Here is a 72,089-nt window from a genome sequence, read left to right on the forward strand (position 1 = left end):
AAAAATTTTAAAAAAACACAAAAAAAACCAACAAAAAAGAATATAGATGAAACATTGGTATGTCTGGGTGGTTCAGTAGGTTGAGCGTCCGACTTCAGCTCAGGTCATGATCTCACGGACCGTGAGTTTGAGCCCCGGATCGGGCTCTGTGCTGACAGCTCTGAGTGTGGACCCTGCTTCAGATTCTGTGTGTTTCTCTCTCTGCCTCTCCCCCTCTCATGTGCGCTCACTCTCTCGTTCTCAAAAATAAATGAACATTAAAAAAAAAAGAATATAGATGAAAGGGTCAAATGCTTACTTGTAATTTCATTTAATAATTTTAATGCACATACATTTTTAAAAATTTTTTTAAAAATATTTATTTACTTTTGAGACAGAGAGAGAGACAGAGCATGAATGGGGGAGGGGCAGAGAGAGAGGAAGACACAGAATCGGAGGCAGGCTCCAGGCTCTGAGCCATCAGCCCAGAGCCTGACACGGGGCTCGAACTCACGAACCGTGAGATCGTGACCTGAGCTGAAGTCGGATGCTCAACCGACTGAGCCACGCAGGCGCCCCAATGCACATACATTTAAAATGTTATGGGGCACCTGGTTGGCTCAGTCAGTTAAGCGTCCCACTTCGGCTCAAGTCATGATCTCAGTTTTTAGGTTCGAGCCCCACGTTTGGCTCTGTGCTGACAGCTCTGAGCCTGGAGCCCGCTTCTGATTCTGTGTCTCCCTCTCTACCCCTACCTCGTTCACACTCTGTCTCTTTCAAAAATAAACATTAAAAAAAATGTTTAAAAAATGCTACATAAAATAAAATGTGAGCTTAGAATTGTTTCCATTTTAAAAATGCGTTCAAACTCTGCATGTGAATCTTCAACATCAGTATCATGACTTGAGCCATTTTGGGGGGCATTTAGCATGGCCTCTAGACTTCCCCGTGTCATTTGAGACATCTGCAACATCAGCCTTCCCCTAGAAAACTGATCCCAAACATGAATTTGGGTAACACTCGCTGTTAGATTTTTCAGCTGTCCTGTGGGTATATGTTTATGACTTACCTAAGGTAACTACTTATTTTATTGTTTTTTAAGCTGATCTTTAAAATTCTTCCCCCCCCCCCCCCACTCTTGTAACATTCAATGGTTGCAACTGGGAAGCATACTTCCAGGAATAATTACACAATTTGGGTTAAATTTCTTTGCCTCTTTTTTTTTTTTTTTTAACTAATATAAACAGACCTCAGTACGTATCCGCCTGAGGTTGTTACACTGTCTGAGCAGTACTTTATTAGTCACAAAAAAGTAACTGAGGCACTAAGTGTAGCACGAGACTTCGTAAGACCTCAGGATCTCAGTTGCTTCTTCAGAGGAGTTGACACCTAGGTCTCTGAATAGGGATTATTTCAGAATGGACCATGTATGGGGAAAAATGTGGATAATGACAGTCATCCCAGAGAAACAGAAATGAGGATCTCAGATTGGAAACTAATTTTAGTTATCCTGCACATGCTCAACCCCCTGTCACACTCCTCTGTATCTCTCCTCTTCCTGAATGGTTCGCTCACGTAGCAGGCAGTGCCTGATAGCATTTATGGACATCTTCGCGATGCTCTTCCCAGAATGCTTTGAAAGAACTTAGCGTTGCCCTTTGGTACTAATGACTTATGAGAACGACTTGTATCATTCCATTGCCCAAAAAGCATTGATAGATGTCAGGATTCTGAAATAGCTGCAGAAGCAGTTGCCAGCACGCATCTCGCAAGCAAAGCTTATAGAGTGGTGGATTAGAATGCCAGAACTTTGGGAAAGTGGGTTCATCACAAGGTGGAGTCAAGTGGCTCACACATTGGTGTTTTATCAGTTGTTGACTGTTGTTAATAAACGCAGAGGTATCCTACCAAGCAGATCGCCTCTGCCCAAAGACTGCCTGAATCATAGATGCAGTAGAATTCCAGCCAGGATGTATTAGTCAAGATGGGACCCCTTCACAGTCACATATCTCTTCTGATGTTTCAAACTGCTCCTCAATTTTCATGAGCATATATCTCATCTCTTAACTAGTTTATGGTTGGATCCCAGGACTGTCTGAGGCCCATTGGAAAGAGAAAAGCTTCCTGTGGAAACTCTTGCCCAACAGGTTGAAGATTCTTGGTAGTGATCAGAGATTGCTCACTAAAGGGGAATTGAGTGAAGCCTCCATTTTTCACAAACTTTGGGAAAAAAATCAAATGGAGGTGGTGCCCAGTGGGAGATGTTACAGTGTGAGGGGACAATGTTCAGTACCTTTTGGAATATAAAAGAAAGAAAGTTAAGGAAGAGTTTTCATATTTGGGCATTTTTTATTAGCATTAGTCATGCCTTACTCTGGCCTCTAATTGTATTAAACACACATTACACACCAGACACTTGGATAAGAACTGCTCTATTACTTAGCCTTCGCTTCTCTCCAACTCCTTGAATGTTTTCTTTAGTACAGTACTTAAGAGCATAGTCTTTTTGTGTCACATACAGTTTTTTGTGTATCATGCAATAAGACTGCTTATTGGCCCTATGAACTTGAACTGATTACTGAATCTTTCTGAGACTCTGTTTAGTCATCTGTAAAATGGAGATCAAGAAGCACCTGGCTGGCTCAGCTGGTGGAACATGTGACTCTTGATCTCAGGATTGTGAGTTTGAGCCCCATGTTGGATGTAGAGATTACTTTAAAAAAATAAAATTAAAAAAAATAGATAAATAAATAAAATGGAGATCAAAATACTCCCTACCTCATGGCGTTGTTGTGAGACTAAATGAGATAATGCCTATAAAATAGTTTAAGCCCAATGTGGGTAAATGGTAAGCATTGGTTTTCACTATGTAGTGCAAAGTTTTCATTTTTCTATTAGATTGAGCCATTTGAAATTGCCATTTTCATATGTCAAAAATGACAGGATATTGGTGACTTCATATGGTTCAACTTCATGTATGTTGTGTTTCCTAGAAAGACTTATGTGGGTTGTCATTCCAGTCAACTAGAGGTCTTTTGTAAGTTTGTTTCAAATTGTAAGTCTGTTTCATTCAGGATTATTCTTCTTTGTACAACTGAGTACTTAGCGTTCTTTACGTAGGGGATGAGTAATAAATATTAGGGCAATGAATTCATATATATGAAAAATCTGCACTTTAGGAAACAGGGAACTACTTTTTTTAAAATGACCCTATTTCCTTGGTTATAAAATTCTATTTCTGATACCTAAGATCAAATTGACACAATCATTTCAAAAACATGAATATAGGGAATATTTCTGATTTGAGTTGACCTGGCGAGTTTGGGCACTAGATCTGTCATGTACAAACCATTTCAGTCCAATACAGTGATTCCTGATAAAAGATAAGGCCGCACAACCCACAGCATGGAAATGAGTGTCAGGTTAAGGGTGAATGTTGCAGTCATATCCCTGCTCCTCTCCAAAAAAAAAAGAAGAAAGAAAGAAAGAGAAAAAGAAAGAAAAAGAAGAAAAAGAAAAAGAAAAGAAAAAAAAAAGAAAAAGAAAAAGAAAAGAAAAAGAAAAAGAAAAGAAAAAGAAAATGAAAAAGAAAAAGAAACCCCAGATCAGGAATAGAAGAAACCAGAAGTTTACAAAGCTCTGTCTCCAGCCAGGAATGAGAGTACCATGGGAGATCAAAGTGGGCTTAGTTTCTATACTCCTCAACCTACATGCCAAGAAGCATTACTGAAAGGTCTAAAACCACTCATAATAAGAAATGCAACTTTGGTCCCTGGTTTTGGCCCAGAGGAAACAGTTAAGTGATGGTTGCTTTGATACGTGATCATTAGATGCATTCAGGTGAGTTCCAATGAAAAGCAAATTTAATATATAAATGTGAATTTAGGATATAAATCAAGAGGGTGTTGGCAAATCTATAGAGACAAAAAATAGATTAATGGTTGCAAGGGGATGGGTGGAGGTAAGGACAGCCAAAGGATGTGAGGTTTCTTTTTTGTGGTTTTGGAAAGCTCTGAAGTTGCACAGCTCTGTGACTATCCTCAAAAGCCCTGGATTATACACTTAAAAAATTTTTTTTAATGTTTATTTATTTTTGAGAGAGAGATAGAGCATGAGTGGGGGAGGGGCAGACAGAGAGGGAGACAGAGAATCCGAAGCAGCTCCAGGGTCTGAGCTGTCAGCACAGAGCCTGATGTGGGGCTCGAACTCACGAACCATGAGATCATGACCTGAGCCGAAGTCGGATGCTCAACCAACTGAGCCACCCAGGTGCCCCTGGATTATACACTTTAAATGGATGAGTTATATGGTTTGTGAATTGTATCTCAATGAAACTTTTTTAACAAGCAAAGAAAAAAGTGAAAAAGAATTTTATTTTACAAACGCTTACCCCTACCATGAAGATATACAACCTTGGTAAGCATTTTGGTGTGTAAGCCTTTTGGAATTTTTTCTCATGCTATGAGCACTGCTTAGTAACCTGTCTTTTTAAACTTAACAATATAATTTGAATATTTTTATGCCAGTGTACATTTCCATTATCATTAAATGGCTGTATAAGACTCCACTTATTTATGTATACCTATATTTGCCTAGCCAATATCTTATGATTAAATATTTAGATTGTTTCCTCTTCTTTTCTTTACTATTAACTTAGTTCTTTGGACCTAAAAAAGATTAACAAGGAGAATCTCTGATAAACAGACTGACGAACCCATAACATTGTCAGTGGCACAAGCAGAAAAGTTGACGTTCTCTTCCTTTCAATGCAGCTCGCACATATGCACATGTCTCTATAATACTAAACATTTAACTGTGTTCCAGGCATGGTGCGGAGAATTCTACAAATCACAGTAATTGTCTGTCCTTAGTTCAAGCCTAAATTACCACTTCATAGACAATTTTTTTTTTAATGTTTATTTGCTTTTGAGAGAAAGAGAGAGAGAGACAGAGCTCAAGCAGGGGAGGGGCAGAGGGAGAGGGAGACATAGAATCTGAAGCAGGCTCCGGGCTCCAAGGTGTCAGCACAGAGCCCGATGGAGGGCTCGAACTCATGAACTGTGAGATCGTGACCTGAGCCAAAGCTGGACACTTAATCAACTGAGCCACCCAGGCTCCCCCACAGGCAATAATTCTAATTCATTTTAGGTAACAATTCAGGATAATAGTACATCATAAACCAGACGGTAGCTCATTTTCTAAGGCATATTTTGCTATCACGGTCTACACCATAGAATCCAAGAATGTTAGTGACCACAGATCATCTTTGAACCCATCATTATATTGTAGATGTGAGCCTTCAGGCGGAAAGCTTTTCCCACATGACTAAGTCTCTAACAGAGCTGAGATTTGAACCTAACTCTGTGAGTCCAGGGCGTCTCCACCACATCACATTGGCATCCCACAGCTAATTCCTGCTCTGGGTTACCTCTCCTGCCACTGCCTGCCTCTGGAACCCCTCTCACCGTCAACTGGTGGTGTGAGAGTAGAAGCTGGATCTGAAACAAAATTCTCTTTTTTCCACTGCTAATTATAGTTACGAATTGGGAGAGTGCTATCTGCTAATGCAGTTAACACTAAGATGTGAATGATAATAGGTTTAAACCTCCAGGAAACATGCGAATTTTAGGAGAAGTCACCAGTGATAATTAATACTTCTTGCATATTTGTAGCCATGGGCCACTTACAAAGCACTTTCCTATTAAACTGAATCATAGTAGGATATTTATTGTACAGATGGACTAATCTGAGGCTCAGGGGCAAGTCTTCCTTTTCCTGGACAGAAATAGCAGGTGGCAAAACTGGAGCAGACACCAGATCTTCCCTCACTTGACCCAAAGCTCTTTCCACTAACAAAATATCCTAATGGATGCGTGGGATGCCTATCAGGGCATTTTTGGGTGGTCTACACTTTCCCTTCCAACAAGAATAGGAATCAACCACCTGGCTCTTTACTTCAGAAAAGTGTTTCCCCCCACTGCTAACCTGAAAAATCTGGGACCTGTGGACTGCTGTCTTGCAGAATAAGATGACAGACCATTTCTCTATCTCAGCAGGACTCGTGTGGTCTTTATAAAGTTCGCCAATGAGCGTACCAGGCATTGCTAACCTTATGCTTATTTAAAACTCAGTTTTAGTGGAGGCCAGGTTGAAAGAGTCAAGGAAAATGGGTATGAAATGTTAAGAAGAGATAGATTTTGTATTTCTTTAAAAAAAAAATTATGCCCAGGGAAGCAAGAGTCCCTAAGCCTCTCTGCATTCTTCCCCACGACCCCGGCCGCCACTTACTGCCCGCACGAGGATCACGCCCTTTCCATCATGGGGAATCATCCGCCCTGACACGTCCTGGGCTCTGCTTCTCCTTCCAGCCTTTCAGCACCAAATATTGGACACACATTCCTTGAGAGGCTGCCGGCTGCTGCCCCGTGCGACAAACGGCCGCGCATTTTAGATGCACAGCACAGTCCACCACGAGTGGCGGAACGGGTTATCACAGATCAAATTCCTGCGGCAGTCACTTCCTCTCCTTATCGGGGAATCGGGGCTTTTTATGAGAGATGGGCTGGATGGAAGCCCTTGCAGTGCACCAGCAGTCCTAATAAGCGTGACTTCTCGGCAGTGCGGTCTGGGAGGGAGCCCTCAGCTGTGCTGACAGTGGATGCTTCCAGAGAGGGAGACCTGGCCAGCCTGGGGCCATCGGTTCTGCACTCACCCACAAAAGCCAACTGAATGCTTGTGTTTGCCAGAGCCCAATGGGCACAGTGGAGATGACATTGAGGCCTGGTTCTTGCCCTGCAGGAAGGTGGGTGAACAGTGTGATAAACGTAGAGTGCCCTGGGGATCCTAGACCCTCTGACTGTAAGGGGATCTGGAGATTATCAGGTTTTTCTCACAAGAAGATGGGCACTAAGCGGTTAAGACTCTGTCTCCTGGCCTACTTGAATGGGTTGCGCAGTCAAGATTAGAACCCAGAGCCCAATCCGGCTAAGCACACTTCCTACCTTCGCCTCAAACAGCGGTGGAGGCCAAGTCTGAAGGACAAATCACAGAGAGAGATTCTCACAGGGTCTTTATTCACAAATTGCTTTTTATCATTCCTGGTTCAGGTCATCACAGCTTGTGGAGGCTGTCTTTTGAACAAAGCTTATCTTCTTGGTAACACTTTTTGGTGTAAAATTGTCAGGGTGTCATTCGCAGATTTATTCCCTTCAACTCCAAGCCAATTCAAGCAGTCACCATTACAAACATTCAAGTAATACAGTGCTAAAGAAGAAGAACTCTCCTCTCCTTTATGTTGCAAAAAATAAATAAGTGTGTTCTTTCTAGTGTCTTTCCTTCCCTTCCTGAACAATTTCTTCCTAAATCCATTAGGTGGGGCCCAGCAAAGTAGGCCTCCATGCCAGGGAGCATGGAGAGAGGAGGGAAGCTTGGTAGCCCAGAGCAGGGATCCTGGGTCTGAGTGGGGTGAGGGGGTCATCCCACTGGGGAAGGAGTGGTGGCTATGGGGAAACAATCAAATAAGCAAATATATTAAAAATAACCAGAGCCAGGTCCCTCACGGTCAGAGAAGGGAGTTACAAATATGGAAAGTAAGAAACTAAAATGAAATCTGTGGTGTTAAATTTAAACTGGAGGTATTGTTATGAACTACAGTTTTCCACAGATGTTGATACAGATATGAATAATATACGGTTGATATGGATGATATATAAATTATCAGCATCTATAGAAATAAAATGGACAGATTTACATCTCTATGTCTCCATCTAATTCTAACTATGTATGAATATTTCTACCTATGTGTATACATACATATACTCCCCAGCTCTCACCACTGAGAAGACCTGAGAGCAGAGGCACTGAAATAACAATGGGCACATCTAGACCTCAGATCGGGGCTTCTGAATACCTCCTCCAATAAAAGGAACCAGTATCCCTTGAAGAAATGGCTCCAGGACTAGACCAGAGAAATGACAAGATGAGCCATCTCAAAAGACAAAAATCGGTGCTCAAGGAATGATGGGACACCTAAGAGGAAATAGAAGCCAGTGTGAGGCACTCCCTCTGGCCAAACTGGGGAGAGTTTGAGCATCAAATAAGTAACAATTGTGATGGATTTCAACCCATTGAATAAAATAGGAAAACAGAGTCCATACAGTAGAAAGAAAGAAAGAAAGAAAGAAAGAAAGAAAGAAAGAAAAAGAGGTAGGGAGGGAAGAAGGAAGGAAGGAAGGAAGGGAGGAAGGAAGGAAGAAGGAAGGAAGGGAGGGAGGAAGGAAAGGAGAGAGGGAGGGAAGGAGAGAGGAAGAGAATATTCGATGAGAAATGGAATATTTACATAGTTCCCAAGAATCTCTTGAAGGAATCCTCATTAAGTATAAAGAGGAAAAAGAGTAACCATGGTGGAAAAGCTTGGCAGAGGCCACCTTAATCGGAGATCACAGTGAGCATGGTCACTGATGGGTGCAGCAGGAAGAAAACAGCATCACTTCAGTGATGCTCCTACCAGTGAGGTATACTATGAAAGTAACCATAAGGAGACATCAAATAATCGCAAATGGAGGGATGCTCTACAAAATAATTGGCCTATAACCTTCAAGCATGTCAAGGTCATTAAAGTGAAGGAAATACGAATTGTTCCAAACTACAGAAAACTTAAAGAGACATGACAACTAAACGCAATTTGTAATTCTAAACTGGGTCCTTTTTCTATAAAGAACCTAAATTTGACAGTTGGCAAAAAGCGTTTGAGGGCTTAGGGTTAGGATAATAATGTGCCAATGTTCATTTCCCGATTTTGATGGTTATATTGCATTTATGTGTAGGAAATACAAATAAGGTTTTGCGGGTAATGGGCATCAGAGTGGTAATTTACACTCAAATTGGTCAGGAAAATAAAGTGCTATTTTCTCTGCTTGCAACTTTAGTATAGCTCTTCTATTATGTGAAAATAGAAATAAGTTATAAATAAATAACATGGAACTGGTACTCACCTGTGGGCAAATGTAGGCAATGCTCTGCCTATTGTCCTGTATTTACATTTGCATTTGAACACCATTGTTCCCAACGAGTGAGACCATCAAAATGGGATGTTAATTCATTTGATCAATCTTGTGGTATTACTTTGGACAATGAAAACCCCTAAGTGTTAAGGGTTATAGCATTTACCTTTTTAACAAACGTATGAGAGGGAAGAACATTTGAGCAGCCCAGTATTCACTTTTTAAAATTAGACCTCTCAACCAAAGATAACTAGCTGTGGTTCTCATTTTTGTCTCAACACAGGTGAATAAATCTGAGTAGACCTCTTGGTCGGGATATAATGATCAACATGGGAACAGAGTGGAGCTCTGTTGGCTCCCTGAGAATGTTTTTCTCTATGGCAGATGACATTGAAAATCTGTACTCCATGTGTGTGTGTGTGTGTGCACTTAGGGTCATTGTAGAGGAAAATAGGGGTGGTGGGGAGGCCCTGTAGTGGCAGGCACTCAATGTCTTCCAGCTCTGACATTCTAAAATTCTCAAATCTCTTTTTGGTTGTACAGGATCTGAATTCGCATGTACATGGTACAGGGTAGCTCTCAGACTTGATTTCTGAGTTTTATAACATGGTATTATAATTTAAAAATTTTCCAAGTGTTTATTTATGAAAGAGAGACAGAGTGTGAGCGGGGACGGGCAGAGAGAGAGGTAGACACAGTATCCGAAGCAGGCTCCAGGCTCCCAGCTGTCAGCACAGAGCCTGACGCGGGGCTCAAATTCACGAACCGCAAGATCATGACCTGAGCCAGAGTCAGACATCTAACCGACTGAGCCACCCAGGCGCCCCGGTATTGTAATTTTGTGATACTAAATTTTATAATACAACTGTATAGAGTGGGTGATAGAATCAGTTATGGAATCAGATTTCAAGCAAGCTATAAAAATTTTCAGAGTCTCAGTTTCCCCATCTTCAAATTAACAATAATAAGACTCACTTCACATAGCTGGTGTAAGAATTAAACGAGATAATTGGGGCGCCTGGGTGGCGCAGTCGGTTAAGCGTCCGACTTCAGCCAGGTCACGATCTCGCGGTCCGGGAGTTCGAGCCCCGCGTCAGGCTCTGGGCTGATGGGCTCAGAGCCTGGAGCCTGCTTCCGATTCTGTGTCTCCCTCTCTCTCTGCCCCTCCCCCGTTCGTGCTCTGTCTCTCTCTGTCCCAAAAATAAATAAACGTTGAAAAAAAATTAAAAAAAAAAAAAAGAATTAAACGAGGTAATATATGGCAAGAGGTTAACGTGGGATTGCATCCATAAGGAAACATTCAATAAATTGTCACAGTTATTATTATTTGGCTTGAAAGGAAGCATAGAAATAATAGCCATGTGGCCTTCAATAAGTCACATGACCTCTCTAGCTCTCGTTTTCAACATGAACATGTATTTAATGTTATTGAAAGCTATTGTCCTATCCCAATGGAACAGCCTAAACCGATAGCTTTAGTAGCTTGGGGTGGAGGGTGCCACGCAGTGGTCTGTTTCCACCACCACTCAGTCTTCCTGGGTTAGTTCCTCAGAGGGAGGGAAACGTGATTGCTAAGTGAGGCAGATGACACATATTGATCTTCTAACTGAATGGACCTGGGCCAAGAGGTGTGAACCAGAGGTGCAGTCCAGGACCTCTTCAACCATATATTTGAGTCCTTATTTTGGGTCATTGAAGCAGTTTGCTGAGGGATGTCATGGCAAGTCAGAAACACGATGCCTTCTGAGTTTTTATCCATCACAAACAACAGCCCTATGATCCCCTACATGGGCAGGTTCTTTTCTCCTGCGGTCAGGACAGTAACAGCTGTCCAGCGTGTGCCCTCTAGTGTTTATGGATGGCCCACAGATCCCCTAGGAACAGCTTTAGGGATGTCACTGAAGCTATATGAGAAGATGGGGGAATAGAGTTGGATCACATAAATGTTGTATATTGGAGTCTTAGGGGGCAAATATATAACACCACTGTTTCCTAGTTCAGATATGAGAGTTAGACACAGGACCAGATATATAGAGATTAAAATATCATCTTTTCATATTAAAAGCTGGGTTGGTTTAGATGTCTTCCCACAAGACTTCTTAGTATCTTACCAACCAACTTGCTGTCACCACCGGTCACCACAGGCCAGCTCCACAGGGCCTATTCCTGGGACTTACCCACACAGCTGAGTACAGGAGATGCCAGTTCCCTGTAGACAAACAGATCCTGACAGGAGCCTGGAAAGAGTGAGCTGCCTATGCCAGCCCATCTCCCTCGTAACAATCAGATAAGATACATCTCTAGGGAAGAGGCTGGAGGATGGGGGGGAAAAGCTGGGAGTGTCTCTACTATATTGCTTCCCTGCTGAAGAATGGAAGAAATGGCTGCCCCTCTGTGCAAACCTGAGGAGTTGAGTCTGTGCATCCTCCTGCCACCATGCTGCAGGAATAAACAACCCCAAAAAGCTGAAAACAAAAGTGTGTTTCTTGTTCATAATGTATGTCCGTCATATGTCACCTGCCTATCTACTTGTCATCTTCACTCTGGGATTCAGAGAGACAGAGAAGCCTCTGTTTGAAATTCACTATTGCTTGTGGCGGAAGGAAGGGGAATGTGGTGGAACGAATCTGGCTCTTGAAACTTCCACGTGGGATTCCCACTTGCATGCAGGGGCCAAAACGAGTCATTTGGGCAAGTCTGACGTCAATGGGGCAGGGAGAGAAAATGCTTCCCTCCATTCCCCGGAAGGGCAGTCAAAATTTGGAACAATAATAATACTCCTATACTATCCTTACACTGAGATAAGGGGAGATCTGGCTGGGTGAGCACAAGATGACATCGATAAATTCTTCTGTGATGAAGAGGCTGGAACAGTCCTATGGGGGCAGATGGTCTACCCTGGAAGTGTATCTGTTAGCCTGTGGATCGCTTCCCTTGACAATTAGTCTGAAGGTCACAGGCAATGGACTGATAATTGTGAAGGACCGTGAGCAGCACTTTCTAAACCAGGACGCAAACTAGGGACAAAGGTTGGATATTGAGTAATGTGGAAATCCTGGGGATAAAAGAAAGGGGTGGAAGAATATCACACTAACAAGGAGTTGCAATGTGTGGCTAGGCAAGGAGATAAGATGGACTTTCTTTATAGGAACAGTTATGGGAGAGTATTGAATGTTGTGTGGATACCTTGGATCTAAGATATGAAGGACAGATATCTCTGGACCATGGATATGGGCAAGGCATGCAGCCATTGTCTGGGATGCCTGAGGTGGTCCTTGACCTTGAGCAGGGACACAGGTGGAGCTGCACTGGCCACAGCTGCCAAAAGTCTCCATAGGCCACACCCAGTGGTTTGAATGGACAACACTGTCTATGCAGGGAAGTGACCTGACCCAGGAGAAACACTTGGGTTTGGGTTTCCAGCCCTAACAGTTCCAAACCTCTTTGTCCTTCTCCAGGAGCCAGACGATTCCCCGATTAACTCAACAAATCATCTAGGACCTGCCACTGCCAGGCCACAGAGAAAACTGGATCCCAAAAGAGAGGGGGAAAAGGCTTTTTCAATCTCTTTGTTTTATTCCACTTACCTACGGTACTTGCTAAATGATGCCAAGATTTTGAATACAGGGCTGATGGTCCTGCACCCATTCTCCTGCTGTTGCTTTGGATTTGAGTTTCCATTTATTTTGTATTCCTTTCAGACACTGTGGAGAAGGGAAATCTGAAATTTGCAGTTGGATGCAGTGGAAAGAGCGATAGGCTTGATGTGGGTGGATGTGGGTTCTGCATAATACCGTACTGGCTGCATAGCCTAGAGAAGCCGTTTTGTTCACTTCTCTCGGCTTCATTTTTTGTCTCTAAAATGGGGAAATGTCATAGCTGTTGCCTATTCCAAGGGAAATAACAGAAGTGAAATGTTTGTAAGGTAAACAGAGTATAAGGTATCCTGTGCAGATAATTCTAACCTCATTCCATCCAGGGCACTCATTTTCCTCTCAGAGTCTCTTACCAGGCATCTGAAGATGGGACTGAGCTACACCTTCTTTGTTCCTACACCCACCTTGTGGCTGCTTTGTAAATGGCATTCTCCATTTAAGGGATGAGAAGGAGGGAGAAAGAAGAAAATGACAAAATTTATAACAGGAAAGTATATCATTCTCTCCAAATTAGTTAATCAATCAATGCATTGCTAATCCAAAGGTCTTGATAACTTGATTCCAGATTCATGTAGAAGACTGAATAGGAAAGAACGGCCAAGACAAATCTGAAAAATAGCTATAAAGCGAAGGGGAAAAATAAATTAGAAAGACATAGTTCTAAAACCTGCGGTATGGTCACAAGAGCAAGCAAATAGATCAATGTAGCACAGTGAAGAGTCTGGAAGCATATCTGCATATATCGGAATTTGGCATGCAGGAGGGATACAATTTCAAATCGGTGGGGAGAGAATTTAATATATGGAATTGGAACAACGGACTGTCCATTAAAACCTAAGTCACACATTCATAAAACTAAATCCTAAATGAATTATAGATCAAAACTCACAAAAGTGCTAGTATTAACAAAAAATATTTTAGGGGAAGGAAAGGCTTTTAAAGAAAACAAATTTTTCAAACGCAAAACTAAGCCTTATACTAAACAATTGATAAAGTTGATTACATCAGAATAAAAGAATTCTGTGCAACAAAAGATCATAAACAAAGTTAAAAAGATAAGTGAAATTCAATAGAAGAATTTTGCAACAAAGGAATAGTATATCAAGAAACTCTTACAAATTAATTTTTAAAAGGCCCAATTGAAGAGAGCTAAGGATATTTTTTTTAAAGTGTAAGCAATTTACAGAAGAAAAGTAAATGGCCCATATAATTTTTAAAAGACCCAACTGAAGAGAGCTAAGTATATATTTTTAAAGTGTAAGCGATTCACAGAAGGAAAGTAAATGGCCCATAAACTTATGAAAAGATGTAAATATTCACTGATAATCAGAGAAATGCGAAGTAAAATAATTGTGTCATTTTTACCAACGTGATTGGCAAAAACTGAAAATATTGTCTGTAACTGTCAGAGGGAAGCTGGAAACTGGCATTCTCATTCTCTGTGGTGACTCAGGGAATTATTCAGTAAATTATGTTCTATCTATATGATGCTCAGATGCAAAGGATAAAATAGATCTCAGTGTGTGACATAATACAATGTCTAGACATACTGAGTGAAAAACCCATTGAGGGGTGCCTGGGTGGCTCATTCGGTTAAGCGTCCAACTTCGGCTCAGGTCACGATCTCGTGGTCCGTGAGTTCGAGCCCCGCATCAGGCTCTGGGCTGATGGCTCAGAGCCTGGAGCCTGCTTCCGATTCTGTGTCTCCCTCTCTCTCTGCCCCTCCCCCGTTCATGCTCTGTCTCTGTCTCAAAAATAAATAAACGTTAAAAAAAAAAATTTAAAAAAACCACATTGAAATGAGATACATATAGCACGATACTATTTATGCGAAACGTAGAAACACACTACAGATTTTCCATGCACATACAAACAACGTCCACCAAGCAAACTACGGCGGTCACCTTTGGAAAGGAGATTGGAACTGAGGTGCTGGTCAAAAGAGACTTTAGGCTTAACTTACATGTTTTAACAGACTGCGTTGTTTGTGCAATTAGAGACTTAGCTAAAGATAAAAATGATTACTGTGACAGATGGTATGTTTCCAAAGATGGCTAAAACCATAACTCCATTTCCCCTCTCTCTTGGCAGTGTGACCTTGCCTCCACCATCAGCTTCCAAATGTAGAGCCAACATCCAACACCAGGCTCAATGACATCCAAGGTAAGCTTGGAAACATCACCTAACCCTGCTTGATTAGTCAACCCTCACAAAACCCTACAAGCTAATGCTGCCGGTATCCCCATTTTACAGAGGAGCAAGCTGAAGCTCATTTCAGGAATCAGAGAGAGCAAGCAACCAGGAAAAAAAGAAACAGGAAAAAATCATATGGAAAAATATTCAATCCTCTCATCAATCATCAAGGAAATAAAAGCAAAACAAAGTTTTTGTTGTCACACTTATTAACCCATAAAACTAAAAAAAAAATGATAATATTTATTACTATGAGATTTGTATGCACAAACATAGGTGGAAATGCAAATCAACACAATACTTTGGGAAACAATTTGGCAATGTGCATCAAGAATCATAATGTGTTTTGGGGTGCCTGGGTGGCTCAGTCAGTTGGGCATCCGACTCTTGATTTACATTCAGGTCATGATCTCATGGTGCATGGAGCTTGCTTAAGATTCCCTCTCTCCCTCTTCCTCTGACCCTTCCCCACTCACACTGTTGCTAAAAAAAAAAAAAAAAAATTTAAATCATAATGTGTTTCAAATAATAGATTTCGATCTACTTCTAGGAGTTTATCTTATGGAAATTATACAAAGAAATAAAAACGTTTTCACACAAAGATGTTCTTTGTATTATCATGCATGTAATTAGGGGAAAAAAGTCCTCTTTGTCCTGGATTTGTGTATTTCCCCCTTCTTTGTTAACTGCTTTTAATGATTAATTGAAATATATAACTATAAAAATTCAGGACACACATTTTTTTTTACGAAAGTTGGGTTTTTTTTTTTTTAATAGAAATGATGTTAATAGTTGAATGCCCATAAGAAAATACCAGGCGAGATTACACGAGAATAATCAAACTTTATGAGAGTGTTAGGGTCCATTTTCTTTTCTTTTATTTAAAAAAGTATTGTTAATGTTTATTTATTTATTTATTTATTTTTTAAATTTTTTTTTTCAACGTTTATTTATTTTTTTGGGGACAGAGAGAGACAGAGCATGAACGGGGGAGGGGCAGAGAGAGAGGGAGACACAGAATCGGAAACAGGCTCCAGGCTCCGAGCCATCAGCCCAGAGCCCGACGCGGGGCTCGAACTCACGGACCGCGAGATCGTGACCTGGCTGAAGTCGGACGCCCAACCGACTGCGCCACCCAGGCGCCCCAATGTTTATTTATTTTTGAGAGAGAGAGAGACAGAGCACGAGCAGGGGAGGGGCAGAGAGAGAGGGAGACACAGAATCTGAAACAGGTTCCAGGCTCTGAGCTGTCAGCAAAGAGCCTGAGGCAGGGCTCGAGCTCAGAAGGGTGAGATCATGACCTAGGCCAAAGTCAGACGCTTAACTGATTAAGCCAAACAGGCTCCCCGTGTCCATTTTATTTTCAAGAAGCTTAGTAATGTTGTCATCCTGCTTAAAAATTTATTTTTAAAAGGACAAAATTGTGTGGATGTTGCTTTTCTGTCTACCAGTCTTTCTTCCTAGATCACAGCTTATGCCTGAGAGAGTCCACACCAGGATATCTGTCCCTACAGTCCAAAGCATAATGGGTTTCTCCCTGCCCCCTACGGTAAAATGATGGCAGCAGGACAGTAGGTGCCCAGGCCCATCTGGGAGTTCAGGGCCCTGCCCCTGGGCCCATGATGGGGAGCCGGGCCTGGAACGTCCACGGTCTTGCTGCATGAGTCTGGCATTCTTCATCATCCAGGCCTGTCTGCTGGCGGCTGAGGTCCTTGACAGTTGGTTAATCTGCAGTGCGGTTTAAAGCCAAAGTCTGCAATTGAATTATTCTGTTATCTAGATTGAGGATTAACACCTCTACTGATTTGATGTAGAAAATGGCTCAGAAATCCCCCTTGACAGTCTCTCTCTTTATCAAGAAACCACTCCGATCTCACCCACTTAGCAATTCACAGTGTCTATATTAACCGAAATTAGGTAGGTCCCAATCTGCCCACTCTGTCCAACCCAAGGACAAGGTAGTAATAACATACACCTGCCACCTCCCCACCCCCCACCAGGGCCTGGAATGACTCTGACTTGAAGTTCATAAAACCCAGACCCTTTCATAACCCTTGCTACCAGGAGATAACAAGCCTCCACATGGCACTCTTACCAGCCTTCCAGCTCATTCTCCCAGGAGAGCTGAAAAGGATTTTTTAAAGATCCTCTGGTGGCTTCCCATTGCACAGATAACAGAAACCACCCCTGGCCCAGCCTCCAATGGTTGACCGGCCTGGCCCCTGGGGCCTCCCCGGCAGGCATTTCCACTTGTCCCTGCCTCTGCTGGGACAATCTTCCCTCTCTTCCAGAGTGACCAGGAAGCCCTGGTTTGCCTGGCACTTTCCTTTTACCACTGAGGAAACCTCTCAGTCTCTTGCAAACCAAAATGGTTAATCAGGCTTCTTCTCCCCTCTCCCCACACTAACCCACACTCCTAACCAGCCATGCTCATGCTTCAGCAGGTCTTAGACCTAATGCCACTTCTCCGAGAGGCCAGATCCCTCCCTATCACACTCCCTACATCTAAATTGGGTCCTCATTGTGATTCTCTCTCCAGACACTCTTTTCTTTTGCTTGAGGGCACTTATGCTAATCATTCACAGTCATTTATTGAAGGTCTCCTATGTGCTATGCACTGTGTTATGGGCTGGGGATAAAGTAGTAAATATGCAGAAACTCCCTCACTTCATGGACCTTACTTACATCCGAGAAGAAGAACCGGGTCTAATTACATAGGTAAGATGACATGGTATGTTAGGGTGTGATCAGTATGACAGAGAAAAGTAAAGCAGAGAAAGGGACAGAGGGTGTGAGGAGTGGAGTCTGCAGTTTTAAACAGGGTGCCCAGGGGAGGCTGACTGAGGTTACATCTTGATCCTAAAAGATGAGGGGGGCAAATGGGGGAAATATTCCAAGCAGATGGAACAGAACATGCAAAGCCCTGAGCAATGAACAACAAAGAAGCCAGAGTGACTGGAGCAGAGTGGTGAGAGGAGAAGCAGGAGGTACAGTCAGAGAGATAATGGAGGTCTGACCCTGTAGGGCCTGGTAGGTCCCTATAACTCGTGTGGTTTTTACACTGAGGGAGACAGGAAGCTATAGCTAGGTTTCGGTGAGGGGAAGAACATGATCTGCCTTAGGATTTAATAGGGGCACTCTGGCAGACACCTGATAGGAGGCTTTTAAACTATTCTGGTGGCAGATGGGGGTGAATTAAACAAGAGTAGTAATAAGAGAGTTGAATTTGTCTAACCCTGTATTGTGAAGGTAGAGGTGAAAAGGTTTTCTGATAGATTGGATATGGGTGGGAAAGAAAGAAGAGTCCAGAAGACTCCAGTGGCATTGACTTTGGTGAGCAGATGGTGCTTCCATTTACTGAGATGAGTGGGAAGGGCTGTGGGCTGTAGACTGGTTGAGAACAACTGGAGCATGTTGATCTTTAGACAATTCGATATCGGGGAGAGAATTAGATAAATGAGGCTACAGGTCAAGAGAAAGATGGAGTTGTCAAAATATAGATTATATTTAAGGCCATAACACAGTAGATGGAGTCATTAAATGAGCTAAATGTAGACAGAAAAAAGAAATGCCCAAAGACTAAGGTCCAGGATGCATCCACATTTTGAGGTTAGAGAAATGAAAGGGAGAAGGAATGGCCACTGTGGTGGGAAAAATGTTGTCCTGGAGACCCCCTGAGGGAAGGGAGGGGGCTCCATGGAGTCAAATGCTGCTGCTTTGTCCAATAAGAGAAGAGCTAAGAATTAACCCACAGTCATTAGACTTGTTCAAGGCAGTTTCAGTGGAGTGTTTGGGGTTAAGCCTGATGGGAGTGGGCTCAAGGGGAGTAGGGAAGAGATAGTATGGATCTTTTTTTCAAGGAATTTTGCTCTAAATGGAAAGAGAGAAAAGGAGCAGTATTTGGAGGAGGAAATGCTGTCAGGAGAGGAATTTCTTTTCTGTTTTATTTCTGTCATTTATTTCTTTTGAATGTGGGAGACACAGCAGGGTGTGTTTCTGCTTATGGGAAGAATACAGAACAGAAGCAAATATGGATGACGCCGGAAGAGAAATTGATGAGATAGAGACATTCGTAAATGGGAGGGAAGAAAGGAGACCTAAATCAGAAGCGGAGGTGGGCCTTACGTGGGAATGTGCAGAGTCAGTCCTTAGGACTAGGAAAGAAGCTCGAGTGTCCCGGCCACACACACACACACAAGGTGGTGGATGAGCGGACCCGGCGGTGGGAGCATATGGAAATTCTTTCCAGATCGCTTCCATATTCTTAATGAATAAGGAGCAAGGTTTGTTAGCCAGTGTCCAATATGGAAAACAGGAAACATTCTCAAGCAGAGAGAAGTTTAATGCAAAAAACTGGAAATGCTGAAGAAGTGGTCCCTGTAAGGGGACTGTTGGTTTGCTGGTGAAGTCACTGCCAACGCTGAGCAGAAGTCACCCTCTCCATTGGCTCCAGCAATGCTGATTGCCTGGGGCCTGCACCTGTGAGCAGCTGCTATTGCAGGAGCCCAAACTGGGATGACCTCTCCCCTCCTCCTGCCTTGCAACCTAGGGTCAATGCCTCCTCTTGGCAGAGGCTAACAGCAAAGCAGCTAGAGAAGGTCTGGGAGACGTAGTTTTGAAACTTCCTGCCTGCTGCAATCCAGGAAAGATCTTGGAAGACCACGAATGGAGTTAAGTACTACCAACCACACAAGATCATCATCCGAGAGTGAGGATGAGGGAGAGATATTGGATGTTTAAGGAGAGAGACAAGGGCACGCGGTAGTTATCTAGCAGAGAGAAGGCATGGCTGGGCCTAAGAAATACAATACAATTGCTTGCCAGTTTTAAGGGCACACTAGAGGTCAGTGAGCAAGCTTTTAAAACTAGAACACTTAGTGTATTCTCCTCCAGCTCTGTGTCCTACTCAGTGGAGTAGGCAAAGATGTGGTTTAATCAAGAGGTTCACTGCAACAAGAGTAGGGCAAGGGAATTGAGGGTGTATTTAAGGTAGTGATTAGAATACCTGGCTGGAGAATTTAAGCTGAGTAAGGGAGGACGTGAAGACACAGGGAGGGTCAGACAGTGGACATGTTTATGTACTAAGTTCCTATCTCTTCCATAACCGAGTTTCTTGTCATTAAAGACCATCCTATTTAGCTCACCGCTGTATTCCTAACACCTAGAATGTTGCCTACCACCCAGTAAGAATAAATATCCTTTGGATAAATAGCCAAGGGGGTAAATGGATGAATGTGTCCAATCCTATGGCCCCTTCTAGAGTGTCAACTCTGTGAAATCACAGACCATGTCTGGCTTGTTCATTTCTGTGTCCTCAATATGGTCATAGCGCCTAGCACATTGTAGGTATTCAAATGTATTTGTTAAAATGAAATGAACCATTTTGAAAGGCAAGAAAATGAAACTCGGCAAGCAGAAGCAGATTATGTCATAAAATATATGGGCAAGCTGTATAGGACCCATAGACTCCAGCCGGGGAGGAGGGGACAAATGGAGGCCTGGTAGTAATCAGCATAAGCAAGTCAAGTGCCAAATTCAAGTTCAGGGTAAGCACACCTTACAATTCCCAATCCGTTTAAACTAAAGGAATGAACAGAAATATGGCAGCACCAGAATAGGCAGGGGTCACTTTTGTGCAAAACTGTGTTAGTGGCAAGGATGAAATGGATGAAGTGTGATCTAAAGCCCAGGCTCAGGGTTTCGGAATTTGGAGTTGGTGCAAAAAAGCCAATTCTTTCTCCCACTGACTGCCCCAACTCTAGACCAACTCTAGCCAAGCAGGAGTATTGTCAACCGATCTGTCTTCCAGCACAGAGAGAGCCAAGTCCAGCCCAGGTGAGTTGAACGTGCCAAGAGGTGGGGGAGATCTGAGGTGGGGTGCCACAAGCACGTGCCCATTCATTCAGCCTGGGAAGGTCTAGCCCTGGACAAATTTGTGAATTTGGCAATGTTGCCTCATGAACTTCTAGAATCTTGGCTCCAGGCTTCCACCCAAGTTTTTTATCTGGTCTCCTTAATGTGAGGTTAAGTCCGCCAACACTTCCTCACATATCCTTCAAAACTGCTTGTAGTCAGAATAGATTCGAAATTCATGTGAAGTTAAACACCTCATTTCCCCGGTTGACAGCAAGCTTTTTGGGGGCAAAGACTTCACCTTATTCACCTTTATTCACCCTGCCCCAACTCGCATTCTATTTCTCTCTCTCTCTCTCTCTCAAAAAAAAAAAAAAAAAAAAAAAATTAAAAAGAATTTTCAATAAAAAATAAAATTAAAATAAAAATTAACTTTGTAGAACATGCTATCAGCTGCCTATCAAGATAGGGTGCACTGGTGATCCTGGCTGCCAATTTGCCTGAAGTGAATTTCAGGAAGAAGTGGGAGCAATCAAGCAATTGCAAGTTGGGTGGATGTGGGGAGAGGTAAGTAGCTCAGGGTAGATATAAGATGTAGCAAGATAATGTTTGCTAGAAGGTTGTATCTGCTCAAGAAATAGAGGCTCAAAGGTGCCTGCTTTGGAGAAAATATTTGAGTCTGGGGTCCAGGGAGAACAAAAGAAAGGGCAGAGGCAACATCCAGGGAAACTGAGGCAGACAGGGAAGAAATAACAGGAGCAGAGGGGGGCCTTGGCAGTCAGTGTCCTGGAAAGGCAGATCCTGGATTCCAGGATGTATGAAGGGATGCTCTCCTCCTCATAACAGGCCCGTGGGAGAGGGTCCCAAATTCTTGCTTTACAGATGGGAAACTGAGGCTCATGGAGGCAGCTGAGGACATTGAAGGCTGCTCCATGGCAGACAGGTGATGACCACCGATGCCCCTGCCCCTGACCACCATCTTCCAGGCTGAGCAGTCCTGCAGCACTGGACAGGACCACGGGCCCCAGGGGCAGCAGGGCTCTGTGTGCATTACCAGTCCTGAGGCTCTCCCTTCACTGGGGAGCACAGGACCACACTCTGTCCGGTGCCCTATGTCACAGTCTAAAGAACAGCGATGTGCCAGCACTAATGGTGAGTGGGAGTCCACCAATATTGTGACTGAGTGAATGACATGGATCTGCTATGTTGCTTTAAGGACCTCTGGGCGGCTAAGCTGTTTAGCAAGATGGCCTGTGTCCTGGCCGAGATGGACCAAGCTTCCTTCCCAACTTTGGCTGACAAGGCTCTGGACCACCAGGTAAGGGAGACCAGCTCACTGTGGCCCCCTCCTTGTTTGGTACTTTCAACTCTGCCTCCAGACCTGCTAGGATGATGCTGGACACATAAGGAGATCTCAGTTTATAAATACATACACACATATTATCTTTGGTTGAAAATAAGCCCAGGACTGCTGCAGCTCTCTTCCTCCCAGTCTCTTACATGACAAGGGTAGTCAAACAAATTAAACATCAACAGAAAGTCCTTGGCAAGTCATTGAAATCTGCCATCATTTGCTTAAGTAACCTGGCCAGCATATTTGGACAACACTAATGTCCATGGCAGGAAGGTCACTGATTCTTGAGAAAAAAAATGCACTTCAGGGCACATAAAAAAAAAAAAAAATATATATATATATATATATATATATACCCAAATATATGGTAGAATTGTTTTGTCATTTCTAAAAAGGTGGTTTTGAAGTATTTAAGTTTACCTAAAAAAATAATTATCGAATTTTTAAAGAGAGAAACTATTCCACTCACCTGATTTATAGCAAGTAAAAACATAATATAGATGCAAAAACAATTTAAAAGCATTCTATGTTGTCATTAGAGATGAGAAAAGCATTGGAGGCTGGAAAAGTTGAGAAATTAAAGGTAAAAGGAATATACAGGAGTCACGAGGATATGCAGGCTCACGCGCAGATTTTTTTTCCTAGAGTAAGGTCGCCACCTTGTGGCCATATAGGATATGGCTGCTACAGACAGAACAAGGGCAAGTTTGAGTTCCTGCCAACTTTTACAGATTCAATCCTCTGGATGCACTGGAATGTGTTCTCTCTTCCTCCTTGCTGTACCACTTCTACATACGGTCTTACCGTTTTGAAATGCTACCTATTCCAGGCTTTAAAGCATTAGCCATGCACCTGTGGCCTGACCTACACTATATTCACTGCTCAGCCAAGTCAAGAACTTAGCCCAGTATGGAATGCCTTTCAAGGACATGGGCCAAGTGGTCCCCACCTACTTTATCCAACAGCAGGAAGAAGGTGTGTTAATAATTTGATTAGAAACCCAAGACCATTGGAGAGACCAAAAAATGCAAATTTTAGGTCACTGGCAAATTCTAATGAGCATTTTCTGGTCTATTTCATTTCTTTGCTACTTGGTATAAAAATAATGTGGCTTGGAATAAATTTCTCTCTGGTGGCAGAGATAACTTCCTGATACCAGAGCTCATTGAGAACAAGCGACAGGGTTATCTTAGCTTTCCCAGAAGGTCAAGGACAGCCCTCTCATTTGTGGGATTTGACAGTTGGTGGATACCCTCCCCTGACCCAAAGCTTCATCACCATCCCACCATTAGAAGCCCATTGCCTTGGGGTTTGGGGTCCTCCTCTTTCTCATGCTGCCCAGAGGTTGGAAGGCAGGACCCTAATAGTAGATTTCACTGGGAAAGGAACATCTCAGTGGCCAGCATCCCTGCTGGGAAGACGGTGGGAGATCAGTGGTGACTGGCTTGGAAAGCTATGGGATAGGACTTCAAAATCTGCCTGCCATTCCAGATACAGTCAGTATTCCATTAGGCTGCTGCCAGTCACTTACATCTTAGTATAAATTAACCTAATGAACAAAGCTTCTTCGTAACGGAAGGGTCCAGCAGAACAGGGAGAACTGGCGGGGCTGAGGTGGGGGAAGGGGTCAAGGAGGGTGATTACATGTCAGTAAAAGAAATAGAAATACAAATACAAATACAAAGAATGGTGTGAGGCCATTTACTGCAACACAAGGGCAGTTGTTCCAGGTTAAGCCCACAGTCTCTTGATAGTAGAGCTGTTCTGATCACCTCATCGGATTTAGGTGCAACTCAAAACATATCCATTCTACTTTGGGGTCTTAAAGCAATTAAATGATCTTTTTTATAACATGCTTCTCTTTCTCTTTAAAGGTACTGCACTGGAAACTGACCCTGGTTCCTGTTTTGTAATCCCACTTCTGTCCTTTATGGGACTCTCCATCTGTGGTGAGGTACTTGGGCTCTGAACCTCCAGGAGGGCTGCGGAGAGGATGACCTCCCTGGACGGGGCGACCGGCTTGGAACCAGCGCTCAGGGCCCCAGTCCCACCTCTGCTGATGGGAAACTGCTCTCTTCAGTCCTCTACCTTTTCCTTTCGACCCCGGATCCAGCTTTGTAATCGGGAAAATTGGGTATGCTTTCTCCCTCCAGGTTAGAACAATAAAGTTTCTTGCCTCATTGGGCCATCCAGTGTATGAGCGCCCCCGACCTGCACTCCTCTCTCTGGACTTACCAGCCTTCTCAAATGCATGCAGTCCATGGCAGTGCATGCCAACGCAGTGTGAAGAAGGAGGTGCTGCTCTGAGAACGCCTCCTTTCTAAGGGCCTCTCTCCAGGATGTCCCTTGAGGAGTCCCTCAAGAATTCAGAAAGGCAGAGCGCAACACAGACTTAAGCCATTAGGTCTGGGACCACATCTCCGTCTCCGGTGCCAAGATTCTGCATAAGCCTATTCACTGTGGTGGCCCAGCTGCAACCATGAAAGCCCCTGAGAGAGATCCAAGTGAAATGAGGCCTCCCAGACCTCCTCTTTGGAACTGGCCTAACCCCCTTAGTGGCAGCCCCCTGGTATTTCTCTCTGTTACCAATGAAAAAGGGACCTGATCTCTTAGCACTGGTTCTTTAACTGCCCATTCCTACAGCTGGAGGGACAGAGACAGCCCCACCCACCACACAGAACACCCCCGGCTCCTTTCACCCCAGAAGCAAGAATAAGTGAGGAAGGAGTACTGGGGATACAGACAGATGTCCATGGAAGATCGTGTTGGAGTTTGGAGGACTTTACGTAGGGTGGGGCTGGGAGGGGTGGGGTGGGGATATGTGTGCATGGAGAGAAGAGTCTAGGTGGTCCCAGCATCGATTTGCAGGTGACAGAGCTGAGCACCAGGTCTCAGAGTCATGATGTGGTGTGGCCACCTACAGTCATGAACTGGCAAGGCCAGAGATACACCTCTAATTGGGCTTACCCAGGGTCTGGAGGAGCAGGCTAGAGGCTCTGAACCTGTGGATTCGGTCACACACAGCTTGTCAAGGGTAAGGAAGGTGGGGATATGTGCATAAACACAGGGCAAAACCATCACATGTGACAGGCCAAGGCTTGGTCAACGACAGCCCTAACTGGATCTCAAAGCAGGGCCTGGGCTCTCACAGCTCTGTCCTGAGAAACAGCAAGCACAGTCCTCCAGACCTGACAAGGCTTGTCAAGGTGGCTTTTGGTCCTTTGGGTTACAAGCTCAATTTTTGTCTTATGAAGAATCTTCCATGCATGCACCAAGATTAAGTCCTTTAGGATTTGGCACTGGGGTGGAGAGGTGCAAAATTCAAAAATTCCATGCATTGGGGCTTACAAATGACAAACATTTATTCCTCACAATTCTGAAGGTGGGGAATTCCAACATCAAGGCACCAGCAGATTGGGTGTCAGGAGAACTCTCTTTCTACAGACAAACATTCAGTCTACAGCCCCCATCATGCTGATGACCACTGTCAGTGTTGGTCCTTGAGGCCATCCAATCTAGCACTCAATGAAATTTACCATATCGGAATCTCAAGCCAGCGTCCCTGCCCGAACATATTGCATGTTTATGAAGGCCACCAGCCTTCTGTCTTCAATATGATCACACTGCCATTAGTAACAGACGGTGTCCTCCACTTGTGACGGAAGGACCCTATCTTCTTGCCAAGTCCATTGTACTAATCTCAGAGCCTCCCCGGCAGTGCCTAAGAAGTGACTAAGACTTGTCCCATTGATCTTCCAAGTGGGAAAATCTATTTTCTTTCCTTTCCCTCCCGCCCCCCTTAGGGCGCTTGTTGTCACTGATCTCTGAGAACGGGGAGAAGGGGACTGGGAACCCGCAGCCCCCAGTGCCCTCAGCTGAGTTGCCTCCCTGTCTGCTGTGTGGACCACCATGCCTTCCCCTGATTGGGGAGCCGCTAGGGGTCAGAGGAGCAGAAATCGGGAGAGGGCTTTGACACCATTGGTGTGCATGGTTCACGCTGCTGCACCACGTGCCTAGTTTCTTGGAGAAACTGTAGTGAAAAAGGCTTTCTATTCTGTGACTTCTGTGGTTTCTACTTCAAGCCCCACTCACCACCCTGAGGCCCCTAGCATGATCCCACGGGGGACCACCGGGGACAAATCTGAGCATGAGACCTCATGATGTGACTGGCCTCCTGCAAACAGGCACGGGGAGGGATCACCAGAAGTCTTCTGTCAGGACTAAATCCCAGCTGGGGCCACACAAAATGCTCCCTCCAAGAAGTCGCTGAGATTCTTGCAAAACTTCCACCCTTGCCCACAAAGTGCTTCTCAGCGGAGATCCAAGACAGAGGTCAAGTGCCCTGGCCTCCTTGTTTGGAGAGTGACACTCCACTTGCAGACTTCCCTTCAGGGGAACGGTCTTATCCCTCTGTTGCCCTTGCACCCTGGACAGTGGTGCTTCTAACTCTTGCCACCATCCTTCCTCTCTGCAGCTGAGGGAAGAACCAGCTGGCCTGGAGGGAGCCTTGGGCCTGAGGGTATGGGGGCCGCCTCGCCAGCCAGGGGTAGTAGCTGTTGCATGTTGATTCTCTGCTTCCCTGCCTGCTCCATGCCTCGGGTTCCCAAGGGGTTGGTATGGAGCCCCTTATCCTGCCTGGAACGTGCCTCATCTCCTCGTCCCACGGCGGCCTGCTCGGGGCAGAGAGACTAGCTCCACCGTTTTCCCCCGGCTCTCCCGGCAGCTATTCCTATGGAGCCTTTTCATCGGCCTGCGCCACGTTTGATGGTGCTTTCCGTGCAGGCTGCCCCCAGCCATCCTCCTTGGGCAGAGCTGCTGCTGCCCATGGGCCCACAGTCCCCTCACTGCACTCAGCCCTCTGGCCTGACTCCAGGCATGAGCATGAGCCTTGAAGCGCTGCTGTGGCCCATCTACAGCAGTGGCCACCTTGTGGTGTCTCCTGAGACTGCAGCAGACTGGGTAGGCCTTCTCTGTATTCAACTGCACTTTAATTTGAACAAATCAGGAGACTATAGATGCTGGAGAGGATGTGGAGAAACGGGAGCCCTCTTGCACTGTTGGTGGGAATGCAAATTGGTGCAGCCGCTCTGGAAAGCAGTGTGGAGGTTCCTCAGAAAATTAAAAATAGACCTACCCTATGACCCAGCAATAGCACTGCTAGGAATTGACCCAAGGGATACAGGAGTACTGATGCATAGGGGCACTTGTACCCCAATGTTCATAGCAGCACTCTCAACAATAGCCAAGTTATGGAAAGAGCCTAAATGTCCATCAACTGATGAATGGATAAAGAAATTGTGGTTTATATACACAATGGAATACTACGTGGCAATGAGAAAAAATGAAATATGACCTTTTGTAGCAACGTGGATGGAACTGGAGAGTGTGATGCTAAGTGAAATAAGCCATACAGAGAAAGACAGATACCATATGGTTTCACTCTTATGTGGATCCTGAGAAACTTAACAGGAACCCATGGGGGAGGGGAAGGAAAAAAAAAAAAAAAAAGAGGTTAGAGTGGGAGAGAGCCAAAGCATAAGAGACTGTTAAAAACTGAGAACAAACTGAGGGTTGATGGGGGGTGGGAGGGAGGGGAGGGTGGGTGATGGGTATTGAGGAGGGCACCTTTTGGGATGAGCACTGGGTGTTGTATGGAAACCAATTTGTCAATAAATTTCATATATATAAAAAATAAAAAAAAAATAAAACCAAACAAAAAAAGATGTATGTATACATATATATGGGGGGGGGGGCTTGGGTGGCTCAGTCAGTTGAACATCCAACTCTTGGTTTCAGCTCAGGCCATAATCTCATGGTTCGTGGGTTTAGGCCCCATGTTTGGCTCTGTGCTGACAAAGCTGAGCCTGCTTGAGATTCTCCCTCTCTCTCTGCCCCTCCCCTGCTCACGCTCTCTCTGTGTTCCTCTAAAATATATACACACATGCATATATATATGTATACATATATATTTGGTGAGGTGAGATATAAAGTGCATAGATGTTAAGCACGCAGCTCAGTGAATTTGTACACGAAGAGACCCTTGTATAGCTGTCACCTAGGTGAAGATGTGGAATGTTCCCACCACCCTAGAAAGTTCCTTCCTGCTGCTCCCGGGCAATGCCCACCCACACCCTGGTCTCAAGGGAGTGGAGAAGGCCAGTAATAGAATATTCTGAAGATCTCCTGGCAAAATTCAAACACACCCTGGCAGGATCCTTGGCGTGGGGGCCAACTTCAGACTGTTCCAGGCCGGCAACTACCCCAGGATCTCCCCCTTATAACAATTGAATCGGGTCAAATGGGAGGAAAGTGAGGCTGCCGAAGTTCGTTAATAAGAGAACAGGATGGTTGGCCATTGTCCTGTGTACCTAAGACCATGCCCTTATGCATGTGGCAAAGGGAACTTTTCAGAGGAAGGCCAAGAGGTGGTCTGCATCATTAAAAGCATGAGGGGGTGACTTCTCAGGGGATTGCTTCATAGGTCACGTGTGACAGCATGAGCAGGAGAGATCCCTGCTCCAGCCAGAGGGTCCTCCCTTGCAGTTAAAAGCACACTGAGCAAGTGGGCTACCACCTTACAGTGAGGGTAGACCCCAGAACTCCAAGAAGCATTTGATTCAGTTCCTGTATGTGTCCTGAGTCCTTTGCAAGAGGCTTGCTGCAGCCTCACACACTTGACTTGGAGCTGAGGGAGTAGCCGGGGACGCTGTGTGGACCAACAGAGGGAACAGCAAACAGGCAGAGCCCCCGAGTACAATCCGTTTCTCGGTTGTTCCACGAGAGGTGCATAGCATCTGGTTTCTGCAGTGTGAGGGCAAGCATGTGGTAAACCTGGAACTTCCAAAGGAGTCGTGGGGTGAATAGAATGGGGGCACTGGTGCTGGGTTGGGCCCAGATCCTGAGATATGTGTGCCGAGTGGACTAACTCCACCTCTTTCGTGTGTTTCTGTAAGAAAGGCTTTTAGCTGCAGTCACAGTGACTCAAGCATCGAGACTTTGTTCTGTCATGTGAATCCAGGGAAAAGATAGTCCCAGCTGGAGCTGCTCTAGAATGATGTAATAAGGCACCCTGGCTCTCTCTTCCCGGAACCTTTCCTCTCCAGGATTGTTGCCTGGTGGTCCCGAAATAGCAGATGCATCTCGTGGAATCAGCGTCCTGTCCACGGTAAAGGAAGGATGATGGGAGAGAAGAAAGGGCAGATCTGCATGTCGGCTGAGTCCACCTGTTTTTATCAGGAAAGAAAGACCCTCCCTGGAAGTCTCCTTTTGCAAACTTCCACTTAGATCTCCTTGACCAGAATAGGGTCACCCACAGACCAGCAACAGACTGAGGACACCTATCCTACCTTATCTTCTTAAGGGAAACAAGATAGATGTAGCCCAGGCCCATTTGAACAAATGGAGGTTCTGTTAGCAGGAAAGGGGGGCAGGAATAGAGACTAAAAGGGGGAATGAGTACTCAGTGGATTTTTGTGCTGTGTAATACTGGAAAACTCTGATCAACAATAGATGATGGGGTGCCTGGGTGGCTCAGTTGGTTAAGCATCTGACTCTTGGTTTGGGCTCAGGTCATGATCTCATGGTTCATGAGTTTGAGCCCTGCGTCAGGCTCTGTGCTGACAATGTGAAGTCTGCTTGGGATTTCCTCTCTCTCCCTCTCTTTCTGCCCTTCCCCTGCTCACGTGCTCTTTCTCTCTCAAAATAAATAAATAAACTTTAAAACCACAACAACAACAGATGGTGAACGTTTCTTTCAAAGGTCTTATCCTCTTTAGTTTCTGCTGCTTTGGGTCACTCTCCAGTGCCCCCAAACACCTATATTTTTAATGTCTTGTCCAGGTTTGTAATTGTTATGTCAGTAGGGTTAGCCTATTATGAGTTAATTCATCATTATCAGAAGCTAGAAGCCTCCATATTTTTGTGAGTTCATCAGTTTATATTTATTACGTTCGGGTTAACTAATGCTTAAACTCATTCAATCAGTTGTCTAAACAATGACTTTGCATAATAAAGTATTTGATTGGGCTCACATATTCTACTCCTGGGAGCTCTGAATGAACAAATTACATTTAGTGCTACCTCAAGGAGACCAAATGAGTATACGGGACGTATCATTTACTGTGAGGAGAAAAATGTCATAGGAAATAAGATCTCCACCTGCAAGCCTTACCAGGATTCCTAAAATCCTCCGTTGGCACTCGTGCCATGACCATGCCTGCTCTCTCAGGCCAGCTCTGGTAGCCATATCAACTCTTCCAGTAGCCTTGATGTGTGTTGTGTTGGGTCCAGACTCGCTTCTCCTCCCCAATGGCCTGGAGAAGGTCTGTGCGCAGACCTTGGGTGTATAGTGACTTAGCAGAGTAACTTAACAGTAACTTAACAGAGCTGATAGCCCAATAAAAAAAATACAGGGTAGATAAGTGGACACACACCAAAAAATCCAACTATATGCTATCTACATGACACTCACTTTAAATTTAAGCACACACATAAGCTAAAGGTGAAGGGATGGAAAAAGATATTCCATGAAGATGGTACCTAAAATAGAGTAGGGGTGGCTATACTTATATCAGACAAAATAGACTTTTAGTCAAAAACTGTCACAAGAGAAAAGAAGGCCATTACATAATGATAAAAGGGTCAACTCACCAAGAAGATATAATAATTATAAATATAAGTGCACTCAACATTGGAGTACCTAAATATAAAATGTAAACCTGGGTAGATCCGAAGAGAGAAATGGATAGAGATACAATGATAGCAGGACACTTTGATATATCACTTTCAATAACGGATAGATCATCCAGACAGAAAATCAATAAGATGACAGCAGACTTGAATAGACCAAAGGGACCTAAGAGACATATACAGATCATTCCATCAACAACAACAGAATAAGATTATTCTCAAGCTCACATAGAATATTCTCCAGAAGAGATCATATATTAGGCTACCAAACAAGTCTTAACCAATTAAAGAATCATTTCAAGTATCTTTTTCAACCACAATGGAGTGAAACTAGAAATCACTAACAAAAGGAAAACAGGAAAGTACATAGAAATTAAACAGCACACTCTTGAATAACAACCAGATCAGAAAGAAGTCAAAGGGAAATTAGAAAATATCTCAAGACACACAGGAATGAAAATAGTTGATATCTTCCCTCCCCAGCCCTTAAGAAGGAACTTCTTTTAAAAAAATTTGTTTTCAAGTGTATTTATTTTTTGAGTGAGAGAGAAAGAGTTCACATAGGAGGGGAGGGGCAGATAGAGAGGAAGAGAGAGAATCTCAAGAAGGCTCCACACTGTCAGCACAGAGCCTGATGCGGGGCTGGAACTCATGAACCATGAGATCGTGATCTGAGCTGAAGTCAAGAGTTGGACGCTTAACTGACTGGGCCACCCAGGTGCCCCTAGAAGGCACTCCTTTTGAAGAAGGTTTAATGAAGCCCCACCTTCCTTGTAACTTCTGTTTGGACGCATTCCTTTTAGGCATGTGCTGGCTCACTCCACCTGCTGCCCCTAACAGGTATGCAGCATGATACCAGCACTGAGCAGGGTTGACTGACCTAATGAAAGCAGAGTCAGGAGAAAGCAGAACTTAAAAGTTCTGCTTTAACAATGGGACTAACTTTGTTAAAATTTGACTGATGTTGTAAAAATGAATGAGGATAACATACTTCTAAGCAGTAAATTCCAGAGTAGGTTGCCAATCATAACACTCCCTCTGCCCACCATCCTCCACCTCCCACCAGTCCTGGCCACAGGAGTAAGAATGTGCCCCAGGTGGTTCAGTCAGGCTCCTTTCCAAAGATTTTTAAAATTAAAACTAATTGGAATGAAGAAAAACCCCTTCCTTTCTGATGATGACACTAGGAAAGTAGGGATGTTGGGGCTCCCGGTGGTGGTGTTTCTATCATCCTGGAGAAAGTTAATATAAGATACCAAGGTTGACATGCAGAGGGGAGGAGAGTCCAGAGTGGGAGAAGAGTCTGGCCACCTTCGGGCACCTAGGTCTAGCCACCCAAGACCAGAATATCCCTGTCTGTCTACAGCAAGATAAGACAATAAATTCCACCCTCCTTGCCTTAGTTAATTTGACTTGGGTTCCATCACTTGCTAACACCAAGCTCCCAGCTAGTACACTGTGCCACTCATTTGGCATGTTATTATACACTCTTTACTGTTGCTAGCAAATGCTTTCATGTAAATGTCTCACTTCCCCAACAAGAAAATAATTGCCTTGACAATGGTAGTTCGGCCCTCATACCTATCCCAGTGCTGAGCACCACACGGGTAAGTGCTTGACATATATTTATTAAAGGTTACTATGAAGCAGATGCACAGCGTTAGGAATAGGAGCAGTCGACAACAGGAATTCTCGTTCAAGTAATTCCTCTGTGTTCTGAACCTGCGCCCAGGTGGCCAGTCCACAGGAGAACAAGCCATGTGATCTGGGAAGGTGCCCACATGACACAATTTATTTGGAAGATTGGGAATTGCTTTCCTTCCATATCGTGACTTGGCATTCCCAGTTTCTCACTCCTGTCAAGATTTTCAGTAAGGTTCATCTTTCACTGGGTGATGGGTGTTCCCCACGACCTCTCCCCTCACTCTAAGACCAAATATATTATAATAGTATTTATTAAGGTTGAGTCTAGCGTTTTGATGAGCTAAAAGGCATTTTCTGAAAGGCATGTGAATGGCCCTCCAAGTTGGGTGCCTTGTCATAGGGGATGGTTTCCTTCACCTGAGTGGTCAAGACGTTTGTTAACAGTACGGCAAACCCACCCCCCTCCCAGGGTGGAGGCCGCTGCCTCCTGCGGCCTGTGCAAGTGGTTGTTTTTTGTTATTTTTAATGAATATTTTGTTTTCTTATTTTTTTATTCAAGTACAATTAACATACAGTGTTATACCAGCTTCACGTGTACAATGTATTGATTCAACAATTCTATACATTCCTCAGTACTCATCAGTATAAGTGTACTCTTAACTCCCTTCATTTTGGTGGACAGATGGGTGGCTGGTCTGGTGGGCAGAGACAAGACGTACACTTGCACCCAGCAGACCAGCCTGCAATGACTCAGCGTTATTATCTGGGAGCTTTCGCACCTTTTGTGCTTCACTTGAAGTTCTGGCAAATTCTTTCCTTCTGTAGGTTGACATCAACATTGTTTGGCTTCCCGTTGCTGTTTACAAAAAAAAGCAAACACCCATATATCTGGAAATATAGGATTTATGTTTTACTACTGAGTCTCAACATTAGTTGGGGTGTTGGGAAAGAGCTTAATTTGGCTGCTGAGTGGAAACCAAGGGGCTGTGTCTTTGAAAAGATGACACCAGTGGGCTCGGTGCCTAAGCGTCAGTGCCCGCGCAGATGGAGATTCCAAGGATACCCAGGAATCCGGTCTTTGTGCACGCTTCCGCATGGATGTCATCTGAAAAAGGGAGAGATTTTTAAAGAAAGAGCACTAAGAAATATATTATTAGAGTGCAGCAAACCAATGCCTTTTTGTTAATGTTTTGACCGGGGGTGGGGCTGTACATGTATTTTCATGATCCCCAAGTTTTTAGCTATCCTTGTATTGCAAAGGATAGTAATACCTTAACTTAAAGAAGACTGACAATTCCTAGAAGTGCTGTCTGGCTCTCTTTGATTGATGCTATGACATTCTGCATTGGTGACCTGCCTGTGTGCTTTTACTTATGAGTACTAATGACCCTACCAAAAGAAAAATGTCTTAAATTTTTTTTTCCTGGAGAGTAAAAATGTAATAAATGCTAATTATTGTCTTTTTTTCTCTACCTTCTACTGTTCTGGGGAGTTTACCTTTTTGCGTTCTCCATCTGTGGCCTGGCCTCTCTTTCCCTCTGGCCACTCTCCTGTGTTTGGAAACTTTGTATAAAATGCTAGTAATGACTGGTTACCTGGATGAATCAGGGCTTTCTACCTGTTGGTCAGTGCACTCTGCTTGCTCTTCCTAAGACTAGTTTCTAAGACTATCCTAGATTCCTAAATGTTTTTTTTAAACTTTTTTGAAGAATAATTGACAAATGTATTTGCATGCATTTAAAGTGTACAAGGTGATGATTTGATATACATGCATATTGTAGAATGATCACCAAGATCAAGATAACACATCCATCACCTCACAGAGTTAACATAAGTAACTTGTTTGTATGTGTGTGTGGTAAGAATGCTTAAGATCTACTCTCAGCAACTTCCAAGTATACAGTACTGTTTTACTGACTCTGGTCACCATGCCTCATATTAGAGAATACAATAGTTTTTCCTTGGCACCCAGGACATTTTTAAATTTCATCCTCTATGTTAACCCATCAACTTCTCCACCAGACTATGTGTTCCTTAGGGGCAGAGTTGTATTCGTTTCTGCATCTCCCTAACATTTAGCACAATTTCCACACATGGCAGGGGTATGAAATTCCCAAAGTAAACCGAATTGGGTCATGTTCCACGTTGATTTGCATTTCACACAACACCTAGCAGAGCGCCCCGCACATTGGAGCTTTCAGAAAACACGTGATGAAGGATTATTGGTACTCACGTGTCTTCTCCACCACTTCTCCCTTATACAGGGGGACATGACTGCAGAGCTGCTTGATGGGGGAGCCAAACAGGAACCAGTCTACGTGAGTGATCAGAGACTGCAGTGGGCTGTACTTGACCCAGATGTATTTGTCTGAGTACATGTTTTTCAGAGCCTATAGTAATATGGTAGGAGAGGATAGGATAAAGTAAGCTGACATCATCATGTGTGCCTTATGCTAAACTGACTTTTTCTTTTTCGTTTAATTAAGCAGAAGGCGGTCGGGAATCTCAAGACACCATCACTTTCTGAGCACTTAGTCTGCAGAGGGACCTCATTATTACCAATGTTATTTTACTGCCGGTGACAATAAAACCCAGAGAGGGTAAATCCCACGGCAAAGGTAGCACAGATGGGAAATTAGAGAGGGAGAATTAAACACCAGGTTCCTAGCCTTGTGTAGGGTTTGCTTATTCTCACTACCCTGTATTGTTTCTTTGCACCTTCATGTTGTTGGATATTATAACTTCACTCATTTTTCTGCCAATCACTATTTCTGAGAGTCCTGCTGTTCAGTCCTTTCTACAAAAACACTGGAATTTATTATAGGCTCTTGTATCGGGGGCTGTATGGTAGAAGTCAAGCTAAGAGGGGTGCCTGGGGGGCTCAGTGGATTAAACTTCCAACTCTTGATTTCAGCTCAGGTCATGATCTCATGGTTTGTGAGCTCCAGTCCAGCATCGGGCTCAGTGCTGACAGCATGGAGCCTGCTTGTGATTCTCTCTCTCCCCCTTATTCTCTGCCCTTCCCTTGCTCTCTCTCTCTCAGAATAAATAACCTTAAAAAAAAAAAAAAGAAATCAAGCTAAGAGATGCACTCCTGCTCCCAAAAACAATAAATGTGAAAACACTTTAACAGGTGGAAAGTACATAACCATGGTAAGATATATATCATGACCTTCCCCCTTACTCTCTTTGTTCCCGTACAGGTACCAGTTTTCCCCTGCTCAAGAACAGGAAATATGCAAGGGTACCGCAGAGTTACCTTCCTCTCATAGATGTATCGTTTTAGTTGGTCCAGAGCAGGGATGGCTTTATGTTTCATGTCCAGGATGTAGCAGGCTCTTCGGGAGAGCACCCTGGATGCGATGTAGCGCTGAGACAGAAAGAGCACAGTTACTGGCCTTCCTGGTTCCCTGGGTTCTGAACTGGTGGGGATGGCATTTGAGCCTTGAGCTTGAACAATGAGTGTCAGTGACTGCTTTTCAATCTTCAATCCATTCCAGCCATGACTTCTTTTACACGGTAGTTTTGTTTTTTCCCTTGCCCTTTCTATCTCTAAAATTGTGCACCCCACTTGTCATGCTTTGCAACGAGGGCCTGTAGTTTGGGTTTAACAATTAAGAAGCATCAGCTCTCCGGAAACCTGGGTGGCTCAGTCCGTTGTGCATCTGACTTCAGCTCAGGTCATGATCTCACAGTTTGTGAGTTCGAGCCCCACAATGGGCTCCCTGTGGTCAGCGCAGAGCCCCCTTCAGATCCTCTGACCCCCTCCTACCCCCGTCCCTTCCCTGCTTGTTCTCTCTCTCTCTCAAAAATAAATAAATATTTTTTTAAAAAAGAAGAAGCAACTCTCTGTCTCTTTCTGTTGATGTTGTTCTGCCTTTTCCTCAATTTGGAGTAAATTCAGTATTCTTTAGAACTGTGCTTTCCAATATGTTAATTACTAGCCACATGTGCTATTTAAATTTAAATTCAAGTTAAAGAAAATTTAAAACGTATTTCCTCTGTCACATATCTCAAGTGCTCAGTAACCACAAGCAGCCAGTAGCTTCTCTACTGGAAAATGTAGATACAGGACATTTCCACCACTGTAGAAATTTCTACTGGACAGCGCGGCAGTCCTTGACATAACTCACTCACCGCTAACACACACACACATGCTTCATCTATTCTCCCCTCCTTCACTGTCTTCTCTCCATCCTTTCTCCACCTCAGACCCAAGCCGGCCAGACAGGTATGAGCTGGAGGAAGGTAGGATGAAAACAGCAATGGTGGGTGGGGCCCGTGGAGCCAGAAGGAACCGGAAGCCATCTAAGCTTCATCCTGAATGGAATTCTCTCTATGGAGTTCCAAATAATTATACAGTCTGTGAGGCTGTAAATAATTAACAAAACAAATTCTTCTAGTTCCTATTTTTCAATTCTCACAAACTGACAGTTCCTAAAATTCAAAAATAGACTGAGGCAAAGCCTGATGACAGTTGAAGAGGCTTAAACCAAGTCTTTACCACTCTTTTTTTTTTTTAAAGACCTTTTGGGGATTTCCTTGAAATCTGCTTTTAAAAACAACTTCAGTACAGCTTCCTTTAAAACTGTATCTTCCAAAGATTCTATACTTTCAAATGTGTCCTAGAACTCCCAATGCCGATGAGGGGGAGGAATGTACGGAAGTTTCTACAAGAAAAGGAAAAAGAAAGCGTGTTCAAATGGTCAGTCAGAGGGACTACAACCACAGCACATAGCTCTCTCCTGTAGGTCCCTAGTCAGGTGGTACAAATGGAAAACAAACAAACAAATAAATAGATAAAGGACCTAATAACCTTTCTGAGCACGTTTGAGACTTGTTGTTAATACCAGCAACTGAAACTTGAAAATAGTTTGGAGTTGTTGGTTAACATGCTTTCCTTCTTCCCGAAGAAGTATGATTTATTGCATATTCTACTTACATAGTTAAATGTGTACAGTTGTTCTGGATTTCTGCTATTCTGTGATGGTTTATTCTATAATCATTCTTTTTCTGCATAAGTGTCTGTATTAGAAGCCCTAAGTCATTCATTTATTCATTCAATGAATATTTTTGAGTGTGCCAGGGCTTGCTTTGGGCTTGGTCACCCTTCTAGGCACTTTCTGAGCCTGTAGTGAGACAATATCATTATGCTTCCAATTTCCACCTGAAAAGATCAAACAAGTGTGTATTTTCCTGTCACACTTTTTTTTTAGAAATGGTTTTGTTTGTTTTTCCATCAATCTCTTGGTTATCTAAAGGGAAAAGGAGAAGTCAGAAAATTCTGAAAGCATTGCCAGTATAGTTCTTGGAATTCAGATGCATAGGAAATGGCTACCCCATCATCCTTGAGAAACCCAGTCTTGGGGAATGCAAAAATTCCCTTGCTGCTTACATGTTTATAGTCAAAAACCGTGGTAGAGGAGCATGATCCTGCATGGATGTTAATGATGGCGAAATGGTTTTCATTGTCAACTGTCACTGTCTCCTGAAGATTGCCGCCATTATTGTTTGGGCTGATGATGTTATAAACCTAGATCAACAACAAAGACATAATGGTTTCTCCGTAAATCATATGCATTGGAAAGGCAACCCACCAGGTAAAATAAAGTCATCCACTTGCTGTGAATGGGAGATCGAAGCCTGAAACCTCTTCCCTGGCATCCTATACCAAAAGCCCATGCTTAAATAAGAATGTGAGGCTCTTCTTCATAGTTCACTATGTTATATATGGGAGAAGTAATGACATCACAAGAGAAATGAAATTGACCACATTTTACAGCAATGGGTTGCATTTTTGAAGGCATTCCAGTTAGAAATAACCAACCTTATTGATTGCACTATTGGGTATTTCTGGGATTCCATCCCAAACAGGGCTCTCTCCTGTCCTTCAGATTATCTTGTATCTTCCTTTTCCTCTCCCAATATCTCCAAGATATAAAGTCCATAATGAACCAACTTACGTCGTATCCATGAGATTGTGTCCCAAAGATGGCCAGCACCAGGCATACCACCTGAAAAACAGACCAGTTGCATCCATTCCACTGAGGGCAAAGACATAAGGAGACACTGGACAGGACAAATACAAGTATCTCACATAGTATCTCACACCTAGAGACACAAGTGGGTGGTCATGAATGGTCAACAGTACATTTCCAAAATGTGAAAACGCATTCACTCATTTGACAGACATTTATAGAGTTCATGCTATTTGTCAAACATAAGATTCTACCTTTAATACCCAATTCCCAACCCTTCCCAACATTATAATCTTCTAGGTAGCATATGTTCTTACACCAAGAACAACTTGGAGCAGGTGAATAGTGAGGAAGGATTTATTTTACTATGGGAATACCCTGGTGTGATCCACACTAGATTTGGATTATAGGAGTCAAGTTGTGTTTTCTGGTTAAAAAAAAGAATTATTTAATTCCTTGGGGTTGAGAGGGTAAAATAGATTTAAAATGGATTCATGGGTGACAGAAATACAATGGATTCCCAAGGAAAACATGACAATAGGGTGCTTGGAGGCATGGTTAATTTTTGAGGCTGACATTAAGGAAAGTTCTATATTCTTCTTAGTGATGCCATCAGACAAATAAATGTTAGGTTAACCGGCTGATACTGACACTGAGGCAGTTCTGAAATTTTGCTGTAGTTATGTTAAGAGTTATCCAACATGTTGATCCCAGTTTTGTGCTCTTTTCTGAACATCACAGTGTATGGCACTTTCATTGCAAACCGCTTATGAAGGGAATCTGCAGGGAAGCAGATATTTTTAAGAACCATCAGTAGGACTTTTCTACTCCCCTAACAATCACCAATAACATTTCTCTTCTGATGACTGGGGGTGAAGTGTCTGACGAAAACCTGTGTGGAGATATCCAACCTGCCTACCTGCATAGCCACATACCTTCTCTGACTCCAGGCCAGCTCTAGAAACCTTTGATGCTCCTCTGGATACTATATAATGGGTCTACAGAGGTTTGAACAGATGGGTGGAGGACTGACCACCATAGTGATATAATTAGAGAAAGCTCAAAAAGTGTCCCCTGCCCCCAAATAACCACCCAATCAACATCATGATTAATACACCACGGTTACAGCTTTGTTTCGGTGATAGATCTCCTCTTGGAAAATCAAGAGACGCCTGGGGAGAGGGAACTTTTTAAGTCAACCATCTTGAACACTTGATGGGGAGGAACTTATCATTTTGCTTTTTCCCTCAACAACTAAATGAGAATAGGGGACACATGACTGGGGAAAGAGTTCCATTCTGGATCAAAACACAGTCCTCTGTTCATGGAGCACGGCAGTGTGGGACCGTGGGAGACTGAGACCAGGGCTGAGATTGGCAGGAGGAGAGGTGGTCATAGCAGGAATGTTCCTGCCAGTGGGGTCTGAGAGGGGTACATTTCAAGTCTAAACCTCACATTTACTGGCATGGGAAAATCACATTCCTCTGTGCCTCGGTCTCCTCATCTGTGGAATGGGGTAATACTACTCAACTCACAGAGTTGTGGAGTGAATAGATCAAAGTATTTATGTGAAGTGTGTAGCATAGGACCTAGTATGCACTTAGAAAAATGACAGCTGCTATTATCTTTTTTTTAATTACCACTTCTTTTTTAAATAGTAAATGCTGCTGTCCTAAAATGCCTACAATCTTCCCAAGCTCATAATTATTTAAAATTCTCCAAATTAAAATTCTCTAGGTATTTCCAAATTCTTTCCTTGCATTTTTAAATAAACATCTCAGAAAATAGATGATGGACAAGTAAATATCTGACTTAATATTCAACACTATCGCTGCCAAAGACACTAATTCAATCATAGAAGCTTAGAAGCATGCACAGTGTTCATCTAAGTCTTCTGAAATCGAAGGCACATTGAATTTGAACATTCTCTGCAAGAGCCACCACAAGAGTATAAAGAAGCATAAGCAAATACTCACGAGGATTTTCATTTTGCCTGATGGGAAGAAGGTGCCCAAGCAAGTGAGGCTACCGGTGCAACTTCCACCCTTTATATTAGCTTTAAGGTGTGGAAATCTCTTTCCAGAACAATTAATTTGGAAAAGGCCATGTCCATATATCTGACACACCCCAGCAAACACCTTTATCAGGATTGAGACCCAGTCACATAACCTGATATCAATAAAGTTCATTAGTCAGTAGTAAAAATTTACCACTTGGTCACTCAGTAAATATTCCTTGCTTATCTGCATTATGTTGCAGTTAAGATTTCAATTTCCACCCTTTAAAAATATTACAGGATGCTTGTTCTAAACCAACATCTTATAGACATACAAGGACACAGTCCTACTATCTGCCCTAATGTTAAAGTCCTCCCTTAAGAATCTTCAATGTCTTTTCAGGTCTGCCCTGCATTTTGAATTCTTCTGCCCAAAGACTGGACATAAGACAAGAGTTGAACACTGGCTGGGAGGGGGGGGGGGTCCCTATGACCTTATTTCTTCTCCCTTTGGAAGTTGGTCCCAATTTCCAGAGATTCATGAGAAACAAGATTCAGATAGCACTCTGCCCAATTACCAGGATTAGCCAAATTTTTACATGTAGCATTGCCCAAAACTCCATAAAAACTGTGTTATATATCTCTAGTTATCCTGAAATGCACTGGAAATTTCTCAAATTCAAAAAAAATAGAATAAAGTTGGATTTGTGTAATTTTTATAATGCCACGATAAAAAAATATTTGGCTAGTGTTACGGTAGAATCATTAATTCAGAAGGCGGGGAAATACAAAAACAAACAGTACCTGTAAATGACAAAACTGTTAAATATTGAGAATCACTATGGTCAGCAGAGAAATAACGTAAATGATGTTCCTGTTCTACAGCTGGAATCACTTCCTAACTAGCTGCTTAAAATAAGAGGTTTTTCAAAAGCAGACATTGGGCATTTTGGGGGTTGCCGACTTTACTGGAGTTCCCCTACCCTGGCTGGTTAGCTGGCGTGCATGTAAAACGTGCTGCTTTATTAAATCTTTTTGAGATACTGGCAGCAAGAAGGATTACAGTGTTGTAGTACAATTGCAAATTTTCTCCCATATCTGGTTCCCAAGCCCCCCAAAATCAAGCCAGCTCCCACACCTGAGGCAGACAGAGGTATTATGTACTTGCATTTCTTCCTATTTTTGTCTGCCTTCTTTGTATTGATAAAGACTTCACATTCTTTTTTTCCCTTTTATTTCTGGAAGTTTTCAACTTTTTTATTATTTAGTTCTAACTTTGATATTCTAGCATGCATACTTAATTTATCACATTCCTTACAATCCAAAAGGTATCCTGCATTTTCATCTTCTCAACAAAGACAAGAACTCAGTAACCTTTGACTAATTACTGAGCATTTTTCCATCCCCATATTGGTATATTTGTGCAGCATTTTACTTTCACCTTTATTAATTTATTTTTATTTTTTTTAATGTTTATTTTTGAAAGAGAGCGAGAGAGAGAGAGCGCGCGTGCGCGAGTGAGCGGAGGAGGGGCAGAGAGAGGGAGACATGGAGTCTGAAGCAGGCTCCAGGCTCCCAGCTGTCAGCACAGAGCCCGATGCAGGGTTTGAACTCACCAACTGCGACCAACTGCGAAATCATGACCTGAGCCGAAGTCAGATGCTTAACCAACTGAGCCACCCAGGCGCCCCTTACTTTCACCTTTAAAAAATAGCACAAAGGGGTGCCTGGGTGGCGCAGTCGGTTAAGCGTCCGACTTCAGCCAGGTCACGATCTCGCGGTCCGGGAGTTCGAGCCCCGCGTCGGGCTCTGGGCTGATGGCTCAGAGCCTGGAGCCTGTTTCCGATTCTGTGTCTCCCTCTCTCTCTGCCCCTCCCCCGTTCATGCTCTGTCTCTCTCTGTCCCAAAAATAAATAAACGTTGAAAAAAAAATAGCACAAAAATACTTGTTTCCCATCAATAGATAATTAAATTAATCAAATTTTTGTGCTAATTCTCATTTTTTATATCCCCTAAAGTTTGTTTCCTCTTGGCTTAAGTATATCTTTTATAGTTCTTTTATTGAGATCCAATAGATACTAATTTTTTTTGTCTTTTTATGTTTAAAAATACCTTTACGTTTTTATCATCCAATATTGTATTTATTTAAGAAAATTTTTTTTAAAGTTTGCTTATTTTGAAAGAGAGAGCACAGGCAGGGGAGGGGCAGAGACAGAGGGAAAGAGAGAGAATTCCAAGCAGGCTCTGCACTATCTGTGTGGAGCCCAACGTGGCACTCGAAATCATAAACCACAAGATCATGACCTGAGCAGAAGTTGGACACTTAACCGACTAAGCCACCCAGGCGCCCCCCCCCCCCCCCCCACAAAACAAGATTTTATTTAAATTCAAGTTAGCATATAGTGTATTGTTGGTTTCAGGAGTAGAATCTAGTGATTCATCACTTACATACAACACCCAGTGCTCATCACAAGTGCCCTCCTTAATGCCCATCATCCATCTAGCCCATTCCCCCACCCATCTCCCCTCCAGCAACCCTCAGTTTGCTATCTATGGTTAAGAGTTTCCTATGGTTTGCCTCTCTCTCTTTTTTAATCTTGTTTTATTTTTCCTTCCCTTCCCCTATGTTCATCCGTTTTGTTTCTTAAATTCTACACATGAGTAAAATCATATGGTATTTGTCTTTCTCTGACTGACTTATTTTACTTAGCATAATGCATTCTAGCTTCATCCATGTCATTGCAAATGGCAAGATTTCATTCTTTTTGATGGCTGAGTAATATTCCACTGTATATTCCACTATATATATATATATATATATATATATATATATACATACCACTTCTTTTTTTTTTATATATGAAATTTATTGACAAATTGGTTTCCATACAACACCCAGTGCTCATCCCAAAAGGTGCCCTCCTCAATACCCATCACCCACCCTCCCCTCCCTCCCACCCCCCATCAACCCTCAGTTTGTTCTCAGTTTTTAACAGTCTCTTATGCTTTGGCTCTCTCCCACTCTAACCTCTTTTTTTTTTTTTTTCCTTCCCCTCCCCCATGGGTTCCTGTTAAGTTTCTCAGGATCCACATAAGAGTGAAACCATACGGTATCTGTCTTTCTCTGTATGGCTTATTTCACTTAGCATAACACTCTCCAGTTCCATCCACGTTGCTACAAAAGGCCATATTTCATTTTTTCTCATTGCCACGTAGTATTCCATTGTGTATATAAACCACAATTTCTTTATCCATTCATCAGTTGATGGACATTTAGGCTCTTTCCATAATTTGGCTATTGTTGACAGTGCTGCTATGAACATTGGGGTACAAGTGCCCCTATGCATCAGTACTCCTGTATCCCTTGGATAAATTCCTAGCAGTGCTATTGCTGGGTCATAGGGTAGGTCTATTTTTAATTTTCTGAGGAACCTCCACACTGCTTTCCAGAGCGGCTGCACCAATTTGTATTCCCACCAACAGTGCAAGAGGGTTCCCGTTTCTCCACATCCTCTCCAGCATCTATAGTCTCCTGATTTGTTCATTTTGGCCACTCTGACTGGCGTGAGGTGATACCTGAGTGTGGTTTTGATTTGTATTTCCCTGATAAGGAGCGACGCTAAACATCTTTTCATGTGCCTGTTGGCCATCTGGATGTCTTCTTTAGAGAAGTGTCTATTCATGTTTTCTGCCCATTTCTTCACTGGGTTATTTGTTTTTCGGGTGTGGAGTTTGGTGAGCTCTTTATAGATTTTAGATACTAGCCCTTTGTCCGATATGTCATTTGCAAATATCTTTTCCCATTCTGTTGGTTGCCTTTTAGTTTTGTTGGTTGTTTCCTTTGCTGTGCAGAAGCTTTTTATCTTCATAAGGTCCCAGTAATTCACTTTTGCTTTTAATTCCCTTGCCTTTGGGGAAGTGTCGAGTAAGAGATTGCTACGGCTGAGGTCAGAGAGGTCTTTTCCTGCTTTCTCCTCTAAGGTTTTGATGGTTTCCTGTCTCACATTTAGGTCCTTTATCCATTTTGAGTTTATTTTTGTAAATGGTGTGAGAAAGTGGTCTAGTTTCAACCTTCTGCATGTTGCTGTCCAGTTCTCCCAGCACCATTTGTTAAAGAGGCTGTCTTTTTTCCATTGGATGTTCTTTCCTGCTTTGTCAAAGATGAGTTGGCCATACGTTTGTGGGTCTAGTTCTGGGGTTTCTATTCTATTCCATTGGTCTGTGTGTCTGTTTTTGTGGCAATACCATGCTGTCTTGATGATTTCAGCTTTGTAGTAGAGGCTAAAGTCTGGGATTGTGATGCCTCCTGCTTTGGTCTTCTTCAAAATTCCTTTGGCTATTCGGGGCCTTTTGTGGTTCCATATGAATTTTAGGATTGCTTGTTCTAGTTTCGAGAAGAATGCTGGTGCAATTTTGATTGGGATTGCATTGAATGTGTAGATAGCTTTGGGTAGTATTGACATTTTGACAATATTTATTTTTCCAATCCATGAGCAGGGAATGTCTTTCCATTTCGTTAAATCTTCTTCAATTACCTTCATAAGCTTTCTATAGTTTTCAGCATACAGATCCTTTACATCTTTGGTTAGATTTATTCCTAGGTATTTTATGCTTCTTGGTGCAATTGTGAATGGGATCAGTTTCTTTATTTGTCTTTCTGTTGCTTCGTTGTTAGTGTATAAGAATGCAACTGATTTCTGTACATTGATTTTGTATCCTGCAACTTTGCTGAATTCATGTATCAGTTCTAGCAGACTTTTGGTGGAGTCTATCGGATTTTCCATGTATAATATCATGTCATCTGCAAAAAGCGAAAGCTTGACTTCATCTTTGCCAATTTTGATGCCTTTGATTTCCTTTTGTTGTCTGATTGCTGATGCTAGAACTTCCAGCACTATGTTAAACAACAGCGATGAGAGTGGGCATCCCTGTCGTGTTCCTGATCTCAGGGAAAAAGCTCTCAGTTTTTCCCCGTTGAGGATGATGTTAGCTGTGGGCTTTTCATAAATGGCTTTTATGATCTTTAAGTATGTTCCTTCTATCCCGACTTTCTCAAGGGTTTTTATTACGAAAGGGTGCTGGATTTTGTCAAAGGCCTTTTCTGCATCGATTGACAGGATCATATGGTTCTTCTCTTTTTTTTTGTTAATGTGATGTATCACGTTGATTGATTTGCGAATGTTGAACCAGCCCTGCATCCCAGGAATGAATCCCACTTGATCATGGTGAATAATTCTTTTTATATGCTGTTGAATTCGATTTGCTAGTATCTTATTGAGAATTTTTGCATCCATATTCATCAGGGATATTGGCCTGTAGTTCTCTTTTTTTTACTGGGTCTTTGTCTGGTTTAGGAATCAAAGTAATACTGGCTTCATAGAATGAGTCTGGAAGTTTTCCTTCCCTTTCTATTTCTTGGAATAGCTTGAGAAGGATAGGTATTATCTCTGCTTTAAACGTCTGGTAGAACTCCCCTGGGAAGCCATCTGGTCCTGGACTCTTATTTGTTGGGAGATTTTTGATAACCGATTCAATTTCTTCGCTGGTTATGGGTCTGTTCAAGCTTTCTATTTCCTCCTGATTGAGTTTTGGAAGAGTGTGGGTGTTCAGGAATTTGTCCATTTCTTCCAGGTTGTCCAATTTGTTGGCATATAATTTTTCATAGTATTCCCTGATAATTGTTTGTATCTCTGAGGGATTGGTTGTAATAATTCCATTTTCATTCATGATTTTATCTATTTGGGTCATCTCCCTTTTCTTTTTGAGAAGCCTGGCTAGAGGTTTGTCAATTTTGTTTATTTTTTCAAAAAACCAACTCTTGGTTTCGTTGATCTGCTCTACAGTTTTTTTAGATTCTATATTGTTTATTTCTGCTCTGATCTTTATTATTTCTCTTCTTCTGCTGGGTTTAGGCTGCCTTTGCTGTTCTGCTTCTATTTCCTTTAGGTGTGCTGTTAGATTTTGTATTTGGGATTTTTCTTGTTTCTTGAGATAGGCCTGGATTGCAATGCATTTTCCTCTCAGGACTGCCTTCGCTGCGTCCCAAAGCGTTTGGATTGTTGTATTTTCATTTTCGTTTGTTTCCATATATTTTTTAATTTCTTCTCTAATTGCCTGGTTGACCCACTCATTCGTTAGTAGGGTGTTCTTTAACCTCCATGCTTTTGGAGGTTTTCCAGACTTTTTCCTGTGGTTGATTTCAAGCTTCATAGCATTGTGGTCTGAAAGTATGCATGGTATAATTTCAATTCTTGTAAACTTATGAAGGGCTGTTTTGTGACCCAGTATATGATCTATCTTGGAGAATGTTCCACGTGCACTCGAGAAGAAAGTATATTCTGTTGCTTTGGGATGCAGAGTTCTAAATATATCTGTCAAGTCCATCTGATCCAATGTCTCATTCAGGGCCCTTGTTTCTTTATTGACCGTGTGTCTAGATGATCTATCCATTTCTGTAAGTGGGGTGTTAAAGTCCCCTGCAATTACCACATTCTTATCAATAAGGTTGCTTATGTTTATGAGTAATTGTTTTATATATTTGGGGGCTCCGGTATTCGGCGCATAGACATTTATAATTGTTAGCTCTTCCTGATGGATAGACCATGTAACTATTATATAATGTCCTTCATCTCTTGTTACAGCCTTTAATTTAAAGTCTAGTTTGTCTGATATAAGTATGGCTACTCCAGCTTTCTTTTGGCTTCCAGTAGCACGATAAATAGTTCTCCATCCCCTCACTCTGAATCTAAAGGTGTCCTCAGGTCTAAAATGAGTCTCTTGTAGACAGCAAATAGATGGGTCTTGTTTTTTTATCCATTCTGATACCCTATGTCTTTTGGTTGGCGCATTTAATCCATTTACATTCAGTGTTATTATAGAAAGATTCGGGTTTAGAGTCATTGTGATGTCTGTATGTTTTATGTTTGTAGTGATGTCTCTGGTACTTTGTCTCACAGGGTCCCCCTTAGGATCTCTTGTAGGGCTGGTTTAGTGGTGACAAATTCCTTCAGTTTTTGTTTGTTTGGGAAGACCTTTATCTCTCCTTCTATTCTAAATGACATACTTGCTGAATAAAGGATTCTCGGCTGCATATTTTTTCTGTCTAGCACACTGAAAATCTCGTGCCAATTCTTTCTTGCCTGCCAAGTTTCAAAAGAGAGATCAGTCACGAGTCTTATAGGTCTCCCTTTATATGTGAGGGCACGTTTACCCCTTGCTGCTTTCAGAATTTTCTCTTTATCCTTGTATTTTGCCAGTTTCACTATGATATGTCGTGCAGAAGATCGATTCAAGTTACGTCTGAAGGGAGTTCTCTGTGCCTCTTGGATTTCAATGCCTTTTTCCTTCCCCAGTTCAGGGAAGTTCTCAGCTATTATTTCTTCAAGTACCCCTTCAGCACCTTTCCCTCTCTCTTCCTCCTCTGGGATACCAATTATGCGTATATTATTTCTTTTTAGTGTATCACTTAGTTCTCTAATTTTCCCCTCATACTCCTGGATTTTTTTATCTCTCTTTTTCTCAGCTTCCTCTTTTTCCATAACTTTATCTTCTAGTTCACCTATTCTCTCCTCTGCCTCTTCCATCCGAGCCGTGGTGGTTTGCATTTTGTTTTGCATTTCCTTTAAAGCGTTTTTCAGCTCCTCGTGACTGTTCCTTAGTCCCTTGATCTCTGTAGCAAGAGATTCTCTGCTGTCCTGTATACTGTTTTCAAGCCCAGCGATTAATTTTATGACTATTATTCTAAATTCACTTTCTGTTATATTATTTAAATCCTTTTTGATCAGCTCATTAGCTGTTGTTATTTCCTGGAGATTCTTCTGAGGGGAATTCTTCCGCTTGGTCATTTTGGATAGTCCCTGGTGTGGTGAGGACCTGCAGGGCACTTCCCCTGTGCTGTGGTGTATAACTGGAGTTGGTGGGCGGGGCCGCAGTCAGTCCTGATGTCTGCCCCCAGCCCACTGCTGGGGCCACAGTCAGACTGGTGTGTGCCTTCTCTTCCCCTCTCCTAGGGGCGGGATTCACTGTGGGGTGGCGTGGCCCATCTGGGCTACTTGCACACTGCCAGGCTTGTGATGCTGGGGATCTGGCATATTAGCTGGGGTGGGAAGGCAAGGTGCACGGCGGCAGGGGGGGCAGGCTTAGCTCGCTTCTCCTTAGGTGATCCACTTCAGGAGGGGCCCTGTGGCAGCCGGAGGGAGTCAGATCCGCTGCCGGAGGTTTGGCTCCGCAGAAGCACAGAGTTGGTGTTTGCGTGGAGCGAGCACTTTCCCTGGCAAGATTTCATTCTTTTTGATGGCTGAGTAATATTCTACTGTATATTCCACTATATATATATATATATATATACATACCACTTCTTTATCCATTCATCAGTCAATGGACATTTGAGCTGTTTCCATAATTTGGCTATTGTTGATAGTGCTGCTATAAACATTGGGGCTCATGTGCCCTTTTGAATCAGTAGAAAATGTCTTTATTTTCTTCTCACTTTAGAATTGTAGTTATAGGTTGACAGGTATTTTCCTTCTAGCACTTTAAAGATGTTACTCCATTGCTTTCTGGCACCCACTGTTGCTGATGTGAAACATGATATCAGCATGGTTGCAATGTTCCTAATTTGTTCTTTTCCACAGTAATATGCGGTTCTATTTCTGCCAATTTTATTCTCATAATTTATTGTTCTTTTTTACAAATTTAATGCCTTCATTTATATCTGAAAGTATCTTAAACACATCCTTAGTTAATGTCTTTTTCTTGCTATTTTGTTGTTCAAACCAAATAGTAAATCCATTTATTTCCACCTATTTACTGTATTAGTTACCTTTATGTAAGTTGAAATCCACTTTAACTCTTACCTTCTTTTTTATAATCTTTTCTTTATTATGACTCTTGCCATTCTTTATCATGGTGCAGCCAATGAATTCATTACCAGGTCATTTTTGCCATATCTAAGAAAGGGCTGAAAACCTGCTGTTAGGGGGGAAAAGATTTTCAATTCTAAATGGCCCTGGGATGAGGGTGTAGTTATTTAGGCAAGCTAATGTAGATCCTACCATAAGAAAAAAATTAATTCCAGGTTAATTTTTTAAATACATATAAGCCTTGTACATATAGTAAAAGAAGTCAAAAACAAAAAGGAAAAAAGAACAAACTAGAGGAAAATACAGGTGAACTTTGATCTGATTTTCGCAATGTGAAAGATTTCCTAAGCCTAAAAGTATTGGAATATATCACAAGAAAAAAATGTATAAGCCTCACTAAAAACGAATGATCATTAGTTATTAAAAAAAATTAAAGGCACATTTGGGACACCTGGGTGGCTTAGTCAGTTAAGCCTCCGACTTCGGCTCAGCTCATGATCTCACAGTTCATGAGGTCAAGCCCCACTTCAGGCTTTGTGCTGACAGCTCAGAGCCTGGAGCCTGCTTCGGATTCTGTTTCTCCCTCTCTCTCTGCCCCTCCCCCACTTGTGCTCTATGTCTCTCTCTCTCTCAAAAGTAAATAAACATTAAAGAAGATTAAAGGCACACTTAAAACTCAGGAAAAATACTTTTAACACATATGAGAGACAAAGAGTAATATTTTCTTTGTTTTTTTTTTAGGGTTGAATAACCTTTCTTATTTTTATTATTAAATAAACAGCCAAATGTTTGTTAAAAATCTCCAAAAAGTAATAGTTTCAAGTTATAAACGGCTTTTACAAATTCAAAAGAAAATAGTGAATGCATGCAATGTTTTTTAATGGGCAAAGAACCTGATTACAGGAAGGGGCATTAATAGGAGATGATACAGAGTTGAAGCTTGGAAAACACCCTGCCCAGATTTGAATTTCGAGTTCTCTAATTTCTCACCATGTGCCTCAAAATCTTCATGAGGACAGAAGGAGAACAAAGTGCCTCTTCAGAGCATCCTTGGGAACATGGATGAGCTCATACACAACATACTTATAGTAGTCACTGGTGCAGAGTGAGCTTGCAATAAAATTTGCCCAATATTATTAAACTATCTTCATCAGTAAAACATATTCAAACTTGTAAATTATTAAATAATTGAAAATTCAAGCAGCTTTATTAAATTAAATATAAATGGAACTAAGATATCTGGAAAATCCCTAATTATCTGAACACTTTTTAAAAAACCACTTCCAAATAAATCATGGGTTAAAGAGGTAGTCACAAGGAAATTAGAAAATATTTTGAAGTTAAGGAAGTGAATATGCAACATATCAGAATTTGTGGATACAGAGAAAATCGTAGCACTGAATACTCATATTGGAAAAAAAAAAAGGCCTAAAATAAATGATCAAAGTATTCACCTTAAGAAACATGAAAACAAATATCAAATTAAACCTAAAGCAAGCACAAAACAAGAAATAATAAAGATAAGGATAGAAATAAATGAAATTGATTATAGAAAAATCAGAAAAAAAGTCAATGAAAAACGCCAGTGGTTTAAGTGATCAATTGATAAATCTCTAGCCAGACTGTTCAAGAGAAAAAAGTCATGAATTATTAATACCACCAATAAAAAGGGAGCATCAATACATCAGTGCTGATTTTATACCCATTAAAAGAATAATAAGAGAATATTCCAAACAACTTTATGTCCAAAATCAACAATCACATGAATATGAAATAGACAAAATTCTTGAAAACCACAAACTATCAAAATTTACTCAAGAAGAAATAAATACCTTGAGTGAGCCTATATCAATCAAAGAAATTGAATTTGTAGTTAAAAACTTTCCAGGGTGCCTGGGTGGCTCAGTTGGTTACTCTTGATCTTGGCTCAGGTCATGATGTCACAGCTCCTGAGATGCAGCCTTGTATTGGGCTCTGCACTGATGTCACAGAGTCTGCTTGGGATTCTGTCTCTCCTTCTCTCTGCCCCTCCCCCACTTATGTGGTTTATTTTCAAAAAAAAATAAATAAATAAACTTCAAAAAAAAAAAACTTTCCCACAAGGGGTACCTGGGTGGCTCAGTTGGTTAAGTGTCCGACTCTTGATTTCGGCTCAAGTCGTGATGATTTCAGGGTTGTGAGATCGAGCCCCATGTGGGGCTTCACGCTGAGCATGGAGCCTACTTGGGATTCTCTCCCTCCTTCTCTCTCAGCCCCTCCCCTGCTCACACATGCAAGCATGCCTGGGTGGCTCAGTCAGTTGAGCATCCGACCTTAGCTCAGATCATCATCTCATAGTGAGTTCCATCCCGCATCAGGTTCACTGCTGTCAGCACAGAGCCCACTTCGGACCCCCTGTCCCCTTCTCTCTCTGCCCCTCCCCCACAGGTTCTCTCTCTCTTTCAAAATAAATAAATAAACTTAAAAATAAAATAGGCAAAAGATTTATACGGTGGTTTACCAAGAAGGTATACATATGGCAAATAGGTATATAAAAAGATGCTTAACCTCATTGGTAATCAGGGAAATGCAAATTAAAACCACCATACACCTATTTTGAATGGCTAAAAATCACAAACAAGCAAACAAGAGTGAACATTCCAAGTGTTGTCAAAGATTTGGAGCAAATAAAATTCAAGATGTTATGACCACTTTGAAAAACCCTTTGGCAATTGCTCATAAAGTTGATGTAATTATCGTAAGACCCAGAAAACTCACTTCTAGGTGTTTACCCAAGGGAAGCAAAACTATACGTATACGTTTTTTATAAATAAAAAACATTCAATACCATTAATTATTAAGAAACTGAAATTCAATAATTTAATAAGATACCACTGGTTTTAATTCTATAAAAAAACCCACACACTCAACATATACATGCACATACTAAAAACCAGATTTAAAAAAAATATGCAACTTCAGGTTTTCATTCCAACATATAACAGTGCTTAGACGTGACCACTCCTCTCCTTGCAAGAAATAAGCCAAATGAAGATCGACCAACTTTTCTTGAAGCCATCAGAGAATTGAAGTCACTGGGCACACTGCCATGGCAAAATCGGAAGAGACAGGTGAACACAAAGAATCACAGCTGAGATAAGAGTACCTGGAGCTGAAGCCACCACAGCCAAACTGATGGGAACATCTAAGTGGTAATTTTCACAAGCTTTTGAAGTCTGAGTGTGGACCAGGGTGAGAGTGACAAATTCCTGAACACCAAAACCATTTGTGGGTTTTCACTCCGGGAACCATACCAGGTTCTCATGGTGAAAAGACAAGAAAACCACCTCGGTTCTCTGTCAGGGAGAGAGGAAAAGTAACCATTTTGAAATATGCCAAGAACATTCTCTACAGCAAGACCTGATCTCCAGTGAAAAAAAATTTCTCCAGAGCCTTATCTCATCTAGATAGAAAAGGGCAAATACCCAACTCCAGTGCCCTCTCGCTTTCTTGTTTCATCTCATCTAAGGAAAATAAGAAAAGAAAAACCTGGGGTGCCTGGGTGGCTCAGTCGGTTAGGTGTCCGACTCTTGACTTCGGCTCAGGTCATGATCTCACAGTTCCTGAGTTCGAGCCCCACATCGGGCTCTGTGCTGCCAGCCTGGGATTCTCTCTCTCCCTCTCTCTCTCTGCTCCTCTCTCTCTCTCTCAATAAATAAATAAGTAAACTTAAAAAAAAAAAGGCTAAGAAACACTTGTGAAGGTCACAGCCCAAAGACTCAGGCCCACTAAAAGACTGAGATTCAGGGGCGCCTGGGTGGCTCCGTCGGTTAAGCGTCTGACTTCGGCTCAGGTCATGATCTCACGGTCCGTGAGTTCGAGCCCCGTGTCGGGCTCTGTGCTGACAGCTCAGAGCCTGGAGCCTGTTTCAGATTCTGTGTGTCTCTCTCTCTGACCCTCCCCCATTCATGCTCTGTCTCTCTCTGTCTCAAAAATGAATAAACGTTAAAAAAAAAAAAAAAGACTGAGATTCAAATTATAGAATGCTTCTCTTTTGCAACTTCTTACTACTTCATTAACAGGGTTCAAGTTTAATAACAGTGAATTACAGCTTTAAAAAACTGCAAGGCGGGGCGCCTGGGTGGCGCAGTCGGTTAAGCGTCCGACTTCAGCCAGGTCACGATCTCGCGGTCCGTGAGTTCGAGCCCCGCGTCAGGCTCTGGGCTGATGGCTCAGAGCCTGGAGCCTGTTTCCGATTCTGTGTCTCCCTCTCTCTCTGCCCCTCCCCCGTTCATGCTCTGTCTCTCTCTGTCCCAAAAATAAATAAACATTGAAAAAAAAAATTAAAAAAAAAAAAAAACTGCAAGGCACAGACTCTAAGAAGAAGATTTTAGAGAAACACAAAGGTGAGGGGGGGTGGGGACAAAAACTATGGGACTAAAGAAATTTAAAGCCCCTGAGGAGCAAATCTTAGCAACAGCAAACAGTTAACAGAGCCCAACTCCAGCCACATTAACATAAAGCCTCATGCAAAAGGCTTATTTACCTCAAATCCTGATACCTTATGTCCTGCTTTCAACAAACAATGAAACATGAAGAGAAGAAAAGAACTAAAAGAAAAGATGGTGGAGAATATCCAAGAACTGTGGGACATTCTCTTTTTTTTTTAATGTTTATTTTTGAGAGAGTGCAAGCAGGGGAGGGGCAGAGAAAGGGACAGGGGATTCAAAGCAGTCTCTGTGCTGACAGCAGCGAACCTGATGCAGGGCTTGAACTCACTAACTGTAACTGTAAAGTCTGGACTTTGGGTGATAATGAGTTGTCGGTGTAGGTTCATCAGTTGTAACAAATGCACCACTCGTGTTGATGTTGATAATGGGAGAGGCTGTGGATGTGTGGGAGCAGGGGGTATACAGGAAATCTCTGTACCTTCTGCTCAATTTTGCTGCTAACCTAAAACTTCTCTTTTAAAAAAAAAGGCTATTAAATAAAACTGTTTTTAAAAACAGAAGGTGAAAAAGAAGAAACAAAAACCAAGGGCAACAAGTACAAAACACACCTATCTTGATTGTCTAGCAGTTAAAAATGGTAGATAATAGTCCAGCTATACCTATAATCCCTTAAATGTGAATGATCTAAATACACCAAGTAGAAAACAAAGGCTGTTTGAATGGATCAAAAAATAGGGCCCAACTGAATGCAAACTGGTGCAGCCACTGTGGAAGACAGCATGGAATTTCCTCAAAAAGTCACACTATTGGATATTTACCCAAAGAATACTAAAACACTAAGTCAAAGGGATAACTGCACACCTATGTTTATAGCAGCATTATTCACAATAACCAAGATATGAAAGCAGCCAAAGTGTCCATTGATTAATGAGTGGATAAAGAACAACTGATACATATATATGTATATGTATATGTATATGCATATATATATGTGTGTGTGTGTGTATGTATATGTGCATATGATATATATTATATATATATAATAATATATAATAGAATATTTTTCAGCTTTAAAAAGGAATGAAATCTGGCCATTTGCAAGGATGGATTTGCACAGGTGGACCTAGAGAGTATCATACTAAGCAAAATAAGTCAGTCAGAGAAAGACAAATACCATATGATTTCACTCACATGTGGAATTTAAGAAACAAAACAAATGAACAAAGAGGAAAAAAGAGAAAGAGAGAGACAAGCCAAGAAACAGACTTTTAACTATAGAGAACAAACTGATGGTTGCCAGAGGAGAGGTGGGGGAGGGGGGGCGGCATGGATGAGATAGGTGATGGAGATTAAGGAGGGCACTTGTGATGAGCACTGGGTGATGTATGGAATTGTGGAGTCACTAAATTGTACACCTGAAACTATTGTAACCGTGTATGTTAATTATACTGGAATTTAAAATTTAACAAATAAAAATAAAAAGAAGACCGAACTACATGCTATATACAAAAGAAAAAGCCATTTTAATATAAAGACACAGATAGGTTAAAAGTAAGGAGGTGAAGAAAGATATACCATCTAATGTTAATTTTTTTAAAAAGCAGAGGTGCTTTTTTTAATATATTAATTTTAGACAAAGCTGACGTCAGAACAATAACAACAGCAACAAAAAAACATTATCAGGGATAAAAAGGGTGAATTCTTCAGGAAGATATGATCTTTGATACACATGTACCTAACAAAAGAGTATCAAAATACAAGAGGTTAAAAAGTTAAGGGAAATGCAATGAGAAACAAAGAAACCCACTCTTTTAGACTTTACTACCTCTTTTTCAGTATTGATAGATCAAACAGGCAGAAAATCAATAAGGAAATAGATGAACTGAACAGCACCATCAATCAATTGCATCTAATTGATGTGTAGAGTATTGCATTCCGTAACGTCAGTATACACATTCTTCTCAAGCTCTTAGGAAACATTCACCAAGAAAGACCATATTCTGGGCCATAAAACACACCTTACCAATTTTAAAGAGTAGAATCATACAAGGCATATTCTCAGACCACAGTGGAATTAAATTAGTGATCAATAACAGAAAGGTAACCGGAAAATCCCCAAATATTTGAAACCAAAATGAGATACGTCTACATAACACATGGATCAAAAGAGGCTCAAAAAAAGTTAAAAGAAAATATGGTACGAAGTTAATGAAGATTATTTCTCCATTGCAAAATGATATGTCTATTATTTGCTTTGATAATTTTCCATATTCTCTACAACTTCCTATGAGTTACTTTTATGATCGGGGGGAAAGGTTTTGATTATTTTTAAAAAGAAACACTGAAAAGGTAGCATTTACAGGCTCTGGGGACCAATTGTGTAAGGGAGAGAGGTGGTGAGGAAGCAGAGTTGAGGACAGCTGAGGTGCTTGTCTTGATGGGCTGGTAGTTAAAAATGCTATGAAACTAAATATAAGTTATAGAAACACAGCATGTTGGGGAACTAATGAAAATGTTTTGGTTTGGAGTCATCTAATATGCACATTTGTAAACTCATATCTGAAGCTTGGTAGGGTCTGATCTGTTCTTCAATCACATAGAGGTGGCTCATGTGTTCAGAATGGAGGAGCTTCCAGGGAAAATAAGAGGGAGGAGGATCAAGGGTAGGTCCAACACCAACATTAAAGGGACAGATGGAAGAAGAGAGGCAAGCAATTGTTCGGGTGGTGGAAGGAGCAAGTGGAGAGCAAATAGGAGAAAGGCGTATCACAGATGTTAAGAGAGAAGAGAATTTCAAAAAAGAAGAGATGATCAGAGCGAAAAAGGAGAAAGAGGTCAAGTCACATGAGTACTGAACAAATTGCAGCACATCCGAGGTTTCAGGGTCAGGCTCCCTGCCCTGCTCGCTCTGAGTCCCAACATCACCAACTGTGCCTGGGAGGTGAGGAAATGGAATCAGAAAATCTACATGATTCTTTTAAGAGATGTAAAGGGAAGTGGAGGAATAAGCTTCGTATATGAAGAAGGCAGGGTTAAGGGGAGGTTTTTATGTTTGGCTTTGGCTCATTTTTTTAGTATCGGGGAGATTTTCCATACAAACCAAAAAGAAGTAGCAAACCAACAGGCAGATATTGAAATTTGAGGAAAAAAAGACATTTACCTGATGGAGAAAGGTGGGAATCAGCGGTGGAAGAGACAGAAAGTGGAATCACTTTCTGGTGCATCCTCCATTGTCCCATTGGATTTAGTTATAAAACACAAACCAAAAAAAAAAACAAAAAGAAAAATTTCCAAATGGTGACTGCAAAGCATTCAACTCAAGGTATGGGGCTCTGAGTGTGAGTGCCATGTGACTGCACTGGTCACATGTCCAGGAAGCCAGCCCTGTCTCTCATATGGATTGTAGGATCTTGGGGCATGAGCACTGGTTGTTTGGCAACTTTGAATCTTCTGTGGCATTGCATTAGCTGGAGCATGGCGAATTGTATTTAATTAATTATTTTTCAGTATGAGGAAATGAATAAAAGGATTATAGGCTTGGTGACCCACTGCTGAGCAGCAAATTAAAAAATTTTTTCCTGGCCTGGATGAGGGGAGTTGGCTCTTTACTTAAACCCTGTGGGATCTCAGAAGAAAAAGTACACTCCAGAATAAGCCCCAGTGGATACGTTTCATTAAGCATTTCCAGGAATTGGAGGCTGGGGTGTGGATAGGAAGAGTACATAATTGAATAAACATGGGAGCTCAGAATTCCCTGAGATACCTCTGAATATCCAATATGTTCATCTGAGCATGTGTTCCTCCAGAAGTGAAAACATACACATGTGTGTATATTTTCAACCTGGGATGTAGAAAGGAAAACCATTTCAGGTAAGTCACCCTGCACGAAACAATGATTCACAAAATCATGCTTTGCTGCTCAGTGGCCCTAAGGCAAGTCCTTTACTTTGGCCTTCTTCTGCCAGGAAAGCCATGGAGGCAGTTCATTGCCGGGGTGCTGGGTCCTCACAAGACCTGGGCCCCAGGAGTGGCCCTCACAGCTGCTGCACGGTGGTCCTCCCCATTTGGGATCAGATTTGCATCTTCCCGTGTTGAGTTGGGCTCTTCCCACACTTCCCTTCCCACTGCTGTGAAAGAACACACCTTCCGCGTGAGTGTTTTTACACCACTCTCTCTGAATTACTTCAGGGTGAACACTGAACAGGGAATACTTGTTCTTATTTCTGAATTATCTATGAAAGAATTATAAAAGCAAACATGTTACTTATCACTTTGTGATTCTGTTCCTCATACGGTCATATTTTCTCCGACTCCTTTTTAGGATAGAAGTACTTAACCAGGTTCGATTACCCTTCCTGATGATGAAAAATGAAGTTATTTACCAATTTTATCATTATCTCTATTTTCATATATTTTATACAGGTGATGTCATCACTCAGGAGACCTTTTGGCGAGAATTTTCCAAACCATGTTCAAAATACTCTAACGCTCAAGGTTAACGACCGATCTGAGGCATAATATATCATGGGCTGCCTCGAAGAGGATCCCAAAGCTCTGGCAAATGCAACTGGACAGACATGCAAGCAATGACAGAAAGGCAGAGTTACATATATTTTGGAAAGCAGTGGTCTCTTGGAAACAACAAAAAAAGAAGGTCTCTAAGATGCCACAGGGGAGAGCTTCCTCCACTTTGCTGTAATTTGAAAAGAATTTCTTTCCTATACAAAAACAACTATGTAATAAGCATGGCTTTTTTGGAATTAGAAGCTTTCTAGCAATGATTAGTAATATGCTATTTTACACGTCCTTATTGCTATTTTTTTAGACATGACGTTCCTGCGGCCACAAGTGCGTATGGAATATTTGACACCATAGAGCACTGGCCAGAGCCCTAGAAGCTGCAGCCACGGAACCATAAGGAGGGTCTGAGCTGCAGGCCAGTACAGCGAGGCCTTGGGAGCAGGCAGGAGTTTCCTACTCCCCCAGGGAGGCCAAGTGTGTTCAGACCTCACAGTCACCACCTGACTTGGGACCGTCACAGGAATGTCAAACGGGTGTGAAGGGTGCTCAGAAAACAACAATAAAGGCAAAGAAACTGAAAAAGAATCTTTGCAGGAAGGGGCTTCCACACTCAAGCCAACACATTATAGAGGAGGTCAACTAGGCCAAAAGCTAACTGAACCCTAAATTTTAGAAAATGGAGGAAGGGTTAAAGGGAAAAGCAAGATTACTAAGGACGTCATGGATGCTAATCACTGCAAGGTCCGCCCATTAACACGTCGACACAGGGGAGGAATCTTGAATGAGGAGACTTAATGATGGAAAGGGCCCTGTAAGTAAACATTCCCTTCTACTCAGAGAAAAAGAAGGAAAATAAAAGGTTGATTTCTGGGGGGAAGTTCTGAAAGGCTCTCCAGATCTATGGGATGAGCATATCACATGCAGACTGCATTCACTGTTTGTTCCACATGTAGGGAGTTCCCACCCAGCTTGACACGATAGGGTGTGGGGTAAAATGAGACCTTGGGTGTGAGCCCTGAGATAAAATGATGATAGAGGCCTGCTCCGTGATGTGGCTCAGCAGCCAGCTCTGTGGGCAGGGCAGGCCCTATTTACTCATGGGCTGGTTTGCCCCACACTAATCCTGGGGCACTGGGCCACACCATCTTCTGGGACTCCCTGGGTAGGCAACCACAACCAATGTAGGACAGCACCTCTTCAGCTGACTCCAAAAATCAGAATAAGTAAACATAATGCACTTTTAATTCTTCTAGCCTGAGCACCCCCTTTAAGCAATTCTGTTTTGTTTTTTTTTTAAATTGTCATTGGGAGCACCATGCATGTGCCAGTATATTCTAGGTTCTATGGAGGTGACAAAAAAAATTCACATGTTCTGTCTTTCTCCCATGGAAGGACAAGAAACATACAAACATAGGTGGGAGGGAGCAAGAGACTTGCTCACACTTCCTTAGGACTTTTGGCCTTAGACGAGCCAAGGGTCTTGCGGTTAGGGTTGATCCCCTAACCCTCCATCCACCGCCCAACTCTGGCACATTCATAAATACCACACCAAGTACAGAGGAAGAAGTTCTGGTTTCTGGAGCCATTGAAATAATATTGTATATAGGAGGAACTTCTTCTCTTTTACCCATAGGGAAACTAAGGCCTCGAGGGTAAAGGAGACTCCTAGAAAGGAAGCAGAACGGACTCTAGGTCTCCTGGCCCTTGGTTCCAACCAGTAGCTCCCCAAATGGATTTTCACATCCAGGATACATCCTCAGAGGCAGCACAATTTGTTGTTTCCCTAACGAAGGTACCCCCCAGGGATACTAACAGGTGTTAGGAAAAATAAGTCAATAAAAAAGAAAAACAACCAGGTTCTATGGTCCACTAAGTTTAGGGGAATCTGAACGAAACAACATGACATAGATTTATCCCCTAAAGATTTCATAGCACATTTGATATATGAATGTAAATTGTCAATCTCTTAGGAGGGGCATTATTGGACTTTGAACACTACCTATCTATCTATCATCTACCTATCTATCTATGTTACTATCTGTCTATTTCATGGAGTATCCTCCACATCAGCATTTCACAGACCTACTGGAAAAAACGTCAACCTTGAATCTTTGGTAAGGTATGGCATGCAAAAATTGTACTAGAGTGTACCCATATACCAAAGTGAGCTGGGCTTGAAGCCACCATGCTGTCCCCTCTTTGACTTTGCAGTGATGTGGCAGTTCCTGAGGCAGATGAAAATCTCTTCACATATGTCTTCACACATGCTTACTGATCTTTTGCAGCTAAAGAATAGGTTTGAAAGAAATTAGTGGACACATTAAAAAACAAAATTTAACCACAGCAATACTAATCCACTTACCTTTTCAAACAGGTGTTGCTAGTGAATCAAGATTTTTGACTATGTAACCCCATCCTAAGGTTCCAGTCCACACAGAAGAGGACAATCATGAACTCAAGAAGACTTTCAAAGAGGAAACTTATTAATCAGTGATGACTGAAATACAGTTTTCCTCTTTAGCAAGTTGATTCACTAGGGTCAGTGTATCAGAAAAGGTAGAAAAAAATAAAAACTTTAATTCAACCCCGAGACTGTTTTGAGCATTTCCTTGCTAGCCCAAGTGACAGTTTCTACTCTAGGCTTCTGATGAAAACATTTTTTAATCACTTTAACATAATTTCTGAAAAGCAAGTTTTCTATAAGTGAATAAAAGAACAGAGATTGCTTTCATAGCTCCAGGAAAAAAAGGAAGGTCCCCCTGAGATATGGGGAAGGTGTGTTGGGAGCAGTGGTATTTAAGCTGGGCTTTGATGAGTGAAAGGAAGTTTACTAACTAAAGAAAGCCAAGGGGGTAGCTCTCCAAGGTGGGAGAACAGCATGTGCAAAAGCATAGAGGCATGAAACATCCTGAATATTCCAGCAATAGTGGGAACTCTGGTGTAGCTGGAATATAGGAGTATAGCATGGAACAATACAGCTGGGGGAGGGGCTTTGGAAACATTATTAGGGACATTCTATGCCATTCCAATGAGTATCATGTCCATCTCGCAGGCTGCCAGTGAACATTTCTAAGCTTCGTAGAGTCATGTTTATTTATATATGTACTTTAGAGAGATAACTTTAGGGAAAATGGAGACGACTGTGCTGGAGTATGAGAGACTGGTGACCAGAGTGATTCATCACACAACTATTATAGAAGTTCTGGTGAAGGAAGCTGTAGGCAAGACCAGAGTTGAGAGGCAAATCTGGGACCAAATGACATGGTTTAGCACCTGACTGGATGTGGTGGTCAGAGGAAATTGCTGAAGACAGCCCCCAGGTTTCCTGGCTGGAAGTATGGTACTCTCTGTGTACTATGTGTGGTACATGGAACCACTGAGAGAGCTCAAGATTGCAGAAAAGGGTATAAGTTTGCTGGGAGTAGCTAGTAGAACATAGTTTGTTTAAGCAAAACCATCAGATGGGTTCGCATAAAGGTACAAAGAGGAAACCATTCCCACATCCTTATAGGAGCTATCTGCAAGGCCCAGCGTGCCCACAATTTCTCATCTGCAGTCTTGTTTGATTTTAGGGATTATTCTTCTCCTGAATCTGAGTGATCCCAATACATAAAATGTCCACACCCACAGCTTCAGTTGGCCCAGAGGCTATCATTAATCATATTGAGTTTGTTGTGATATCTTCAACTTCAACCAATGATGAGTCAGCTCAGCTCCATGTCAAAATGCCTTGCTGACCAAGGAGATATTCCCAAAGGCTTCCTGGTATGCTGGATCATGGCACAGATATGGAAGCTAGAGAAAGATAAATCTTTGACCCCACCTAGTCACACCTAGTTTGAGTAAAGCTGGTTAAGTACAAATATGAGAAGGGCTCTCATCTGAGTTCATGCCTGCCTTCTTCTCCACTCCATTGCTTTGGTGAAGCCAAGATGAAGCTCATAGTGAGTAGATTTTTCCTTTTGAATTCATTATCTGATGGCTAGAGACTGTTAATGTTCTGAGCTAAGTGGGTCTGCTTCTTATGACAATCTCACCATAATGGAAAATTTATTTTGAAAAAAAAAAATCTCCTTTCTTTTCATTGAATTGTGGCAAGTGAAAACATCTCTGAGGGCAGCCATAGTTATACTGGGAGCAGACAGCTCTGTGAGCATCATATACCATGCTATCTTAATAAAATTACCTTTCAGTTCTCCTTGTTCAGGTCTGGTCATAAAGCAAGCAGTCCCTAAGTCCTAGAAAATATCTAATCTTTCCCCACATTGCTGAATACCTCTTTTGACCAAACTCCTGAACATGTTCAGGCAAGATAAAAGCTCATTATCAAATTGGATGGGTGAGAGACTTATTGTCACATTCTCTGCTGTGAAACAGAGGTCCAAGTGAGAAAGATTTGCTTGAACCCTGTCCATAGTCATTTACCCATGAAAAATACCTGAAGCGTGAAGCTAGTACAGTCTCTCACCTCTGGCTCCAGATAAAAAGCTAAGAGTGGAGTAGGTACACCATGAAATTCCACCAAAGGAACTGGTGGTGCTGTGTGTCACTTATAACAAGATGCAGAGGGGCTAGAAACCCGATGAATATTTTCCTGTTTCAACATACTAAACACTATGTTACAGCAGTGTCTGCTTCGTAGTGGAGTTGCAAATGTAACATAATTATCTAGAAATTAGTTCTAATAACAGCAAGGTCAAAAAATTAAGAAAAAAAAAAGTTCCCAACCCAGGTCAGATCTGGTTTCTCTCTTGGTTCTGCCGTGAACAAGGGGTACAATCTTAGCTGATACAACCTTGGCCACGTTACTGAACATCTGAAGCTCAGTTTCCTCATATGTGAATGGATTGTTATGTACTAGAGGATCGCTAAGATTTCCCCCATCTCTCACTGTTTAGGAGACTAATTTTTACCTCCTTCTTAAGCTATCAGGAGAAAAATTAAGCAAATAAAAGAATTACCTTAAATCACCAGGGCAGATCTCAAACCATTTTGTCCCAGGTAAAGGAAATGAGGACAGGTACTCAGAATTGGGCCCCTGCATAAAGCTCTGTGTTCTGACAACTAATGTCATGTACCCGATGACAAATGACTAACCTAGGTATCCCGGGACAGTTACTGACTGCCTTTCTGCTAACCACACTTGACAGCCGGACCTCTCCATCCTTGGTCTCTCAATAGCAGCAGCTAGCCTGCTTACCAATCCATTGCTTTAAAAAAATTGTTTTTGATAAAAAGAGTCTTTTTTTATTAGGAGGTCGATGAAGGGAGGAAAGTATCCCAGATCAAAGAGGAAAAATAAATCGTTTTCAGACTTAATTCTCAGAACGTATATCCATCTTCATATTGTATATGCTATTCATTTTCAAATGTACTTTTCAATGTACTGATACTACATCAGTTTTTTATAAGACCTACATTGACAATTATTATTCTTCTTTTTTTAAAAAATGTTTATTTATTTGGAAAGAGAGAGAGTGGGTGTGAGCAGGGGAGGGGCAGAGAGAGATGGAAAGGATCCCAAGCAGGCTCCGCACTGTCAGCACAGAGCCCGACATGAGGCTTGAACCCACAAACCGTGAAATCATGAGCTGAGCCGAAACCAAGAGTCAGATGCTTAACTGACTGAGCCACCCAGGTGCTCCTACATTAACAATTCTAAAACTATATACCACAATAACATGATTACTACAGTAATTAAGCTATAATCTTACTTTATCATTAAAACTTTCTATGGTTGAAAAAAAATACAAGGTCAAAGAAGAAAGACGGATCACTTGAGACAGTGGTAAAATCAGTATTTTTTATAAGCTTGGGTAGAGAAAGAAGAGGACATTGTTTTGCCATGTGATAGTAGACCAATGTTATTTATGATTTTTAGATTGTCTTTGCCGGACTTCTTGGAGTCTTCCTGACCCCAGCCCTTGCTTTCACTGTAAGTATTACACTTTTTAAAGCGTATTATTAAAATGCATTTGCAAAGAAATGTGGCATTAAATCACTGTCAATTTCTTGTAAATTTCAGGATATCAACATTGGCGGTGACAGCAACAGTGGTATAAGTGGGCAGCAGTCAGTGAGTGTCAACAATGAACACAATGTGGCCAATATTGACAATAACAATGGATGGGACTCCTGGAATGCCCTCTGGGATTACAATACTGTAGGTAGCCAACATGCAATTTCCGTTCTTTACAAATATGATGTTTCTTTTTTTATAACAACAACAACAAAAATGTCTGCTAACCATAAAAGAATTTAAAATAAAATAATTTCTAACTGCACATAAGCATAGAGTTGTAAGTCAAAGTGCCTACTTTGGTCACCCAGTTTCACTACTAGATATAATACTATTAATGTTTCCCACAATCAGTTAAAATTCAAAGCAATGAACGGTAATTAGGATCCACTATGCCCACAGAATTGTGGGGCTGTTAGACAAATACGAACAACCTTCTGCCTTCTCTCGAGATACCTTCAGTAATGAGGAAAAACCTGCACAATATTACTGTTCCCTATTTCAGTCTATCTTCAGTTTCCTTCCAAAAAGCCAGAGATGGACATTTCACCTGTAACTCGAAAGAAAAAAAACAAAGGAAATGTAGGTGACAATATTAACTGGTAAGAGAAACACAAAACAAAAACCAAACAAAAACAACACTTGACTCTGGTTAGGAGACCCACCTCTGCAATTACCAGCTTTGTATGTAACAAATTCTGTACTTTTAATAAGCCCATTCTTTTCAGTTTTATCCATGTGGTCAATTAGAAAACTAATCCCTGTCTTACCTGTCTCCTAGAAATGTTGTGAAGATCAAATGAGACTCAACTGTGATAGCAATTTGAAGTTTATTTCAGCAAAATGGACATATGTAGAATGACTCCTTGTTAGAACTTGAAGAGAGAGCAACGAGTTAGACACTAGGTTCTTACAAACGTTAGCTATAGACATGATTGCAAAACAGGGGCAGATCTGATGTTCTTATCTAGGTTCATCCTTGAGTTCTATTTCCCTCTGCTGGTAAAACTGATGTCTAAAAAAAAAAAAAAAAAAAAAAAAAAAAAAAAAAAAACAAAACCTCCTTGGAAAACCTACTTCCTTCCATCTACCTTTTTCTTTAACAGAACTTTGCTGCGATTAGACTCTTTAAAAAGAAGATATGCATTGTGCACAGAATGAACAAGGATGTCATGCCCTCTCTTCATACTCTTGATGCACTGGTCAAGGAAAAGAAGGTATAAATAAAAGTCTTTTTGATTTTGTTCAAGGGAGGTCTTTTGGTTGCCAGTAAATAATGAGGTCACAGTCATTTCCTCTTGACCACAGTACGTTGTAACGTGTAGCACAAAAAGGGAAGAGGAACTAGTACTTTCCTGAGGAGAGGCAGCTGCCACCACACTCAGTGCTGTGGCTCACACCTGTCTTTACTGTTCAAGGAGCAAAGCTCTGCTCAAGCCAACGGGAGCTGCCTGCACTTCTCCACTTGGAGTTACACAAAGTTACACAAAAGTTGGGTTGGGGTTATTAGATTTAGAAATAAAAATAGAGGATACCCAGTTAAGTTTGAGTTTCAGATAAACAATGGATAAGTTTTTGTTTTTGTTTTTTTTTAGCATAAGTATATCCTATGCAATATTTAGGACATACTCACACTGAAAAAATGATTTGTTTATCTAAAATTTAAATATAACTGAGTGTCCTTTGTTTTATCTGGCAACCCTAGTTGGGTGGGGACAGAAGATGCATTGCTCTTTAAAATGTTTGCTTGAGTTCATATTTCTGTAACTGACAGATAGGTACCTTTCACTGACACAGTAGAGAAGATAAACTCCATTCTCAGAATCTGATTATTATATAGCTCAATCCAAAAAATACCAAATGACCAAATGAGGTCCAAGCTTCAGAATAAATTTAGCCTCAGATTTCTGCTTTTATGAGAAACTGAGGTTTCACACCAGCTAAATCTTTTGGGACACAGAAATTCTGAGATACATGGGGTTGGAGTTGGCTCTTCAACTCCAACAGCCATTTTGATTATGAGAAAACGGTAGCCAAGCAATACCCCGTACTGGCCTTGTACCCATCCCTCATCAACAAACTACTGAGCTGGGCATTCATTTCCTCTTTTCCTTTCCACACTCAGCTTCAGGGTAAAGGACCAGGGGGACCACCTCCCACGAGTCTGATATACTCAATCAACCCTGAGAGAGTCAATGATCTGGAAAAGTTAGGGAAACCCATCGCTGGCATGTGCAGAGGGATTCCAACATACACAGCTAATGAGCTTGAAGGTAAGTAGGCTTTCTATGGTGCATTGTGAGTTATTGCTGCTGATATGGTCAGACTATTCTCGGGCATGTCTACAGAAGACACCAGTTACTTAGCACTAGCTCTGTGCTTTAAGCGTGTGAAATTATTAACTCCTGCCAGCAGTCTTATGTGATAGGTATTGTTATTCCCACTTTCTGGATGAGGAAACTGAGGCACAGGGATAGGTCACAAATCCTTTGTCTGGGTCAGTCCCACCCATTTTGGGGTTGGATTCTGTGCTCTTCACCATTTGGAAATACGACCTTTCAAGAGTGGATCTGGAGTTACCACAAAATATATTTAAAGTGTTGCATGAATTTCTCAGTGAAAAAAGAATGCTAATAGAATCTATTGACTTGTTATAGCTCATTCACTTAATTTCTGGGCCTTCAAAGAATAACTTGCACAAAAACAAAGTATCCACCTACTTAACCTAATGGCAACTTTCCAGATCTCTGAAGTGATTGATTTAATCTAAATAGATAGATGATAGATAGATGGATAGATAGATAGATCTTGAAATCTGTGCATAGCTAGTTTGCAAACTGTAACACCCCCCCCCCAAAAAAAAAGTCCTTGAAAAGACATTGATATCAGTTTCTTTTCTTTTCTTTTTTTTTTAATCAGGGGCAAGCCTGTTCTTTTACTCAAAAGCATGCGTCCGTGCTGATATACTCTGGATTCTGAGAATTTCCTTATGTGGAGAATTGGAGGTGTAAAAAGAAAAAAAAAGTCACTTTGAATTTAATGATCAGAATATTTTATGCAAAAAAAAACACATTGGGTTCTAAAGGTTTTTATCATGTCATTCTGAAATGTATTCTTCCAGTTATGTTTGGCTTCTTTAAGTTTCAATAAATCTACTCAGCACTAAATTCCTTATGATTTCTGTTTGGAATGCATAGGATCAAAAGTGCCATGTGGTGGTGGGTAGGCCGTCCAAGTGTATTAGACCCAACTGTTAGCCTATATTCAGGGCCTGTCCCTTATAAAGAACCCCTTCAGATGCTTTGGATACTACTAACCACGGTTCTGGGAATGAATCCAAGGCAATCTGACTGCTCTAAAAACTGTTCCACAGTTGATGTGCACAGTAACATTTCAGATCAGCAAGGGCAGAAATCCACTCAAACAAGCTTACGCCAGAAAGGGAGGTTTACTGCAAGGATATTGGAGTATCTAAAATAATCTTAGGGCAAGAAAATCAAAGACACTGGAACCAGGAACCATATTGAGATCAAGACCCAAGTCTCCTCTCTCCTGGAAGCCACATATTAGTTCTTCTCTGCTCCTCTTTAAATTCTGCTTCTCTCTCCAATAAACATTTTTTTTTTTAAATATTCTTTAGGGGCGTCTGGGTGGCTCAGTCTGTTAAGCATTTGACTCTTGATTTTAGCTCAAGTCATGATCTCACAGTTCATGAGATCAAGAACCCAAGACAGGCTCTGCTCTACAGCACAGAGCCTGCTTGGGATTCTTTCTCTCTCAGCCCCTCCCCTGCTCTCTCTCTCTCTCTCACTCTCTCAAAATAAATAAATAAATAAATAAACATTTAAATTCTGCTTCTCTCCTCTTTCCATCTCGCAGATGGCTCTTTCCTTACTCATGCCAGAAGACGGCTGAGCCAAAATGTTAGCCTCATCTCCGTATTTCTACCTTTCCAGCTCAAGAGGTGATGTCTTATTCTTTTGACTCTCAATTCCAATTTTCCTTGACCCTGTTAGGTTCAAGGGCCCACAGCCTCCACTCACTGGCCAGGAAAGTGGAGTCACATAGTACAGATATAGCAATGCAGTCTCCAGTGAAGGAAAAAGATCTCAGAGAAAAATAGTCTCCAAATATTGTATGTGACGGTATGAAACTACCATTCAGTAAAAAACAAACAAACAAAAAAAACCCCAAAAACTCCTACGCATACTTCTTAAATCCTGATGCCATAAGAGGATAACTAATCCACTCTAATGTTTTCAGATGGGATACCCCTAAATAGTCATAACAACAACAAAAAAATGAGGACACGGATTCTCGTCATTTGTAAAAATGCAACATTTACCAGGCCTTATTGGAAAGCAATTATAATAATTTTCTTTACTTTGAGGCAATTTTATTGATGTTCACATGATGTGTACTACCAGAGCAGTAGAAATTTCAAAGTACCCTGAAGCCATGAAATGTGGACACCCATCAAAGATCAAGGCTTAGATACTGCCCTATCACTGTGATCGAGAGACAAAGAAACCTGTGAGTCACAAACTGGATACAGTGTCATGTAACTGACTTTTGGGAGCTGATGAATCCCATGTTTCCTAGAATTGTCTAGTCACTATTTCAGGAGAAGAAATTAAATTCACTAGGAAGATACAAAAATTCTAGATTATATACACCTCTCAGAATATATTACAGAAAAATTATACAAATTACAGGAGAATTTAATAACCTAACTGTTCTAGTTAAAGATTTTAACACATATTTTTCAATAACTTACAGATAAAGCAGCTAAGGATATAAAAACATTCAACAAAATTAACAAGCTTATTTTATTTTTTTTTATTAAAAAAATTTTTTTAATGTTTATTTATTTTTGAGACAGAGAGAGACAGAGCATGAGCAGGGAAGGGGCAGAGAGAGAGGGAGACACAGAATGTGAAGCAGGCTCCAGGCCCTAAGCTGTCAGCACAGAGCCCGACGCGGGGCTCGAACTCACGAACTGTGAGATCATGACTTAAGCCGAAGTTGGACGCTTAACCGACTGAGCCACCCAGGCGTCCCAACAAGCTTATTTTAGTGAACATATGTATAACACTTCAGAATACATATTATTCTAAAGTACTTATGGGACATTTGCAAATACTGATCACATGCTAAGACAGAAGTCAGATCTCAAAAAATTTCAAATGATTTGCATTATGAAACACATTTTTCTAACTTCAATTTCATTAAGAGAACAAATATTCCCTTCCAAATAAAACAAGATAGCTGCATTTGTTTTGAAATTAGGCAGCATATTTTTAAATAACAAATGAGCCAAAGAAGAATTCATGATGAAAGTGGAATGCATTTGAAACTGTGCAATAAGGAAAGCAGTACGTCGCAAAACCTGAGTAGCGGCTACAGCAAAGGATAAAAGAAATATTATTGTCTGAAATGTTCTGTTCATCAAAGAAGAAAAGCTGAAAATTGAGTCAAAAATTCAACTTTAAAAATGAGGAAAAGCATAAAATATCCAAAATAAGTAGGAAGAAAGAAGTATTATTGACAATATCAGAAGTTAATAAAATAGAAAAAAAATGTGCAATAGTAAGACTCAACAAACAAAGTCAAAACTTGGTTCTTTGGAAAGGCATAAAATTGACAAACTTTCGATAGAATTGACCATAAATAAAAATAAATAAGTGGAATCTAAACAAAAACAAAAACAGGAGCTCCTTGGTGACTTAGTTAAGTGTCCAACTCTTGATTTCGGCTCAGGTCAAGATCTCAGGGCTCGTGAGATTGGGCCCTGCATCCGGCTCTGTGCTGACAGCACTTAGGATTCTCTCACTGTCTCTCTCTGCCCCTCCCTCTCTTTCTCTCTCTTACAAATAAGTAAGTAAGTAAAATAAATAAATAAATAAACATTTGAAAAAAGTAAAAAAAAAAAAAAAGCTTAAAAAACAAAACCAAAAACAAATGAATAAACAAACAAAAAGCAGAATTAGATCTAGAACTACAGAGAACAAACCGAAGGTTGCCAGAGGGGTCGGGGTAGGGAACTGGACAACACAGAAGGGGAGGGGGTGGCCCAGGCTTCCAGTTCCAGGGTGAATAAGTCACAGGAATAAAAGGCACCGCGTCAGGAAGACAGTCAATGATACTGTAACAGCAACATAACAGGACAGAGGGTAGCTGCACTTGCGGTGAACAAAGCATAATGTACAAACTTGTCAAGCTGCTGAGTTACGCATCTGAAATTAATGTAACATTGTGTGTCAAGTACACTCCAATTTTTTAAATTAATTAATTAAAAAAAAGAAACACTAAAAAAAAGGAGATAATTCGCAAGCAATGCTAAAAAGAAGAAAAGGATACCGAGCTACAGATGCCACAGATTTAAAGATGTTCATAAAATGATATTGTGAACACCTTTATATCAATGAATTTGAAAGCTTAAGTTGAATTTCTTTTTTTTTTTAATTTCTTTTTGTTTTACTGTTTATATTTGGAAGAGAGACAGAGAGCGAGCAAGGGAGGGGCAGAGAGACAGAAAGAGAATCTGAAGCGGGCTCCAGGCTCTGAGATGTCAGCACAGAGCCCGACGTGGGGCTTGAACTCACAAACCACAAGATCATGACCCGAGCCGAAGTCAGGCTCCCAACTGACTGAGCCACCCAGGTGCTCCCAAATTTCCTAAGAAATAACCTACCAAAGATCACCCAAGAAGAAATATAGAGCCTGAATAATTCTACAACCAGTAACGGAAATGGTTCAGAAGTTTAAAAACTTTACACAAGAAAATTCCAGACCGAGGTGGTTTTTATACTGAGATTTAACAAACGTTGAAAATACAGATTATTCTAATCTTAAATAACTATTCAAATGTATAGGTTGGGGAGGAGGGAAGGGCGGAGTACTCTCCAATGCATTTCAGGAGAATATGAGTAACTCAATTCCAAAACCTGACAAGGATTGTATGGGAAAAGAAAAATACAGAGCAATCTTTGTTATGAATACAGATTACAGATGCAAAATGCCTTAACAAACTGATAGCAAATGAACTGAGCAAAGTGTTGAAAAGATTGAATACAGCACGAATATGTTGGATTTTTCCTAGTAATGCAAATGGTCTGATACTAGGAAATTAATAATGTAATTTGTCACATTGAAAAATCAACAGACAACAATCTTATGATAAATCTCAATAGTAGCAAAAATAGTAATAAACATAATAAAGTTAAATATTCATCATAATAAACAAGTATTCTCAGAAGACTTAGAATTAAAAGAAACTAATCTAAGATTATCTGAAAATAAAAACTACTGTATCATGTAAAACAATGAAAACATTCCTCTTAAGGCAAGAAATAAGACAAATGCCCATCATCAAAACTTCTAGAAACATTGTACTGAAAGTTAGTAAAGAAAAAAAAATTAAATATAAAGATTCGAAAGGAAGGAGGGAAGAAAAAAAAACTATCCTTATGCCCAAATGACATAGTTTTCTGTGTAAAAATACAAACAAATCTGTAGATAATTTATGGGAATCAGGGCATTTAGAAAGGTCCCTGCATACAAAATTGGCTATCAAATATAAGCTGCATTTCTATATATCAACAACAAACATATAGAAACTTTATTTTGTTTGGGTTTTTTTTTAAATGCTTACTAATTTATTTTGAAAGAGAGAGAGCACACACACATACACAAGAGGGGAGGGAAGAAAAAGAGGGAGAGAGAGAATCCCAAGCAGATTCTGTGCTATCAGTAGGGAGCCCGACATGAACTGGATCCCACAAATTGTGAGGTCATGACCTGAGCCAAAATCAAGAGTCAGATGACCAACCTAATGAGCCACCAGGCACCCCTAGAAACTTTATTTTGAAATAGTGTTTATATACCAGGAAAATATACGACAAAATTTGGAAAA

The 72,089-nt window shown here is 41.6% G+C and overlaps 2 protein-coding genes across 2 annotated transcripts; one reads left to right on the forward strand and one right to left on the reverse strand.

Moving 5' to 3' along the window:
- Positions 1–33,254: 33,254 nt before the first annotated feature.
- Positions 33,255–40,397, reverse strand: GKN2 (gastrokine 2). Its single transcript, XM_030310742.1, has 6 exons — positions 40,324–40,397; positions 38,333–38,383; positions 37,765–37,902; positions 35,629–35,739; positions 34,603–34,759; positions 33,255–33,474 (listed from the first exon to the last, which is right to left on the reverse strand). The coding sequence occupies exons 1-6, from the start codon at positions 40,333–40,335 to the stop codon at positions 33,392–33,394; spliced, it is 552 nt and encodes a 183-aa protein (XP_030166602.1). The 5' UTR covers positions 40,336–40,397; the 3' UTR covers positions 33,255–33,391.
- A 20,888-nt stretch (positions 40,398–61,285) lies between these two features.
- On the forward strand, positions 61,286–67,341 carry GKN1 (gastrokine 1). The gene is made up of 7 exons (XM_030311794.1): positions 61,286–61,372; positions 62,004–62,099; positions 64,037–64,090; positions 64,181–64,318; positions 65,281–65,391; positions 66,300–66,447; positions 67,094–67,341. The coding sequence occupies exons 1-7, from the start codon at positions 61,286–61,288 to the stop codon at positions 67,183–67,185; spliced, it is 726 nt and encodes a 241-aa protein (XP_030167654.1). The 3' UTR covers positions 67,186–67,341.
- Positions 67,342–72,089: the final 4,748 nt, after the last annotated feature.

This window comes from Lynx canadensis, chromosome A3, assembly GCF_007474595.2.
Source record: "Lynx canadensis isolate LIC74 chromosome A3, mLynCan4.pri.v2, whole genome shotgun sequence".
Classification (NCBI taxonomy): Eukaryota; Metazoa; Chordata; class Mammalia; order Carnivora; family Felidae; genus Lynx; species Lynx canadensis.

Excerpts from the sequence above, each read along its gene's own strand:
- GKN2 (XM_030310742.1), bottom strand. Across the intron at positions 35,740-37,764 it reads CGGTTTTTGACTATAAACAT|CGCTACATCGCATCCAGGGT; the intron begins GTAAGCAGCAAG and ends TTTCTGTCTCAG. Across the intron at positions 34,760-35,628 it reads GATACATCTATGAGAGGAAG|GCTCTGAAAAACATGTACTC; the intron begins GTAACTCTGCGG and ends ATATTACTATAG.
- GKN1 (XM_030311794.1), top strand. The coding sequence starts at position 61,286 with ATGGAGACGACTGTGCTGGAGTATGAGAGACTGGTGACCAGAGTGATT. Across the intron at positions 64,319-65,280 it reads CCCTCTGGGATTACAATACT|AACTTTGCTGCGATTAGACT; the intron begins GTAGGTAGCCAA and ends TTTCTTTAACAG. Across the intron at positions 66,448-67,093 it reads CACAGCTAATGAGCTTGAAG|GGGCAAGCCTGTTCTTTTAC; the intron begins GTAAGTAGGCTT and ends TTTTTTAATCAG.